The 71,459-nt window shown below is 38.6% G+C and overlaps 1 long non-coding RNA gene and 1 other non-coding gene across 2 annotated transcripts; both read left to right on the forward strand.

The window, feature by feature from the left end:
• The first annotated feature begins 16,180 nt into the window (after positions 1-16,180).
• Positions 16,181-16,287, forward strand: LOC120220570. Its single transcript, XR_005525624.1, has one exon. It is a non-coding gene; the product is annotated as a U6 spliceosomal RNA (small nuclear RNA).
• Positions 16,288-31,731: 15,444 nt separating this feature from the next.
• LOC120220567 lies at positions 31,732-54,484 on the forward strand. The gene is made up of 4 exons (XR_005525622.1): positions 31,732-31,907; positions 50,129-50,299; positions 52,791-52,907; positions 54,424-54,484. It is a non-coding gene; the product is annotated as an uncharacterized LOC120220567 (long non-coding RNA).
• Positions 54,485-71,459: the final 16,975 nt, after the last annotated feature.

Here is a 71,459-nt window from a genome sequence, read left to right on the forward strand (position 1 = left end):
TATGAAAAGTTCGTTAATGCAGACTTTATTACGTTGGAATTCATCATCACTCAGAAGAGGACTGAGCCAAAATAGATCTAAGAAAATCATTAGAAAGTTGTATCTCTACAGGCGCCTGGGTGGCTCAGTTGGTTAAGTGTCCAACTTCGGTCAAAGTCGTGATCTCCGGGTTTGTGAGTTGAAGCCTCCCGCTTTGGGCTTTGTGCTGACACCTTAGAACCTGGAGGTGCTGCTTTGGAATTTTGTCTCCCTCTCTCTCTACCACTCCCCCACTTATGTTCTGTGTGTGTCTCTCTCTCCAAAAAAAAAAAAATAAATAAACATTAAAAATAAAAAGTTGTATCTCTAAACATATAAGTTGTTTCTGGACATTTTCATTTATGGGCATGCATAAAATTATAAGCAGCTTTTTGGATGTATTGCCCCAACCAATACTTCCCCTCTCTCACCCAGCTCCCTCCCTACTCCCCGCTTCAGCCTCCTCAGGCAAGAGTTTCCGCAGCACCCTAGATGAAGCACCAGAGGCTGCCACTCTTAAAGACTTTGCAAAAGCCATCTCCTCTGTGAAACGCCCCCTGAGAGAACCCCCCACTCCCTGCCCTTCTCATCTGTCCAAAACTGTTTATACTGTCTTATCTCTTCCCACTGGCATCATGTGTCATTACTCTCATGCTCCCTGGACTTCTGGAATATATAGGGTTCTTCTGTACCTAGGACCTTTGATTCCTTCCCCCTGGAATGCTCTTCCTCCAGATCATCCCATGACCCGATCTTTCAAGTCTCCTTCCTATTATCACACGGTAAGAAATGCCTTCTCTGACCACCCATTACCTTGCTTTAATGTTTTTCTGTGTGTTTACTTGTTTTGTTTTCACTTTTTTTTTCTTTACCGATGTGATTTCTTTGGTCTACTTCTCTGTCTTCTTCCTCTCCCTCCCCACCCAGCCACTATCATTAAAATGTAAACTCCTCAGTGCTTAGAACAGTGGTTGGAGCATGACAGGAATTCAATAAAACTCTTGGAATGAATGAATGAAAAAATGAATGCTTATGTCCCCCGCAGACAATGAGTTCCCTCAGGAAAGAGGCCACGCCTCATTGGTTTTTGTGTCCCTTTGCATCTAACATTGTGGGTACAGAATAACATAAGTGTTCACTGAATAAATGATCCATTAATGAATTATTAAACAATGAATCATTATGCTTTTATTTTATATACATTGGAAAATAGTAAGCTTGAACATATTAAGACCTGCTTAGAGTTGAGTTACACAGTTGGTTACACAGCTTGATTATACAGTTTTAGAAAAGATAACAAAGACAGGGGACCTGCAGAAACCAAGATTTGGGAAATGGCTGTGAATTTTTAAGTTTTAATGGCCTGTTTTACATCATAAGAGCTTAACTGATTTACTGATGATGCTTAACAGTAATAAATTTTTAAAAAAAGTCTGTATTTCATTCCTTGCAACTTATAGGCTAACCTTTATGAACCCACAAAACCCGTGGCTCACATATGCTCAGAAAACTTCCCAAATGTTTGATTCTGAGGCTTGAGGGCCTCAAGGAGAGTGGGGCTGTCAGCACAGAGCCAGGAGCCAGGAGAACAGGGCAGACAGAATCCATCAGGGCCTTCTGCCCTCTCCAGGAGACAGAGAGAGACTGTATGGGGCCAGAGATGCCAGCCCTGGGAAGAACTCTCCAGTCATGTACTATATTTTCCAAACCAAACTTTGTGACATGGAGTCTGAGAAGGAGACATGGCTGTAATACATAGAATGCTTGAATCTAAGGTGAGCTCAGAGAATCCAGAGCTGACAGTTGCAATATTAACAGTGGAACAAGTTCGTTCTCAGATTCTTCCATATTTGGGTGAAATGCCTCACAAAACTTCTCATCTCCCTCAGCTCTAATTGACTCTGGGCTCCTCAAACTTCACCTTCAGTTTCTGAGGTGTCTTAATACTAGTCAGAGTATCCTCAAATTTTGGATGTAAGTGTTCTGATATCTAGCAAATGTTATTCTAGAGATAGATGGATCATAAGGTTACTGCTTACTAGTTTCATTAGTGATGAATCAGTTCCAGAGAAGGAAAAGCCTCAGATAACTCTTAAAGTTCTTCTCAACTCTAAGATTCTGTGGTTCTGTGATTCAATTCTCCAGAGAGTAATGTCCCCAGTATGAATGGATACAAACTAGTATGTGAAGTAAAGGTCAGAGGACAGATCCTGGAACCTAGTGACTAAAGTCCTTCCTGAAGACTCTGCCTTGAGACTTGGAAACTGAGAGATTTCTACTTTCTTTAAAATTTGTTCAATGTTTTTTGGGGGGAGAGAGAGAGTCTGTGTGCAAGTGGGAGAGAAGGGCAAAGGCAGGGGAACAGAGAGAGAGAGAGAGAGGATCTTAAGCAGGCTCCATACCCAGCACAGAGCCCACTGCAGGCCTCCAGCCTACGACTGTGAAATCAAGACCTGAGCCAAAATCAAGAGTGAGGTGTTTAACCGACTAAGACACCCAGACACCCTGAGACCTGTACTTTCTTAATTCAAAGTCCTGAGCAGGAGACATTAGGTTTATGGTTAATTGCCCTGCTCTGGACCACTAGCTTCCAGCAAGGCTGTGCCCTATTTCTAGAACACACTCACCATCACCAGATCATCAAGGTACATCCTTCCCTCTCTTTCACAGCCTTTAAATCCATCTTCACCATACTGCCTCTCCTAAGCAATGAGAGAGGAAGTAGCACACTTGTCCTGGGCTCTGTCTTAAGAAAATTACTTTCCTACTGTAAACCTCAGTTTCTGACCACACTCTATGTGGTGTCAAGGACCAAAACTGTTCTGTGCCCAATTTCTATTTGTTGATATGTGGTTGAAAACTCTTATCAAAGTAGGGCCTTGGTAAAACTGACAAGTGGCAAGAATGGGTCAAATTGAGTACATTTCATGGGTGAGAGAACCACGGACCAAGTTACAGGAAAAGACTTGGCAGTCAGTTTCAAGACATTCTCTAATATCTGATAGAGAAACTGGAAAGGAGTGGATGGAGTCCAAACATTTCTCTAATTACCTTTATCTTTTAACCAGGAACCTTTCAAACTGTCAAACAATGAATACGTGCTATGCATTGTATAGAAACTTGATGCTCAAAGTATGGTCCATAAACCAGCAGCATCAGCATTACCTGGGAGCTTGTCAAAAGGCAGAATTTTGAGCCCCTGCTGGATCTGAATCTGCATTTTAAAAAGATCCCTAGGTGATATGTACATGACTTAAATTTTGTAAAAGACTCATCAAGAATAGCAAACCTGTGACCAGACGCATCAGCATCATCTGAAAACCTGTTAGAAAGACAGAACCGTGTAAAATTTGGGGGTGTGGCCCAGTAATCTGTGTTTTAACACAACCCCCAGGTGATTCTGCTGTATACGCAAGTTTGAGAATTTCTGCCTCTGTCTTTTCTCCATTTAGCTTCAAGAACAGCTAGTTTTTGACAAAAAGCTATTTTAATTCTAAAATTCTTTAAGTGACTAAAAGAACCATATATCTGTCTGGACAGTTTTTAAAATATGTTGAAAGCCCACTAGTACTTCCCAAAGCCATATCCTTATGATTTTAAGTGCTAGTCAGAATTGATGAATGTGTGTATCGAATACCATTTGCTAATTCATCTGGCATCTGGCAAAACCATATCACATTGATATGATGGATGATCCTGCTTCTCTGGAATGAGGAAACTTCCACATGGAGGCACAGTAATTATTCCTGAAGGAATGAACATAATGTAAACTGTCATCGTGTATAAGTTTTTTAGGCAAAGGATCCCCAAGGGAAAAGGCATCATGTTAAGCCTCTGTTCTCAGCAGTGGTACTCTGTGGCCTTGATCACACCCAAAGCCATTGTCAGAGCAGCTCAGACATTTCCTCCCTTTGTGGCTTTGGGTTTCATTTATCAGGTGGTGGAATATATTAAAACCTCTTCTCCCTAATGCATTTGAAATACTTCCTACTTTGAAAAAATTTTTTATTCAAAGGCAAGGTAGCTGTTTATGTCAAGAATTCAGAATGCGCTCAACCAACATATTAGAGTCTTGCACAATGCAGCTTTGCCCCGAGTAATTTCTTAAAATATTTTATGAGGAATATTAAGATACATGTAGTTATGTTTGAAATGAACAAACCCAGCAATTTCTAGAAATGCGTACTAAAATATATCCCCAAATGAACATATAAACATACGTATAAGATAAGTTATTGCAGTATTGTTTGTTGAAACCAAGCAAAATGTCCATTGCTAGGGAGAGCACTGCTACGGGGACTCACCAACCAGAGCTAGTTCCCTCAGGGAGGCCCTCTGCTGTTGGCCAGGCGTTGACCCCTTAGTTTCCAGATTATGAGGAGGACCAGTATATTAGTCTGCTCAAGCTGCCACTGACAAAATACCACAGACTTATTTTCCAATAAATAAGCTTATTTTCCAAGAAAAATGTACACACACACACGCACACACCCCTCTTTAAAACCACAGTATTAAATCATCCCTAGAATAACTCTCAGTTCTGAAACTCTGATTCTAAGCAATACTTGGCTACAGTGATTAACAATGAAAGGAATGGAATTTTTAAGAATTTTTCTTTCAATAAAAAAATAAACTGTACTTTCCTACTTTATGAAAGTTCTATTTTTACAGTCATACTGTTTGATTTAACCTATGTTCTTTAAAAGAACACTTCATATTGTGCTCATCAGGTAAATAGTGTAACTTCTGATGTTAGCTTACCCTTTTCGTGTAGTTATCATATTATTCAACCTACCATTTATATGTTACAAATAAAATGAAATTATATGTAATCATGAAAATAATGAAAATATAATTTTTTATTAAAATGTTTTTTTAATTTATTTTTTTTAAAGAGCGCTAGCAGGGGAGGGGCAGAGAGAGAGGGAGACAGTGGATCTGAAGCAGGCTCTGCACTGACAGCACAGAGCCCAATGTGGGGCTTGAACTCACAAACTGTGAGATCATGACCCAAACTGAAGTCAGACACTTAACTGACTGAGCCACGCAGGCACCCTATGAAGTATGTATTTTTATGTGCCAACATGGAGTAATCTTGAAGATATATTATGCACTGACAAAAGCAAAGTACACAGAGATAAGCAAAGTATGCTACCATGTGTTAAAAAGAAGAAATACCTTTTTGCGTTGTTTACATTTTTACTATACACATGCATTACCTTTTGAAAAAAATTTAAAAAATAGATTTTTCCATGGTAAAATAGACAGGAAAGAACAGATGCTCAAGATTTCATTTTCAAGTAGAAACCCCAATCAACAGCACCAGTAGCAGCTGCTGTTTTTCTTTATTTGATAAGAGCAAAGCGGCAGATAGAAATGAAAAATAAACTCTATGAGCAGACGCCCACAGGATCAAATTCCAGGTGGCTCTCATCCCAGTTGCCATTGCTGTAAGTTCCAAAAGGGTTCTCAGTGCTAAGAAATGCTGTGATTAATGGACAGCACAAAGCATTTGGCATCAAACTGAGCTGAGTTCCAATTCGAGGCCTCCTACTTTCTAGCCATGCAAACACAAATGACTACTCTCTGAACCTCAATGTCATCAGCAGACAGGAGTCAAAATACCTGTAAACACTTATCACGTAACACAATCATGAGGCTTAACATGAAACCGTAAGTGTCTCAATGTAGAGCAACCAATACGGACAAAGTGTGCTCCTTTCTGGTCTCCTTTGCAAACTCCTCCTCAGCAGGCCCGTAAGGATATATTCATTCATTCATTCATTCATTCATTCATTCAACAATAATAAATGGGCTATGTTAAACATTGGAGCTATGCCATAAAGCAGAGCAGATACATGACCTGTCTTCTTAAATCTTAGACTCTTACAGAGAAAGAGATGACAGATTAAACATCTATTATGATAAATCATGGTAAGGACCATAGTAGAGGTAGTGCAGGGCACCACAGAAAAGCATGTTGGGGGTATATCGTCATGGGAGATGTCAAGGATGGCTTTAGAGGAAGTCCTGTAAAGCTCAGACCTGACGTATGAGTAGGAATTCCTGACGTGACTCCTGAGGGGAATATTCGTGGCTGCCTACTGGTTTGGTGGGCCCTGGAAGGTAGTACCTGGCAGGTGAACAGTGAGAGACCAGACCTCACAAAGCCGCTCCCCCTCTACTTAGCTGGTCACATCCATTCTTTTCCAATCCACTGGTGAATGTAGATGTTGTTGGGCACAGTTGAGGAATGTGACAACTGAAGTTCAGAGAGGTCTGTCAAAGGCCACAAAGCTACTGAGTGGCAAAGCCAGGATTATTATTGTCTATGCCATGGGTGAAAGATAAATAAAATTTGTGTCATGATACTGAGATTCTGACTCAGTATATCCAGACTTTCAGCCACACTATAGAATGCCTGAAACAGTGCTTGGTGCATAATAAATGTTCAGTAAATACGTCTTGAATGATGAATAAATCCCAAGTTTGAAGGACCACTTGAAGCATCTGCTGTCTTATAAATAATTTCAATTAATCCATGCCTCAGTCCTTGAATTGAAATTTAAGCATCTTAAAGGTCTTACAGAACTTCAAACTTCTCCCAAACCAGGTATGTTTAGAAACTGAGTTGGATACTTCTACAAAATGCTAAGGGAGCATCATGGCATTCAGAACCAGCTCCACCAAGATGTCCATCTGGACTCTGAGATAGATGAGAAATGACACTGCATGGTGGTCCAAATAAAAAAGTTAATAAAATAGGCCAATCAGGAAGGATCATATGAGGGTTAGGAATTGAGCTTAGAACGTGGCTCCATAACATAGAATCAATATGACTCATTCGTTTGGAGCTGGCAAAAGAAATTCAAGACATAGTTCAGAAAGATCACGATTTTCCTCTTACAGCATGAATTTGATCCTTGCACATAGCCAAAACAAACAATCTAATACAGTGAAGACTGTGTCCGACAATGAAAAACAGAATGAGCATGACTTGCTTCATTTTCTTTTCAGCTGAGACCAAGGTATGAGGTGCTTGAGAAATTAAAGCTTCGGTGCATTGAACAAACCGTAGTGTTTTCTGAAGGACTTTGGTCTTTCAGAATTGCACTGACTATACTTTCTAGCTTTTAAACATGGCTTCTGCATCTTAATTGCCCTATTTTAACTCTGAGTAATCTAATCCTGGGCGGTAAATCAGGCCCTTTTAGTGGTCTATTAACTTTCTCCTCCCCCTAAGGGGAAATTTATTAAGTTCTCTTTATGTGTTCCAGGAAAGCAAACCTTGGAACTAGCCAGTGAGCTTGCAAGAAACTAGTGATAATCATGGAGTATGTTTCCGCCAGCTTTTGTTGTTATTTTAATCTAGTCCAAATGTAGACTTAAGCAATTAGCTAGCTAATACTCCCTGTCTCCCTCTTCTCTTCCCTTCCTTCACATACAAACACACGCCCACTCTGTCACTTTCCCTTTCTCAACCCTGCAAAGACCTGGATAACACCTACTTGTTTTTTATATCTCCCTTCCTCTCAAAATCCCCCTCCTGACTCCCAAATCTAGGTTCAGGGGTTCCTCCAACGTGCTCTTATGGCAATTGCTCATGTGTCCATCTCCACACTAGCCGGCGGATGATGTGACAGCAGGAACCATTTTTCTGATTGTCACTGTATCCCTGATATCAGGCAAAGTACTAGCATGTGGTAAGCACTCAATACTTTTTTGTTAAATAAGTGAAGGATTAAGTGCATTAATCTAGGTCTTAGATGTTTAGAGATATAAGGAAATATACTAATTCAACCAATTCCTTGACCATTTTCTATCAAGAAGGAAGTTATTAATTACCCCACGTTAAAAAAAAATTAACTGTGGGAACATGATAGCTTTGTCTCTGAGAACCTCTGAAATGTGTAATTTTAGACATTTACATATCTGTAAATATTGAAAAACAATTTAAGATCAATATGATTAGCAATTGTACATTATCCTGGTTTTCAGCAATTACATTTTTAGAATATGTATAATCATTTCACACACGAGAGAAAAAAAATGCAGATTTTTGATTCCTGGTTTAATGGCTCTTCAGCACACCAAGCAGCTAACAGAAAGGCATTATGAGCCAAAGAAAAATTCAGAATTTAAAATTGGCACAAAGAGATGATGTTTGGTATAAATAAGCAAATAAGAGAAGTTGGCATCTATAAGTGCACAATGAAAAATAAAGGAAAAAATATAGGGGAAATACCATGCATCATGATTTCGCCCCTAGTACCAATTTTGAAAATCAAAACTTCATTTTATACCTCTGCCTTTCACAAAATCACCCACCAAGGAACACATGAAGTCATCAATTCTTGGAAACTAAGTAAATCTGTGGTTTACCTCCCAAGGTCTCTCCCTGGTTTCTGTTATCACTGGCAACAGAACGAGTGTTGGAAGGCCACTGTGAAATCAAGAATTCACACAATCTGAAACTGCTTATGTCAGGCCTTTCTTCAGGGTGAAAATAATATTCAACAACTTTTAGCATGCGCTTACCACATCTGCACCCATTTTGGGTCAATCAGAAAAAAAAACCCAGAACTGCTGGAAAGAAATAATCTACCCATTCAAAAGTAAAAACAGGGAAAGCCAGCTGCATATAAATCCTACAGATTGTGCTGATGAGACCCACGGGTGGGCAGAAAGAGCTGCTTCAGGAAAAGAAAATCTAACTTCCGAACATAAAAGACTCAGAACATAGATGGACAAAATACTTGCTCTTGATTAAAAGCAATTCCTAGGAGTTAAGTGAAGGTATTTTTATTCTATCCACCCCCCTACCTGCCCTGCCTACATTCTCAAAACAGTATTTCTTTCCCATGGGTATTGATTGACTGATCGATTGACTGATTGATTGCTCCCATCTCATTGTACTCTTTTCAAGAAAACAGAGAAGCACAAAGAAGAAAAGATGAAAAATCATTCATAATCCAATCACTCGGTAATACCACTCTTATATTGCCACTGATGGTTGAGACTTTACCAGTAATTGCTCATAGCCATCAATAAAATATGGGAGAGGATTTCCTATTAAACTTTATGTCAATTCTAGGGTACCTAGGTGGCTCAGTCGGTTAGGTGCCTGACTTCGGCTCATGTCATGATCTCAGGGTCCATGAGTTCGAGCCCCACTTCCGGCTCTGTGCTTACAGCTCAGAGCCTGGTGCCTACTTCGGATTCTGCGTCTCCCTCTCTCTCTCTGGGCCCCTCCCCCCTAACACTCTGTCTTTCTCTCTCAAAAATAAACAAACATAAATTTTTTTTAATTTAAAACTTTATGTCAATTCTTTCTACAGTCTTATCTCTCCCTCAGTGTAAATGGTTTTAATCAGCAAGACAATACTCAAGGTAGAATCTAACGTGTTCCATAATTACTTAACTTGTTTAATGGCTTGAATTTGTGCCATTTACAGCACGTGAGTGAACTGTAGCACAATTATGCCAGAATAGAGCTAGATCTGAGTGCTGAGAGGGGTCTCCAGGCATGAAGCCCAAGACTCCCTTCAGTAGTCCAAAAGGTGAGCTGTTCCAAGTTTGCAACTGATTAGCTTTTTTTACTGTTTCCTCAGGAGGTCAGCATTCCTGGTTTGATTTTGGCAGGGACCAAATCATGGATAGTTACTTTTCTATCTGTCAAAGGCCATAGATGGAATTTTTAGCGAATTCTCTCTCAAAGAGTGTCATTCATTAATACCAATATTGGGAAAGATAGTCTAGATACATTGGTACAGAGTAATTCTGATAGGAAATTGACTCAACTCATGCTTATTGCAACCCAGGGTCCTTTACATTGTTTCATGTAATCCCAACAGTAACTATATATAATAATTGCTATGATGATTAAATGAGAAAATAAGACTCGGTGAGATTAATAAGTAACCTGAGATCAGGCTGTTAACGTGCTATGAGACCAGGATTCAAGATTGCAAATTCATATCTCTCCCCCATAACACCCTGCCTGGTTGGAGAGAACAAGCCTTTTTATGTTAGATGAATAAGAATGTCTTTGACTATAAAAGATAATACATACATGTGCACAGTGACCCCCAAATTCTTAAGATTTTGTGATACCAAGTAGTCAAAATTCCTAGAAGGCTTTTACTAAAACACCTAAAGCTCCTGGCTGTATGTTCTTCACGTGAAAATAGCCCCTTTCCTCATATGGTCTTTGTGAAAGTTAAAGAAGAAAATAAATGGAGATTTGATATATAAAGTATAAATCACCGTAAACATACAAAGTAGTATTGTCTGAAGAGTACTCAAGGCCATAGTTAATAAAAAGAAAAATAATTGCAAACAATAGACATTAAGAGTAATCTAAAACACTTATATTTAGAAGGAATATCTAGTGAACATGCCTTTTAAATCCCTGGTCAATCACTCAACCCATAGTTATTGGCTGAATTTTTTTGTATCTTGACCATGAGTTTGTACAGATACAAATCCCTGCTTCACCCTGAAAGTTCCACAAGTCATCTGTCTCTAAACCTATCTAGGAATACAAGTACATCATATCTAGTCCCTCTGGTTGTCATCAGTCAGTGCTATGTGATCGGAACTAATGCCTGCACCAACCTGTCCACTAGCTAAGTAGAAAATAGTTTTCCATACTCTCCTGACTGCACCTCTGGTATGTAGAGGGAGAACAGAGGTAACTGGCTTGGTCAATGGAATTGTTTATTTAGTTGACAGCATGAAGTAGCCAAATGAGCTGAAAATTGGCCATGATAGCTGTTCTGTCAATAACACTAATAAACTTCCGGAATCAAAATCTTAACTCTAAGGATTTATATAAATGTGGTCTATAGCTCTAAAATTTATATCATGACTTACATAAATATTTATATAGTTTCTATAAAGATTAGCATAAAGTTGACCTTTACTACGGCTAACTGACATTTTCTTAAAAATTGCTCAGCATGACATATACTGAGAGACTGCTGAGAAGACCATGAGAAACTAAATTTTAGGGTAATTAGCAGTATGGCTTTGGAAAAATAGTGTATTATTTTTTAAAAAAAGAGAGACAGAAGTGAGGAGATGAAAAAAGAGATGTGGGAAGTCTGGGAGGGGGGATGGGAAAGGGAAAGGAAGGGAGCAGGCATGAGCCCTACACCAATTTCATTTAAGCTCTCCTATATACCCATATGGTGTACAAGGACCCGCATGAGGTGCTTGGGAGGCTACAGAGGTAAATGAAACACATCTGTTCAACAAATCAACAAATATTCATTAAGCTAGGAGAAAATCAGTTCTTTTAATATGTCATATCAACTGGAAATCACAGATTATCTAAAGGAGAAGTAAATCAGAAGTATGCTTAAAAAGTATCCTGCCTATTTAAACAACTTTCAGAAGATTCTATTTTCTGAAAGAAAGGATCATGGTCTTTTCCTGGCACAGAATTGGATGATGGCTCTTACTTGTGACCAATAGGATTGGGCCCAGAACCACCATAGGCAGAGAGCCATTTCATTACCTGGCAACAGGGCCAAAGTTTGTTGTTTGTTTATCTTAACAAATTTTGACAGAGTATAAACGCCTCAGGTAAGTACAAATATCATTTCAAAAAAAGTTTCCCAAATGATTATATTTGAAAACAATATAAGCACCTAACTCCTGGATCTTTCTACTTTGCACAAATATGAATGTATTTCAGTGGAAAGGCTTCACCCTTGAGTGAGTCAATAACTGACATCAGGAGGGGCGCATGGGTGGCTCAGTCGGTTAAGCTCCAACTTCGGCTGAGGTCATGATCTCATGGTTTTGGGGTCGAGCCCTGCGTCCGGCTCTGTGCTGACAGCCAGCTCAGAGCCTGGAGCCTATTTCAGATTCTGTGTCTCCCTCTCTCTCTCTGCCCCTCCCCCACTCATGTTCTGTCTCTCTCTGCCCCAAAAATAAATAAACTATAAAAAATTAAAAAAAAAAAAAAGAACCGACATCATGAATGTGGAAGGGTAACTGTCTGACTAACCTTCATCGCCTTGCTCCTCCATCTTCATGAACATATCCAGCTAACTCTTCAAGCATAAGGAGATCCATTATTTTTAAGAAGTCCTACTATAAAACCAATAGAGTAGTACGAAAAACAACAAAGCCGCTCTAGTGCGCTAGTTTCTAAATGAAGCACGCAGCTATGTTTTGACTGAACAAAGTTCAAGTATTTATGCCTTTATTCTTGCCAAGATTTATTCAAAACATGTTTTCGGTGCCATTGAGAATGAAATTGAATCTGGAAAAGACAATAATGGGTACTATAAATAATGAACAAATTAACACAAATTGCCAGGAAACACCTCAAATAATTCTCTCTGAATCACAAAAACGTGCACTTGGCATGTATATTTCAGCTTGCTTCATTAAAAAACATCTTTTTCTCAGATACGTCAGGCCAGCTTTAATCAAATGCTACTCATGTCTAACTTGTTATGTGATCCTGCTTTATGTACTTCTAAATATAGAGGAGACACAATTTTTCAAGGGTTAAATCAAAACATACATTACAACTACATAAATCCTCCTTATGCACAAAGACAGAAGGGGGGTGAGCTGCTGTGGGAAACATTTCTGTCCATTGTTTAATGAACACAATGAAAAGTATTAAATAAGCAGAAAAAGGCAACACTTGGAGTAAACACCATAACAGCAGGAGACACGACAGTTTGCAATTATTCTGGAGCAATAACCTTAGAGGAGGAAGGACTGGAGGCAGTATTTGTCTCTTTGCTCAGGCTTTCACACACAGTTGACTTCGGTCCCGTGGAACACCCAGTTCCTCATCTACTGGAGAAAGTCTCTGCCCAACAATGCCATGATCTTGAGGCAGCCCAAGAAACTTTTGCTGCTGCTGCTTATCTAGAAATTTGAACATCCCATTTGCGTCCCAGCAAATTTGCTCCAGAGGAAAAAGAGAAAACATTAAACATCAAGCTTGCCGTCCACACCTGCAAGGCCTATTTTTGATCAGTTATTATCACAAGTAATACAGATAGATGACTTCGTTTGGTTGTTGTTGATGATGATGATGATGATCGCAGAATTCTTGGTATGTATTTTACTATTTTCTTCTTGAATGGATTTCTTACTATTTTGTTTTAGAACAATTTAGTCTAAATGTATTTATGAAGCATCTCTTTGCTCCAGGCACCATAAAAAGACTTGGCCACTGATACATATTCTACTAACTACAGCGCAATGAGCTCAAAGCCCTCTCTGTTAATATGCAAATCATGCTTCAGGAGGAGCACAGGGAGGAACCAATAGTGTTAGGGTGGAGAGGGAAAACAAAAGGGGAGCCATCAAATACAGGATTTCAGGGCAAGAAGGAAAGGGCCATGAAAATGGTAGTACAGGGTGTGTTGATACACTAGCAAATGGAAAGAACCTTCATTAAAAAATAAGTTTTTGTCAGATTATGAAATGAAAATACTTGAATCTCAAGTTCAGAGATTTTAGACTTTTTTTTTTTTACCCATAGTCAAAGGTGGGGGAACTGGGAAGAGAGTGGGAGGAATGCACGAAACTAATATTCACCATTTTTAAAGTTAAGCTTTAATTTAAAAAAAAGTTTTTATTCAATTTTGAGAGAAAGAGAGCGAGCAAGTGTGAGTGAGGGAGAGGCAGAGAGAGGGAAGAGAGAATTCCAAGCAGACTGCACACTGTCAGCACAGAGCCTGATGTGAGACTCGGTCTCATAAATCACGTGATTACAACCTGAGCTGAAATCAAGAGTCGGGATGCTTAACTGACTGAGCCACCCAGGACCTCTAAACTTGAATTCTTTACAGAGCAGTTTAAGGTTCACAGCAAAATTGGTAGGAAGGTACAGAGATTTCCCATTTACCCTTTCCCCACCACATGCATAGCTTCATCCATTGTCAACATTCCACACGGAATGGTACAATGGTGACAACTGATGAACCCACATTAACATATTATCCCCCAAGGTCCATAGTTTGCACTACAGTTCACTTTGGTGATGTATATTCAATGGGTTTGGACAAATGTATTCATCATTTTATAAGAGAAGTCATGTTGGTTCATCCACATAGTCTTCATGACCTTGAGGATGACTGATTGCTAATGCTGAGAATCTGATACATTAAGCCACTCATCTGGAAAACCAGCTGAGCTGAAAGCTCAAATTTCCCAGGTGATAACCCCTGCACCCAAAATACTAGGAGAAGTTCTGGAACGTTTGTGTCATCTCCAGGACTGTTCTGTATTTATTTGAAGAATTAAAGCCATAGTGAAAGAAAGAAAGAAAGAAAGAAAGAAAGAAAGAAAGAAAGAAAGAAAGAAAGAAAGAAAGAAAGAAAGAAAGAAAGAAAAGAAAGAATCAAAGCCATGGTCTTCATCATTCAAGATTTCTGATATTAAATAAGTCTCTTGATTGGACCACACATGGACTGAAAAAGATTTACAACATGTTCATAGTAAACCTTCCACAAATTTAATTTTCGAAAGCTTCTCTAGCCCTAGACATTTTTATGATCCTCTTTGATTATGGCACAATAAAGGAAAGTCACCAAAGTATGAGAGTTTCTCTAATATCTATTTACTTTTTGATGTAGTTTTAATTAAACCAAAAAGCAGGTCTGAGGTCTTTTAGAAGAGTTTGATTTTTGAAAATGCTGAGTAGAGATGAAATGACCCTCTAAAAGGCTCAAGGTACATAATCACATGCGTGATCACTTTTGGCAAAGAAATTATTCATGACTTTGCTTTGGTAACCAGGACACTGGAATCCAGAACTCCCAAGAACAAAGTCTGTCACATGCTTGGATCAAGCCAATCTCCAACCTGCCTGAATAAATGCTGAGTATTAGGAATCAAAAGGGGAAAATTAAATCATTTACTTTTTATAAAAGGTAATAAATACAAATGAGAGTTCGTTTGTTCAAAATTTTGTGTAAGATGGACATGTTTTGAAGTATATTGAGAAACACAGAGTCTTGGCTTCAAATCCTCCCCCTTCCCCATTTGTTAGTTTTTTTTTTTAATGTTTTATTTATTTCTGAGAGAGAGAGAGAGAGACAGCACGAGCAGGGGAGGGTCAGAGAGAGAGGGAGACACTGAATCCGAAACAGGCTCCAGGCTCTGAGCTAGCGGTCAGCACAGAGCCCGACGCAGGGCTCAAACCCACGAAACGTGAGATCATGACCTGAGCTGAAGTTGGGTGCTTAACCGACTGAGCCACCTAAGCACCCCACCCCATTTGTTAGTTCTTTAACTACAGACTTCTCAATTTGGGGATCCTGGGTGGCTCAGTCGCATAAGCATCCTAACTCTTGATTTTGGCTCGGGTCATGATCTCCAGTTCATGAGATGGAGTCACTTGTGGGGCTTTGTGCTGAGAGCATGGAGCTTGTTTGGGATTCTCCCTCTCTCTCTCTCTCTCTCTGTCCCCTCCCCACCCCTCAAAATAAATAAATAAAAGTTAAAAATGTTTAAATGTTTAATTTAACTAGATTTCCACTTCACTCTCTTAATTATCACTTGGCTACAGTGATAGTTTTGACAGTGGACCTAATCTAACTAACATGTCAGTAATTTTCCCCCAAAGTTTCATTTGAGGCCTCAACGTTTTAGGTTACTCTTACCCTGGCCTCACTGTACCTCCCCAGAGACAGATCATCAGAATCCTGTGCATATGACGGACTCACCAAATTTTTTAGAGTGGCATGCAGGTAGGGCGGTCATATACTTTATTGTCTGTACCAAGACACTTTTGTGAGTGGAAGGGAACATTACTAATAATTACACAGGAACAATGGGTATAATCCTGCTCCAGATGAATGGTCATATTATTTATAAGGCTCTGAGCGATCTGGGCTCTGACTAGGTGCTCAGCTTCCTCTTTATGTTATATTTTTAAAATATTGTTTGTATGGACACATTTCTTTCCTGATTTCATAATTTTGGAATTGAACAAAGTTCTTCTTTGGAAAGTCAAATTCTGACAGCTACTTCCAGGGGGTCACTTTTTCACTTTTTTTTCTTTTAACTAAAAGCCACCCACCCAGGTTCACAAGGAGAATATGTGGTTAAATTAATTCAGTATTTTGATCCAATATTTCTTAAAGAGTCAGAAAGATGCTGTTAAAGTAGCATTCCCTTAGTGCTCTCTATGACAGCACATATACTAAAATTGGAACGATACAGAGAAGATTAGCAAGGCTGCTGGGCAAGGATGACATGCAAGTTCGTGAAGCGTTCCATATTTTTGAAGAATTGGTGTGATCACCAACAGAGAGAGACACTCTTGTTCCTTTGATATAGTTCACATGAAAGATGCCAATGGCAACAACTTTGCCACTTGGTTCTCCAACATTTTTGGTATTGGCAAGGGTGACAAACCATGGATTTCTCTTCCGCCTGGAAAGGGCATCAGCCTCACCATTGCTGGAGAGAGATGAGAGACTGTGGCCAAACAGAGCAGTGGATATAATGGTCCCTAGATGAGATGATTGGAAGTCTCTATATTTAATTAAAGATCAATTTAACTGATGACACACAAATGTAGCATTCCCCTAGGCATGTTCTGGGGAATATTACTAGTAAGATTCTAAAAAATTCTTCACCAAAGAAGATTCGGTTTACATACCCTGAGGTAGTCTCCTCACTGCAGGCCTTCTCAGAACCACTAATTGTGAATCTCCAAGGGAAGGTTGAGGTCTGTTGTATTTCTCCAATTTAGAAGAGCCTGAAAAGGAGATTGTTGTTTCTTTTTTTTTTTTCTTTTCTTTTCTTTTCTTTTTTTTATTTTTTTACAAATAGTTTATTGTCAAATTAGTTTCTACATAACACTCAGTGCTCATCCCCAAAGAGCCCTCCTCCATGCCCATCCCCCCTCCCCCCCACATCCATCAGTCCTCAGTTTTTGTCAGCATTCAAGAGTCTCTCATGGTTTGCCTCTCTCCCTTTCCCCCACCATTTCCGCCCTTCTTCTCCCCCTTGTTCCTCCGTCAAGTTCCTCCTAATCCTCCTATACGTGCAAACATATGATATTTGTCCTTCTCTGCCTGACTTATTTCGCTCAGCAGAACACCCTCAAGGTCCATCCATGTTGCTACACATGGCCAGATTTCATTGTTTCTCATTGCCATGTAGTATTCCATGGTATAGATAAACCACATCTTCTTGATCCAATCATCTGTTGATGGACACTTAGGCTCTTTCCATGTTTTAGCTATTGTGGAGAGTGCTGCTATGAACATTGGGGTACATGTGCTCCTATGCCTCAGCATTTCTGTATCCCTTGGGTAAATTCCTAGCAGTGCTATTGCTGGGTCATAAGGGAGTTCTATTGTTAGTTTCCTGAGGAACCTCCACACTGTTTTCCAGAGGGGCTGTACCAGTTTACATTCCCACCAACAGTGTAGGAGGGTGCCCGTTTCTCCACATCCTCGCCAGCATCTAGAGTTCTCTGATTTGCTCATTTTAGCCACTCTGACTGGCGTGAGGTGGTATCTCAGTGTGGTTTTGATTTGTATTTCCCTGATGAGGAGGGATGCTGAGCATCGTTTCATGTGTCTGTTGGCCATCTGGATGTCCTCTTTGGAGAAGTGTTTGTTCATGTCTTCTGCCCATTTCTTCACTGGGTTGTTTGTTTTTCGGGCGTGAAGTTTGGTGAGTTCCTTATAGATTCTGGATATTAACCCTTCATCTGATATGTCATTTGCAACTATCTTTTCCCATTCCTTTGGTTGCCTATTAATTTTCTGGGTTGTTTCCTTGGCTGTGCAGAAGCTAGGAGATTGCTGTTTCTTCTGTTCCATGGAAGACTTTTTAGGAAATGCTGGTCAAGAAAAAAATTAGGGGCACCTGGGTGACTTAGTTGGGTAAGTGTCCAACTCTTGATTTCGCCTCAGGTCATGATCTCACAGTTCCTGAGATCCAGCCCCACGTTGGGCCCCACATCAGTCTCTGTGCTGACAGTGCAGAGCCTGCTTGGAATTTTCTCTCTCTGCCCCACCTCCTGCCTACACACATACTCTCTTTCTCTCTCAAAATAAATAAGCATTTTTTTAAGTTTATTTATTTATTTTGAGAGAGAGAGTAAGCAGGGGAGGGACAGAGAGAGAGAATGAGAGAGAGAGAGAGAGAGAGACAGAGAGAGATAAAGAAACTCTCAAGCAGGCTCTGCGCTCTCAGTGCAGAGCCTGATGCAGGGCTTGAACTCACAAACCATGAGATCATAACATGAGCTGAAGTCAGACACTTAACAGACCAAACCACCCAGGCATCCCAATAAACATTTAAAAAATAAAAAAGGAAAAAAAATTATACTTCATCTCCATTAAAGGGGCCAAGACTTTTATTTGTGAGTTACTTTGCTTGTTTCCTTAATTAGTGCTTCCATAATTTGCCACCCTGAAGTGGCGGTTTAGGCTGAGTTGAGGATAATTACTTCCTCTGTCAATTTACTTCTGTCCCTTGGTGTTGTAATGATTAGGTTTGAGCAGATATAGAAGTGTAAGACTTGGGGGGGTTATAAAAACCATTGATATAGTGTGTTTATGGGTAGAGGATTTCTCCAATTCCATAAGCTATCTCTGAAGGTCAAAAGAATTTATAGCACTCCACTCAAACGGTCTTTAATAACTCACTTCCTCTTTCCCTTTAACAACATATTATAAATGGACTGAAACCAACCTGAATATTTCCTTTCTTGGTAATCAGGAGACAGGCCATGCTCTCTCTTCATTTGATAAGACAGACAGGATATGAAAAATAAATCTTGGCAAAGTTATTGTGATAAATCCTCAAACAAAACTCAGATAAAGTACATGTAAACTTAGTAACTGCATATCCTTTTGAAAAAAAAAATGAATTTGAAAGGATCCAATAAAAATTTCAGGACCAGCCATTAGAGACAATTTTAAGAAATGGAAATTTAGAAGCATTGTCTCCCAGAGTATGATTTCTGAAAAAGACATAATTTAAACATGAAACTCTTTTGATAAGTGGGTAAGTTATTTCACTCTGCATTGGAGTTTTAAAATAATGTTCCACATGTTATCTGACGAAACAGCTAAATCTGAAGAAGATTCCAGGAGAAGATTTCTTATTGTCAGGTTTATATTTTTCCCCTTTGTTTCATGCCCCCCAAACTCACCAAATGTTTGCTATCACTAATCTTTGACTGTAATTTTTTTAGAATATACTTCTAAAAGAAAAAGTTAAACATCAACCACTAAATACTATGATCATCCAAATAATAAATCAAAAGTACTCAATTTTAGGCAAGTAAGATACCAAATGTTGCCACCTTATGTGGAGAAGCCTTATATTAAAAGTATATTCGGGGTGCCTGGGTGGCTCAGTCAGTTAAGCGTCTGACTTCAGCTCAGGTCATAATCTCATGGTCCGTGAGTTCGAGCCCCATGTCGGGCTCTGTGCTGACAGCTCACAGCCTGGAGCCTGTTTCAGATTCTGTGTCTCCCTCTCTCTCTCTGTATCTCCCCAACTCATTCTCTTGTCTCTCCTTCAAAAATAAATAAATATTAAATAAATAAATAAATAAAAGTATTTTCTTCATTTGGTTCTTAAAGAATGTATTTTGTAGCGGCTAAGACTTCAGATGTCAAGTCAGAAAGATCTAGATTCAAGTACTAGCTCTATCATAGGATACTGTGACACCGGGCGGATTTCTATGCATCTCTAACCCTCATCTGCAAAATAGAATGTTAATAGTGACTCACTTATAAGCATCTTGTAAGGACTTAATGAACAGAAATATGTAAAGTCTTTGGCCCAAGTGCTGGCTTATAGTAAATTCTCAATAAATGTCACTATTAAACAGAGATTTTCATACATACAAATGCTTTCCATTACACATAGTTTGAGTTTGCCCAGTATTTATTTACCCTGGGTTTCCAGTAATTCAGCATTTAGCAAGCCTACTATATATAGTAGACATATGTCTGTGCTATCCTACAGCTTTTGTATAAGTCACTATTTATCAAGAATCAAGCTTTTACTAGCTTTCCGTTTGTTTCTTGCTTTCTTTGCTTTCCTTTTTATCTTCTCCTTCCTGGGAGAGAGCCATTCTGAAAAGTCTACACATGCTGCTGTTGAAAGAAAATCGATAGAGAAAAGAAGTCTAAATGAAGTGAGTGTCAGACTATGCCCATCAGTGTTTCCAGGAATCAAAGGTCATTGCTTGCCCTTACCATCACCATACCCTACTGTCACTCCAGGAAAGGAAAACCATGTAAATTGTCACTACGACTCAACATTAACACCTACTTCCACAGGTCCTTGTATTAATTTGCTAGGGCTGCCATAGTGAAATACCACAGACCGGTAGCTGAAACAACAGAGATCTATCTTCTCACAGTTCTAGAGGCTGGAAGTCCATGATCAAGATGCCATCACGGTTGGTTTCTGGTGAGGGGTCTCTTCCCACCTTGTACATAGCTGCTTCCCCACTGTGTCTTCACATGACCTTTCTTCTGTGTGCACATGGAGAAAGAGCCCTCTTTGGTAGCTTTTCTTCTTCTTAAAAGGACACCAGCCCTTTGGGATTAGGATCCCAAGCTTATAATCTCATTTAACTATAATTACCTCTTTTAAAGACCCTATTTCCAAATGCATTCACATTGGGGGTTAGGGCTTCAACATTTGAATTGAGGGTGGGGAGAGAATTCAGTCCATAACAGTCCTCTTTCACTCATCACTGTGAAGGCACATAACTTGCTTTTATCCCCCTTTATTTAGACATTGTATTTGAAGATGAAGCAGAGGAGGAAAAATCTCTTAGGGGAGAAGACTGGGGTGGTAGATATCTGAAGTGGTTCAAACAAGATATTTACTTTTTGCACCTTTTCAAATGAAAGATCAAGACTGCTTTTGGAAATTCAAAACATAACACTTATTTCTCATCTGCTTTCTTTCTCACCAATGAACATGTATAGCACCTTCCTGTCTCTCTCATAACACTGATGACCTCCTACGTGGTAATACTTAGTTATCTATGTGTTTCATTTTTCTTATTAAAAATTTAAGTATTGGAGTGCCTGGGTGGCACAATTGGTTGAACATCCAACTTTGGCTCAGGTTATGATCTTGCATTTGTGAGTTGAGGCCCACATTGGGCTCTGTGCTGACAGCTCAGAGCCTGGAGCCTGCTTTGGCTACTGTCTCCCTCTGTCTGCCCCTGCTGTTTCTGTCTCTCAAAAAATAATAATAATAAAATAAAAACATTAAATTTTTTAAATTATCATCATTCTTGCCATACACATGAGCAAAGATATGGTTCAGAAATGTTTCTTTTGGTTCTACATTATAGAGAATTTATGTAAGTAAATATCCTCAAAAATGATGTTTTTCACAATGAAGGAGGAATTAAATTCCAATTGCCCAGCACTATTACTGACAGACTCATCACATAACAGATGTTAGTACAGTTTATCGTAATTCTGCATACTACTGGTTAACAGGTTCCTTAAGGGCAGGAATTAGCTAGCTTATTTTCCTTAATAAATTTAGACCCTGTTGCCCCATAATCTTGTCTTGAATTTAGCAGTTGTTCAAGAAATATTTATAGAGTGGAATAAAACAGAAATGAATGTATTAGAAATGCTGTCTAATATAGGATGAGCTCTGAATAACTTCTCACTTCATTGTAACAGATTACCTTTCTCTCAGCATAACCCTGGTGCCTAATACAGTAGCCATGAGCAATATATAGGTCTTCAGTCCTTGAAATATGGCACTCTAAACTGAGAGGGAGGTGCTGTAAGCACAAAACATTCACTGAATTTCAAAAATTTAGTGCAAATAAAGTAAAATATTTTATTAACACTTTAAAATATTGGTCATATGTTGAAAAGATAATATCTTTGACATACCGGATTAAGTGAAACACTACTAAGATTAATTTCTTGTGTTTCATTTGCCTTTTTTAATAGTACTAGTAGGAAAATCTTAAATCTTATAAGTGGCTGGCATTATTTTTTCAGTGTACAGTGGTGGTGTGACCTCTTCACTGATGTAGGTTAGGTTACTTTGCCTAGCATTATACTCTACAAAGCACAGTTATGTTGACTATGATCTCCTGAAAGTTTTACAACTTTATTTCTGTAGGAATCCTTGGCCTTTTAAAAGCTTATTTAGAGAAGAAGAAAAAAAAAAAAAAAGAGGTGGAAATGCCTGATGTGGCCCAAACAATGTATTTATTTTTGTAACACTTATTTAAAACAAGCTGTTGAATACTTTGGAAATTCACAGTGTGACATGGAATAGTCCAATTATTGTCATGTGGCTTCTTGACAATTTGTTCCTTAAACTGTACTCAGTTGTGGGCCAGATAAATGATAAATTGTTGTGGTTTAATGGCCTTTATACAGCATGAGTAAATTAAAAATGAGATACTTCATAGTAACCAGCTTTAAGAAAAAAGAACTTTGGGCTCCCGTGGCAGCAGTAGTTTTGAGGAATTAAAAAAAATAATGCCACAAATAAATCATTTGTATTTAGTCAGCTTTTAAACATTATTTTAGTAAACTGACGTCCACATCAATGGCATTTCAAGGTTTGTGCAAGCACTGGGTGAGAATAAAATTAGGACCTTGTATATTTGTTCATTGAGTTGGCAACCTTCAAAACTCTCTTTTATCTATTTATTAATTGTATTTCCATATATTAGTTATCTCTCTTTGAGATTCCTGATATTAAGAATCTGAAAACCACTGGCCTCAGTTAACCTCTCAGGCATTGGATAAGTCATCCACGTTAAAGAGTTCACAACACATTTTCACATTGTATGCAGAAGTCATTTACTTCCTCCATCGGTGCTGGCAGTCCACCCATCGTAATTAAACGCAATAATCCAGAAGCATTTTCAAGTGGTAGCGTATCTTGCTTCAACAGAGATATCATGAAATCTCTTTTTTTGTCATCTGAAACAGGTTGGGTGGGGTGGGAAGATGTTCTGTCATAATTAAAAACGTAAGTGAAGTCTGAGAAAAAAGCAAGGGTAGAGACTTAGCGAGACAAAACAGTGACCACAGGGGCCATTTCAAAGTAGAGCAATCATGAGTTTGTGAAGAGGAAAAGGAGGTGCACTTGTCTCTTTAAAAAAAAGAATGAGAAAGTGTCAGTTCTCAGAGATGAGTTCTTTAACCTCGGACAGCTGTGAGCAATTTGTCAACTGCCCTGAAGTGTGGCGGAGTCAACCTTGGGTCTCAGCCACGTGGCTGGGGCACTGGTTTCCGTGAGGCTGAGCACACAAGAGGACACTTCTGTTCAAGGACATCCTAGTTGTCATTGCCATCCACAGAATATCAAAACAGTAGAGCGGACACTCTTACACATCAGATGAACTAGATTAATAGGCATCTCAGGGCATGAAAAAATTAAACCAGCAAACACTACCAAATAAAAGTGTCCCCATGGCTGGGTGGAAAGCTCATAGCCATTTGCCAAGATGCTGAGTCCTGGCTCCACAATTTAACTTGCCACCTTAGGCAGCTCATTTAACGTCTATGAACTTCAGTTTCTTCTTCTGTAAAACTGAAGTAACACACTTAGGATGTAGAGAAATCATGCTACTTAAAGTTTCAGGACTGTATTGGGTCCTTAACATGTGTTAGTATCTCTCTATAAAATTAAACCATCGCAATAAATACAATGATGAAACAGAAAGAGGATTGTTTTGCATTTACCCCTATAATTGTGATTTGATATAAGAGTAACTTAATAACCTAGAAACTTTCCTGGCTCCTACCTTCCTCCTTGTGTTTCCTTTTATGCCCCTCAGACAAGAAACTAGGGCTGACAGAGCTAAACTTTGGTGTCTGTGTGGCCCCTGAGTTACAGTCTTCCTCACCACCCACTGACCTGGAGTGCTGGTGTCTTCCCCACTCTTACCCTCAGTGACAGGGGAGCCACTATCCCACTTTTCCTTCTCCTCTGAGGGCCCGATCATTCCAGTTACCCACAGAAGGATCATCCAAATGACCTGACAACCAAGTGCTGACAGCAGCCTGAGATCTCCTCTGTACCCCAACCTCCTGGTAGAAACCCCTGAGTAGAGTGTGGCCTCAGTCACGGACAAGCTCACCACACCCTTAGAATGCCAGGCTCCCCCTTAACTCTACATCTGATACCAGTTCTGTCCTGGGTCCATGCTACCTCCTGCTTCCTTCCTATCTCTCCACTGAATAAGCAATCTTAAAAACAAAGCTCCAGGGGCACCTGGGTGGCTCAGTGGGTTAAGTGTCCGACTATGGCTCAGGTCATGATCTCTCGGTCAGTGAATCGGAGCCCTGCATCGGGTTCTGTGCTGACAGCTCAGAGCCTGGAGCCTGCTTCAGATTCTGTGTTTCCCTCTCTCTCTCTGCTCCTTCCCTACTCACATACTATCTCTCAAAAATGAATAAATGTTAAAAAAAATAAAAAAAAAACAAAGCTCCAGAATAAATAATTAGAATACATATTTTACTTCAATTTTTTCTTATAATTCTAAGCTTAAAGTTGGCTGAATCTTGCAGAGGTGAGGTGAGAATTCAGACACTTTGACATAGAGCAAATGAGAGTGAAGCCAAGAGTGGGTTGTGTTTAGGATTTATAGGGGAGAAAACCAAAAAGACTTATTTTGAATCAATACGTGAAATGCAAACCTACTTCTCATCTTTATTCTTGCTCCTCAGTTCTGAACTGTGCTTAAACCTCCCTTTGGATCAACTTATGTTATTTACCTGGATTTGCTCCATGTGGTGAAGAAAGGGAATTTTCACCCTTTAAACATAATGAAAAAAGTCCCATTCTTTATAACTCTGAGTGATATGTCTAATAAATTTGCCAGCAGGGAGGAATGAGTCTGTGAGGGACTAACAAAGACACACATCTAATGGAATCTAGTGACATAGTACAAAGGCATAATTGTTGCTAATTTATGGGTTCAATGTCCTTTCTCTTTGCAGCCAGGAGAAACAGTCTCACCACATTCTGAGCTTGCCCATTCAAAGTGATTCTCCTGTATCTGCTTTGAAACTGACGAGAAAATGCTGTCAACTTTTGCTGTGTGGCGGATTGTGGAAACTAAATGTGCTGGTTAATCAAGCATCAGTAAGGATTTCCTATATGTAGATGGGACACAGTGAAGACAAATCCAGCCTGACATACCTTGTACTTCCTATTATCCCCACAGCCCTGGAAAGTTCCCCAAAGCTCTAGAACAGCTGTTCAATGTCTGCATCACTGTGCTATTGACAGGTGCCTGCATGTATCAGTTGACCAAGAAGACTCCTTGCTGGATGCCAAAAAAACAACAGCTATATTGTAGTTTTGTTCGTGCTTTTTTTGAAAAGGAGAATGTCATTATCTTCACAAGGCATAAGGTAACACTCCTCAAGCTACCCGAAGAGAACAAAGCCTGCTGCTGATTAAATACCAAAGTTTCTTTTAATTAATACTGACGGGAAGTATGGATAAGCTAATATGCATATATGCATATATGTTTTCTATGAAAACCAATTTAAAAGAGTTTTTGCTTTTTTTTTCCTATGAGCTAAATTCTTACCCCCTACTCCTATGCCGCCACACCCCCCACCCCCAGCCACTTTATGATTTCTTTCAGAAAAGATACATGAATAACTGTGGATAGAAGCTGGGGTCGTGCTGGTGGCAGTGGTCAAAGAAGATTAAAGCAAACTGTATTGACTTATTTCATTTTATTTATTTATTTTTTAGTTTTTTAAATGTTTTTATTTATTTTTGAGAGAGAGACAGGGCATGAGCGTGGGAGGGGGAGAGAGAGAGGGAGACACAGAATCTGAAGCAGGCTCTGAGCTGTCAGCACAGACCCCGATGTGGGACTTGAACTCATGAGCTGTAGAATCGTGACCTGAGCTGAAGTCAGACGCTTAATCAACTGAGCCACTGAAGTGTCCCTTGACTGGTTTCATTTTAAACTCTTGATCTGAAAACTCAAAAGGGTATTCAATAGGACTCTGCAATTTCTTCAGACCCCAATTCTAACATGTTCAATGCAATCATATCATGCTTCTTATTCTGTCTCACCTCAATATATGGCTTCCCCACCCACCTGGGTCCTCACGCTGGATCCCCAGGGGTAATCTTGATGTCTGTCTGCCTCTCATCCCCTTGCCACCATAGTCAATCACCTTTCTATCTCTAGGTTCCAAGTCACCTTAGTCTTGTGCCCAAATTACTACACAACCTTCCAACTATGTCCTGCTCCCATTCCTGTGCCTCTAAATCATTCTCACTACTCTGGGGACCCAGCGAGAGGGTTTCTTTAGATGCAAATTGTATCCTGTTACTCTTTAGCATAAAAGCCTTTCATAGAACTTAAAATCCAAAGCCTACCTGCTTTCTCTTTGCTTCAGAGAGCTCATTAAAAATTGAAATTATTTTATTTATTTTGATTTCCTTCTTATTTGTTTGCTTAGTCCCCCAACTAAAATATAAATCCAGGAGAGAAAGAAACATGCTTTAGTTGCCATTGAACACCCAGAACTTCTCCTGTTCACAGTAGGGAGGCTCAATAAACATTTCCTGATTGTGGAAATATTTTAGAATGCTATGTTTAGGCAGAAAGCACCTACTACGTTTGAGTTCAAGGGGCACCTGGGTGGCTCAATTGGTTTAACGTCCAACTTCAGCTCTGGTCATGATCTCACGGTTCGTGGGTTCGAGCCCCTAGTCGGGTTCTGTGCTGACCGCTCAGAGCTCGGAGCGTGCTCCGGATTCTGTGTCTCCCTCTCTCTGCCCCTCCTTTGCTCATGCTCTGTCTTTCTCTATCTCTCGAAAATGAATAGACATTAATTCTTTTTATTTTTACTGTATTTATTGGTCTGCTGTAATTATTGGTGACATGGCTAATGCTGTTAATGAGAAGATATACGAGTGTGTCTGGTCTCACCCAATCTGTAGCCTGTATGAGTGGGCACCTGGACACCCTGTACTGCACAAACTGAGCACTTTTATTTTCAAACAGGAATATATTATTAGAATTTTGATTATGTATTTATCTGCCATTATTTTGTATATGTGATAATAAAAAGTTGAAAAAAATCAATAGGGGCCAAATTAAACACAAATGTCCACATGGAGAGATGGCAAAATGTTAAGAAGCACTAATGTCCCCATGGACAAATGCATGCAGACATGCACGTAAAACTGAGGAAATATTATATATGAATTAAATTCATAATGGTGAGCAACAGATTCAACTTCAGACAAGATACTGGGATTTGGAAGAAAAAAGTGTGGTAGCAAAGAGTAACATGATTTACAAAACGGGATTCACCGCTGCCCAGAAATGCTAGAAGTTAAAAAGGAAATGGGCTGCATATTGGAGATTTCATGTGCAGTCATATACACAGAGAGCAATATAACAAATGATGTTATCTGTGACCAGAAAGGTGATGTCAGTCACTTCTTTGTAGGTAATGTGGATGAGTCCCTCACAAAACACTAAACTCTCTTGTGTCTGGGTTATACCCTCCTCCCCCAAATCATTCCAGCTCAGTTAGATTGCACTCACATTTGTAAGAGCCACATTGTAAAGTAGGATGACACCTCCACATCAGACGTAGTGGTGACGTCTTTGGAGAGTGGTGCACTGCTGGGTCAGCCTGGATTCATGGACAACGGTCACAGTTTCAAAATTCTCTGAGAACAATAGGCATTATTTCCATGTTATAGTCCACAGTGGATTCTGGTTCTTAATTTTTATTTGTTCACAAATTACTGCTCCTGACAAAGGCTATATTTAGCTGAACTATGTGATTTGATTTGCAAATCCTCCACCCCCACACACATATATTTAAGTAATTGTTTCGAAGTTCACAATCATTACTTTGTAAGGGAGGAAGGCAGAAGGTACAAGTAAAGTAGGTTTAGCTGTGTTTGTTTCTGCCACAAGTTAAAAAGCCCCATCATATGAATAGTTAAGCAGATTTCTGTAGGTGAAAATTATTCCTATCATCTGGCCTTTATGTCATACTTCCTTACAGTATAAATAGACAAAGGCCTCCAGAAAGCCACCCACACTGAGTAAAACTGCTTTGATAGGGTTCACTGCTTCCTTTGCGGTTGTTTCTGGGAAAATGATTCCAAATGATGGGCATAAACTAAGTACAACCCCACAGTAATTAGGAATGTGCCCTCTGTCGCGTTAATTGGAAGTTTAGGCTAGCAGAGAAGCAGGATTGACCGTGGAGTGAGGAGGTGAGGCCGTCTGGCTCTTGCCGTTTTCTTGCTACTTGACACTGCGCAATTTACTTTACTTGCCTGAGAAAAACTGTTTGTGAAATTGTAGGATCACACTTAATAATCTTTACTGTCCCATGTAGCTATTTTTAAAATGCAGTAATCAAAACACTGTTTTAATTTCATTTCTCTCTCTCTCTTTCTATATATATATATATGTATATATGTCTATATAATCTATTTGTTGCCTTCAATATTCCTAAAGTCCTCTTCATTTTCTATTATCTCAGTAACTGCTTTTCCTTACTATATTGTGTTAGTTTGCTAGGGCTGCCATACCAAATACCACATTCGGCGTGGCTTAAAACGGACCTTTATTTTCTCGTGGCTCTGGTGGATGGAAGTCCAAGATCAAAGTGTCTGCGGGGCTGTTTTCTTTTGAGGTGTCTCTCACGGGCTTACAGAGAGCTGCTGTCTCGCTCTCCTTCCGTGGTCAGCCCTCTGCGCACACGTGCTCCTGGTGTCTCTGTGTGTGCTCAAATTTCCTCTTTTTATAAGGATACCAGTCAGATTGGATTAGAACCCACTCAGCAGATTTATCTCTTACATATCTGCCCTGGTAGTGGAAACACAGAATTAAAGAATTATAGAGTTTCTGGGGTGCCTGCATGGCTCAGTCAGTTAAGCATCCAATTTCGGCTCAGGTTATGATCTGTAGGTGCTTGGGTTCGAGCCCCATGTCCAGCTCTGTGCTGACAGCCAGCTCAGAGCCTGGAGCCTGTTTCAGATTCTGTGTCTTCTCTCTCTGACCCTCCCCTGCTCATGTGTCTCAGAAATTACTAAAACTAAAAATTAAAAAATTTTTTTTTTAAAAAATTTACACTCAGGTCATGATCTCGCAGTTTGGTTTCGTGAGTTCGGGCTCTGCACTAGCAGCATGGAGCCTGCTTGGGATTCTCTCTCTCTCTCTCTCTCTCTCTTTCTCTCTTTTTCTTTGCCCCTCCCTCACTTGCACTGTCTTAGTCTCTCTCAAAACAAATAAATAAACTTAAAAAAAAAAAAAACCAGGCCTAAAATACGAAGAATTACAGAGCTGCTGAATGTATAGAGTCAGTGGAGAGTCTGGGTATGGAAGGCGGCCAATAAAAAAATTAGGAAGCTTTGTTAACCACCATCCTCTCTTCCCCCCTCACCCACCGACCCGCACTTAACTCTGTGCCTGGAATACAGTACGAGGCCAACAAAGTAGTAGTTGAGAGAAAGCAAAGAGTTAAGGACTTTCTAAAGTAATAGCCTCTTAACTGTCCTCCCTGCTTCCACCTTTGCCCTGCTGCAGTCTCTTCCTCTTCGGCACCCGAGTGATCCTTGGAAAGTATAACCCAGAGCACACGGTCATCAGAACTCTCCAGGGACTCCCGTCCTCACTATGAGCAAAAGCCAAGGTCTTTGTAATGGCTTATAAGGCCCTCTGAGATTGGCCTCTATCTCTTCAAACTCATCTCCTGCTTTCAGCTTTATTCACACCCCTCCATCCACACCCCCTTCTCTGCTATTTGTCCAACAGTCAAATGTGTTGCCATCCAAAGGCCTTTGCCTCTAAGCACCTTCCTGCCTGGAATGCTGTTACCTTAGCTTCTGCCACTGCTCACATCCTTCAAGGTGCAAGATTTAAAATGGAAACAATTCTCCCCACGACTCCCTATTCATCTCCTGAACAGACTTTTCTTTATCCTATGTATGAATTTCTAAGAGATAATGTACTTATGTATTGTGCTTACCACCTATTTTCTACCACCCGAATGGGAAATCGATGAGGCCAAGGATGTTTGCTTTTCCAGGACTGAGAATGTAAAAACTGTTCAGTAGACACTTACTGAAAAGTAAAATTAGTACAAGGAAATGTTCTGAAATCAGTAAAATTGGTGTTTTTGTAGACCAAGGAAATGTTAAAGGGTCCATTAATAAAGAAAAGATAAGAAAAAGAGTTTTCAGAATAAACCAGGGAGGAAGTTTTAAGACTGTAAACTATAAGTAGAGTCTTATGGACAAGAGAGATGAAAGGAAAGAGAAAAGGGACAGAAGAAAGGAGGAAAGAAGAAAGAAAGGAGATTTATGTTGATTTAAATTTTTTAGTGTTTATCTATTTTTGAGAGACAGAGAGACGCAGAGAGAGACAGAGCGCAATCAGTGTAGGGGCAAAGAGAGACAGGGAGACAGAATCTGAAGCAGGCACCAGGCTCTGAGCTTTCAGTACAGAGCCCAACTCGGGGCTCGAACTCACAAACCACAAGACATGACCAGATGTTTAACCGACAAAGCTACCCAGTCGCCCTGAGATTTATGTTGAGTTAATGAGGTGTTTGCAGGGTGCCTGGGTGGCTCGGTTGGGTAAGCATCCAACTATTGGTTGCAGCTTAAGTCATAATCTCTCAGTTTGGGAGTTCCAGCCCCACACTGGGCTCTGCACTGACACACAGAGCATGCTTGGGATTCTCTGTCTCTCTCTGCCCCTCCTTTGCTCACGCGGTCTCTGTGTCTCTCAAAATAAATAAATAAGCCTTTAAAAAATAAATAAGGTGTTTGTTAAGCTATCCTTCTTTAAAGTGTTTCCAAAAATTTTTTTCTTAATTTTTTTTTTTTTTTTTTTTTTGAGAGAGGCTGAGTGTGAGCAGGGGAGAGACAGAGAGAAGGGGAGACACAGAATCCAAAGCAGGCTCCAGGCTGAGCTGTGAGCAGCACAGAGCCTGACAGTACAGAGCTCTAACGCACAAATTGCAAGATGATGACCTGAGCCAAAGTCCGATGCTGAGCTAACAGAGGCACCAGGTGTCCCTTCTTTGTGTTCTCAGGGTTCCTTCTGTAGAACGCTACTGGTCAGGGGAGAGGCAGAATAAGGACTTCAGTCTGCACTATCCAAATCTACCACTCAATATTATACTTTTAATTTTTTGGGTCTCTCAATAAGATTTTGTTTTGGGGGAAAAATGCTTTCGGTTAAAAACGACAATAAAGAATGAACGTGTTTCATAAAGTGCATGACACAGGGCAACTTCTGAGAGACTTTTCCTAACACCTCCTGGGGGAAAGGTCAGAATCATGGGAAGGGGACTGTGGAGAATCCTCTCTCAGCAGCCAGGTTTCGAGTTCCGAAGAAGCCCACTCGGGAGAGCAGGGCGACAGCAAAGAACAGGAACATGCTTGTTTTGGGGAATCGCACAACTCAAAGATGATGAGCTGGAGCAGAGAGCACCAAAGAGGTAAAACTCTGCTCCAAAGACAGTTTAGCTCCTTGTTTACATGGAGGGTAAGTGCGTAAGGCACTGAATTTACAACTCCAGAGGACACTGAGATAAGAACACAAAGGAATTCTTAGAAATTACTCAGCAAACAAGGGCTGGAGCTCTGTGGAATGTGGTGGGAATATAAAAGCTACGTGGTTTTCAGTGTTAAGAACAATGGTGTGGTCCCGGACACCCCCCCACACTGAGCATGAATTGGGGTTGTTGAGTGTCATGGATGGGATTCTTTGTTCAACAGGAATTTGTGCCTGCACTGGCCTGGCCAGAGACACACTGAGGATTTTGTGACCTGTTATAAACACAAGCATATACAGGGATATACTATATTTGAAGGAGTATATACTACTCAGGCTCTTGACTGTGAGTAGCTCAGTTTTGTTTTTCTTTAATTATTATTAACTGTTTAAATTTACTTGGAGCCTTGGAATCTTATCTACCTACATGAAATGCTCCTGTGCTGTGAGCATTTCAGTTTATGTTGTTTCTAATCTGCTCCCCTTACTTCTGCCATGCTTAATTCGGTATATGTAATGATTCACATTGTTTGCACAAGGATGGTAAATAAGGCTGGTAGTTTGAGAGAAGACAATCAAGTTGTAAAGAAAGGACAATATTAATATTATTCAGTTGCCAAAAAGAAAACCAGGGGACCAAAATGGACTCACTTAGGCCAAGTCACCAAACGGGGGCTTAATACCTAACCTAATTACAGTTTCAACTTCCTCTAGGAATGCAGTCTTAACAGGTCAGCCAGGAGCCAGGAATTTTCTGAACAGCACCAATGAGGTACTCTGTTCTGTGAGGTCTCTCTATCCCTTAAAGGAAGATGAGATAATCTATCTAATAAGACCCATTGCTCTACCACCTAAAGGAATATGACCTTGCCTGGAAGAATCCTTTCTTTTCTCTTGCTGATAACTTTCTTGCCTCACCCTCTTTCCTAGAAAAAGCTTCCATTTTGTACAACTCCTCAGGGCTCCCCTCTCCTTGCTACATGGTATTCCTGAATCGATTACTGAGGCCCATTAGAACTTCCAACTTCCTCAGTTGAATTTCATTTTTTAACACAGTCTTAATTTTACATGTTGATATTATTTTACTTTTTTCTGTTGTACCTGGTATTGTTTACATGTGGCTCTTTTATTGCTACTTTATGCACTGATATTGCCCTGATTTGGTGATTTGAGTTAAGGAATTTAGGAATTTCAGTGTGACATAGAAACAGGGATATTTGTCACAAGGCTATGTTTCCTACAAAGTTCCATATTGATATCATATAAACCATAAGTGCCGCAAATGTTATATAATAAATAAAAATGGTCCAACTTGGGGCACCTGGGTGGCTCAGTCTGTTGAGCATCCAGACTCTTGGTTCCTGCTCAGGTCATGATCCCAGGATAGTGGGATCAAAGCCCACATCTGGCCTTGTGCTAGGCGTGGAGACTCCTTAAGATTCTCTCTTTCTCCCTTTCTGCCTTTCCCTCACCCCCTTGCACACGCTCGCAGTCTCTCCCTTTCTAAAAAAATTTTTTTAAAAAAGGTCCAAATTATATGCTACAGGAAGTAGAGCAGAATTGCAGCAAGCACTTTGGAAGCCTCCAGGAAGGGCTGTCAAGCCACTCAAAACCAGGCCACAAAAAAATAGCTGAACAAGTCGGGTTCCTCAACTTGGAGAAACTAGACCCACTGAATATAATAGCTGTCTCTAAATATTTGAAGGCTGTCTGGCAGAAAGATGATGGGGCTGCTTAGATGTGGTCTGAGAGGCAGACGGTGATGCAGCTTCCTGAAAACATGGAGCAGAATATCTGTGACACTCTTGTCTCTGCTTCTGGTTCGGAGGAAATACAGCACCCAGATGTGCAACCCAGCCATGGCCGTCACGTGCCTCCCAATAGACAGGACAAATAAAACAGAGAAGTATTGACAGAAAGCCTCTGCTTAGCTAATAAACTGTGATGAGTTTGTAATTTGCTCTTCTGAAAGCCCAGCCCAGGGTGAACGGTAAATCAGGAATGGGGGAAGTTTGTGGGGTAAAAGAGAGGCAAAGTAGATACCGAGTGGCGTCAGATTTGTGTAGAGATTAACGGTCACCAGGTATCAGATTTTTGCAACCCAAAGAGCTAGTGGCAGTCCCAGAGAAAAACCTAGGGAAGAGAATGTGCAGATTTTGTCCCTCTGGCCGGTGCATTCCAGGACATTTATTTTTGCAGCACCTGCAGCGATTTGGTCTACTGTGTACGTGCCCCATGCTTTTCTCTGGGGAAATTGCTACTATAAGAATTGGCTAGGGTTTGGGGGTGTTTGTTTGGTTTTGTCCTTAAAAGGAGTAGTATCCCAGCCCAGTGTCTGGTTATGGAAGCTCCCGTTGCTCATCTATAAAAAGAATCAAGTGGTTAAAAGAATCGAAGAGCTTGGGCTGAGCGTGTGGGGGCCTTAGCAAGTTGAGTATCCAATTCTTTAGCTCAGGTCATGATTTCAAGGTTTGTGAGATAGCACTGATAGTGTGGAGCCTGCTTGAGATTCTCTCTCTCTCTCTCTCTCTCTTTCTCTCTCTCTCCCTCTCCCATTCACACACTCTCTCTTTCTCTCTCTCTCAAATAAATAAATAAACTTTACGAAGAAATAAAATAAAGGGAGATAAAACCAATGATAAATTCAACAAGACTGGCTTTTGCAATGTGAAGATAAAACTGATTTGTAGAGTTAGAAAACAACAAAGAATTGAAGACGTGAAGAACGTGTCACTCCAAAATATAGCATGTGCGGGAGCACAGGACCACGCTGCAGGGTCTGACTGGTGTGAGAGACGTGCTACAGGATGTGTCCCAGAGGTGAAAGGTTGTCATGAGCCAGGGTGCCAGGATTTAAATCCCACTTCTACCACTGCTGGGCTTTGCGACTTGGGAAAACTCTTTGTGCCTTTGTTTCCTCTTCTGTAAAAAGGAGAGATCTATAATAGTACCTACTTCATAAAATGAGGATTCAATGAATTAATTCATGGAAAGAGCTCATCCCAGTGCCTGACTATAGTAAATGATTATTACTCGAGTATCAGTCTGTTGTTATCATCACCATGCTCAAGGGCAAAGACAGAATCAGATTCTTGCTTCCCTGTTAGAAAAATAAGCCTCTTAAATAACAACCTAATTAATTACTCAGTATCCATGATTCTTGACAAATAAAGTTATAGAAGCACATATGTCCAGGAGCACATCGATGATGCTGCATTGATGATGTTTCCTACTCTTTCCTCCTTTATGTCTCCAAGTAAAACAAGTTTACAACAGACTCACTACTTTGACAATGATTTGAACTTTAACAAACATTTATTATAATACAAAGCTTCCCAGTAAATCTGTAAGCCTAGATACATTGTGGGCACCCCACTTTCCACACCCCCAAAATTGAAGTCTAGCTTTCCTCTTTGTATTTGTCAATACTCTTAGCCATTTCCAGAATCATCTTTGGTTTAGCAATGCTACCTTACTGAATTTCCCTTAAACCCGTCTTTTTCTTTGAAGCTTACTACCGAACTTCCCTGACTCAGGGCTTCCTGCCTGCGCTACTAGACCGTATTCTTACTCATGGTCATAGCGATGGCCGTTCTAAAATGCAGATCTGATCCAGCTTACACTTTCTATTGCCTACAGTTTAAAACGTAAGACCCGGGCAAGGTATTTATGGTTCTTCAAGGTTTCAATTTACCTTTCCAGAACTGCCACTCCCTCCTATGTTTGTTCAGCCTTTTAGGCTGTTGGCTGATTCTTCCCCACCACCTCCTTGTCCCCAACACGCAAGAGGACAAGGACCCTTCTGGGCTTTTTGCTCATGCTAGTTGTATTCTATAAATGCCCTTCCTTCTTCCTTTACCCTGAAAACCTCCACCCAGTCTTTAAGGTCCAGCTCAAATGTCACTGCTGCTAAGATTTCTTAGCCTTAAGCTATCTTCCACAAAATCCCTTGGCCTGGCCTTATCTAGCATTTTAACATTTTCATAGCATAAAGGCATAGCTAACTTAAATACAACAATTTAAGCAAATACATGGCTTACTGCACAAATTAGATTTAGGTGCTTTTCAAAATATGAACTCTCTCTCTCTTTTTTAAAGTTATTGTTTGTTTATTTCTGAGAGAGAGGCAGAGCATGAGCAGGGGTGGGGCAGAGAAAGAGGGAGACATAGAATCCGAAGCAGGTTCCAGGCTGTTATGAATTTTAACCTCAATGACTAGCCCATTCCTTAGCTCATAATACGTGCTCACATAATAGGTTTACTGAGTGAATGAATAAAACAAATCTTTTACCTACAGTATATTTTTATTTCTCATCAGCATAAACAAATAAAGGCAGAGGTATTCCCTTGCCTTGTTTTCAGTTATCTATTTACTAATTTCTAGCAATCTGTTTATGCATGGGTAAATCCACACTAAAAAGATGAGTCTTTTGGAATGCCAGTGAGCTCACTGGAAAAGAGTGACAACTGCCATTTATTCACTCGGTTGTCTGTTATGTGCCAGGCTCTGGGGATTCAGAGAAAAGAAACACAATATCCTTACTCTCTAAGAGCTTGCATTGTATAAAGAAGAGAAAGAAATAAACAAGTAAACAGAAAAGCAAAGTCATGACCTGAGCCAAAGTCTATTGATAAGGTCAATGAGGACCATACAATGGAGTGATGTGTAACATTGTAACTAATTAGAGATGAGATTAAAACTGCGGTTACTTCCCTGATGAGGTAAGACTGTTGAAAAGGACCTAGCCATGTGCAGATATGGAGGTAGAGGGCATAAGAGGGCAAAGTCTAAAGTCAGGAAGCAGGAGAAGAAAGGAAACACACATGGCTGGCACATTATTAGCAAGGGGACTGTACAGCGGACCAAATACTATTCTATCTGGTTTCCATATTTCTAACTAATACCTGATTACATACTTGAAAAAAAGGCCTTTTTTTTTTTTTTTTTTTTTTTTGGAAGGTGGGGCGAAGCAAAGAGAGAAGGGGAGAGAGAATCTTAGGCAGGCTCCATACTCAGCACAAAGCCCGATACGGGGCTCGATCTCATGACCCTGAGATCATGACCTGAGCCAAAATTAAGAGTTGGACACCTAACTGACTGTGCCACCCAGGTGCTCCTGTTACCCACATTTTAATAGCAGGGGAAATAAGTGTCAGGGCAGTGAAATAACTTTCTCAAAGTCTCATATGTTAGACGTGGAAGATACAATTATTTTTTTTAATGTTTATTTTTTAGAAAAAGATAGAGTGTCAACAGGGAAGGGGCAGAGAGAGAGGGAGACAGAACCTGAAGCAGGCTCCAGGCTCTGAGCTGTCAGCACAGAGCCCAACACGGGGCTCAAACTCACAAAGCACGATGTCATGACCTCAGCTGAAGTTGGAGCCTGGAGCCTGTTTCAGTCTGTGACTCCCTCTCTCTCTGACCCTCCCCTGCTCATGCTGTCTCTCTCTCTCTCTCCTAGAAATAAATAATAAAACATTTTAAAAAAAAGTCAACCTTAAGTAAAACCTCTTTAGATTTCACTACCTTTTTACTGTCTTGTTACTAAACCACTGTGAACACGATAAGAAGCAACTATGTTAAAAATGATTAACATATTGTTGATGTCAGAATAAACAATGCCGCCTACCATCAAGGCTAAGTCTATTATATTAAGCTTTCCCTTATTTGCAAGTTAATATATTTTAAAAAAATGTTTATTCATTCAAACTGTGGTAGAAACCAGCGTTGTTACAAAGAAATTCTAATAGATAATACTAAAATACTTATTGATATAAATACCAATAAAATTAAAACTCATAGTTAGATGAGGATATAGACTATTTCAACTTTTCTAAAGTTTATTTTAATTTATTTAAGAAAAAAATTTTGAATGTTTATTTATTTTTGAGAGAGAGAGAGAGAGAGAGACTGAGTGTGAGCAGGGAAGGAGCAGAGAGAGAGACACAGAATCCGAAGCAGGATCCAGGCTCTGAGCTGTCAGCACACAGCCTTATGCAGGGCATTGAACCTACCAACCATGAGGCCATGACCTGAGCCAAAGCAGGCTGATTAACTGCTTAACTGACTGGACTCCCAGACGCCCCATTTTCTAAAGTTTAACGATAAAATAACAGACAATTTCAATGTTAAAAGGCAACATTTATCTGCTAAGTGTTGTTTCCTATTGATGTTAAAACATTCTTCCCATAGTTGAAGACTGAAATAGCAGATAAACAAATAAGAAAATGTTGCCATGAAGTAACTAGAGGCACTTCAAAAATAAGATTTAGTGTGTAGTGAATATAATGAACAGATATACCTGTGTTCTATTAAAAAATAAAATAATGTAGCAGAGGTAACCACCCAAAGGCTAATTAAAAAGTTAATGAAATAGCAGCACTCTCCACAATAGCTAAAACATGGAAAGAGCCTAAGTGTCCATCAACAGATGAATGGATCAAGAAGATGTGGTTTATCTATACCATGGAATACTACATGGCAATGAGAAACAATGAAATCTGGCCATGTGTAGCAACATGGATGGACCTTGAGGGTGTTATGCTGAGCGAAATAAGTCAGGCAGAGAAGGACAAATATCATATGTTTGCACGTATAGGAGGATTAGGAGGAACTTGACGGAGGAACAAGGGGGAGAAGAAGGGCGGAAATGGTGGGGGAAAGGGAGAGAGGCAAACCATGAGAGACTCTTGAATGCTGACAAAAACTGAGGACTGATGGATGTGGGGGGGAGGGGGGGATGGGCATGAAGGAGGGCACTTTGGGGATGAGCACTGAGTGTTATGTAGAAACTAATTTGACAATAAACTATTTGTAAAAAAAAAAAAAAAAAAAAAAAAAAAAGTTAATGAAAATCCCAGGCAACTTTCTTCCCTTGGGCCAGAATAAATTTGAGGTGATATGCAATTTAATTACAACCACATTGGAAGAAATTCCTTAAACCAAAGATATCAGCCTATTCAAAATTAGAGAAGTATCTCAATTAATGTATATAGAAAACTTGGCCAGTGCTTTAAAGAATCAGGCTGCAGAGTTTTAGAATGTATGCCAGGAAACACATCTTCCTCTCCACTTAACAAGTAAGATTCAAGTTTTGAGGAACTGGTCTTTGGAGAGGAGTTAACAGAGGAACACTTTACCTGTCTAGCAAGTACCAGAGGGTCAGGACAGAGATCATAAAGAGGCAGATAAGGATTTGGGACAGTATGTTCCCCAACCATCAGAGAAAGTTATCACCTGGAAATTCCTGAGTCCCAAACACACGGCAGAGATTTATTTTTTCTTTTCTATCCGTTTTTCCTGTCCCAGTGGGAATCCCCTGGTAATAATAAATATCTTAGTTTACATTCAAAAACATCATTAGAAAGAAGGACCAGACTTATCAGTTTGATTTTGGGAGCAAGGGGGTGGAAGTGATGTTTCCCTGACCTTGTGGGCTCCATCTCACTTAGAAGACATCCAGAGTGCGTTCCTAAAGGGCTCTCGTTATTAACAAGGAAGCAAACAATTTGAAGGGTTTTCAGTACTTGCCTTTGAAACCTGTGATTGATTAGACTTTAGGAGGCTACAAAAGAATATGACTCAATTAATTTGAGATCTTATTAAGGCACAGATGAAGGAGAACTGGGAGTTTTATTTTGAAACTAAACCCCGGGAGTCTTAATAAAATATGCAGTAATCATTATTTAATGTACTCTATGCCTCTTTGGTCCATCCCAGAAAAGCTGGAAGAGCTTTAAAGAGCATGTAATTTCCATTTTAACCCATGGGTCCTTGTCTCTTGGTCAGTTTGGAAATCGAACCTAAAACAACTACCAAAGAAAGTTTGAATTTACATCTAGGATAAAAACAGGTGTCATAGCTCCTGCTAAATCCAATCAAAGGTGGCTGCCTGGAGTTCTGCAGTTGAGCAGAATGGCAAAGTACTCTGGCTCAGTGCTGAAGAAGCTGGAATGGGTTATTTATGTTTGCAGTAGACTCCGAGAGGACATGTGACAGCGCTTCTGAGCATTTGCAGACTCTGATGAAGACATTCAAGCAACAATGGAGACAGATGATTATTTTAGGGAATTACGATGGAGGAAAAATAAAACTTCCATAGCAAGGGACGCCTAGGTGGCTCAACGGTTAAGCTTCTGACTTCAGCTCAGATCATGATCCTACGGTTCATGGATTCAAGTCCCCCACCAATCCGATCCACAACTGGATTCTGTGTCCCCCCCTCTCTCTCTGCCCCTCCCCTGCTCATGCTCTCTCTCTTTCAAAAATAAATACAAACATTAAAAAAACACAAAACATCCGTAGCAAGAAAGGAGAAAATATAAAATGTATATGTGTGTATAATGCTTCAAAAGTCAATCAATTCATTTGTTTATTCGATAAATATTTGCATATTTATTATTAATAAATTATAATATATATTACATATAATATAAATATATTTGTATTTAAAATATTTATGTATCAAACATATATAGGTATAAAAGCAATGTTAATTATACATTACATATGACTAGTAAAATAATAAACATTTATTGAACAGACTATTCCAGGTGCTAGAGATAGAGGAAACAAAACAAATTTCCCACTCTCTCATATTCCATGTGAGGCAAAGACCTAACAAAAGCAATTGAATAAATAAATCTATGTCTGAGAATTATAAGGAGTGAGAGTAAAAATGCAGCAAGGAAAGTGAACAGAGATTACTGGGGTGCTATGTCATATGGAACGGTTGAGGGTGGCCTGTGACAGGATCCAGAAAGAAGTGAGGGCAGAGCTGTGCAGATGCGCTGGCTAGCTGGTCCTCCTTCAGGGAGGAGCAAGCACACAAGTACCTTGACTGGTACTGTCCTTGACATGTTTGAAGAACAACAAGGATTTCCGTGGAATTTAGGGAGAGGGGAGGGGATGAGGTGAGAGAGGTCCATGTTGTCAGCTTAAAGCCTGACATGGGGCCCAATCATGAGACTGGGGACCCTGAGATCATGATGTGAGCTGAAATCAAGAGTTGGATGCTCCACTGACTGAGCCACCCAGGTGCCCTCACACCACATCTCCTTTATCCATTCATCCATCATTGGACACTTAGGTTGTTTCTATATCTTGCCTATTGTAAATAATGCTGCAATGACCACGGGAACAACAGATAGCCTTCAAATTAATTTTCATTTTCTTTGGATAAATACCCAGAACTGGAATTGCTAGATCATATGATAGTTTTCTTTTTAATTTTTTGAGGAACCTCAATACTAGTTTTCCATTGTGGCTGTGCCAATTTACATTCCCACCAATAAAATGTATTTTGAAGGTAAAGTGATGGAATTTGCTGGTGGGTTAGAGGTGAGACATGAGAGAAAGAGAAGAGTGAAGACAGCCTCTGGTATTAATGGCCTGAGCCATTGGAGAAATAAATTTGTCATGTACTGAAATGGGCAGCATTGGGAGACCAGCAAGTTTTCAGGAAAAAAATCAATAATTCATGTTTGGGCATATTACATTCTTTTTAACTTTTTAAAAAAATTAACTTCACTGAAGTAAAATTCATAAATAAAATGCACCAAGTTAGAGGGTTCTTTTCAATGAGTTTTGACAAATGTATACATTTGTATAGCTACCAATGCAATCAGTAAATAGAATGATTTCCATCACCCCCCAGATTTCCCTTGTACCCTGTCCTAATCCATTCCTTGGCACCACAGGCCCTGAAGAATAGCTGCTCTGTTTTCTGTCCCTGTGGCTTAGATTTGCCTCCTTCAATTTTATTTACACCTGGGCATATAGTATGTAATCTTTCAGTTAACTTCTTTTACTCAAAGTAGTGTTTTCTTGGCTTCATACATGTTGTATGTATCAGTGGTTCATTTCTTTTTATAGCTGAGTGTTATTTGCCTTTTTATTATTGAGCTGTAAGAATTCTTACTACATTCTGGTTGTCAATCTTTCATCAAATATATGCATAGCAAGTAATTTCTCCTGATCTGTGGCTTGCCTGTTCTTTTGAAGAGCAGTGTATATTGAAGAGCAGAACTTTTAATTTTGTTAAAGTCTAATTCATCAAAATTCCTGTATGGTTCGTGTTTTGTATTTCCAAAAAGTTTTTGCTTACCTTGTTTGAAAAACTTTCTCCTGGGGCGCCTGGGTGGCTTAGTCGGCTAAGCGTCCGACTTTCGCTTAGGTCATGATCTTGCGGTTCATGGGTTCGAGCCCCGCGTCGGGCTCTGTGCTGACTGCCAGCTCAGAGCCTGGAGCCTGTTTCGGTCTGTGACTCTCTCTCTGACCCTCCCCTGCTCATGCTGTCTCTCTCTCTCTCTCCTAGAAATAAAAAAAAAAAAAAAAAACATTAAAAAAAAAAAAGAAAAGAAAAACTTTCTCCTGTGTTTTTTTGTAGAAGTTTTATAGTTTTAATTTTCAGGGTTAGCTCAGTGGTTTATCTCATTAATTCTTATATACAGTGTGTAGTTGATTTTTTTCCCAAATGGATATACTGTTTTCCTAGTACTAGTTGTTGAAAATAATTTACTTTCCCATTGAATTATGTTGGCGCCTTTTTGAAAATTCAATTGATTGTACTATTTTTGGACTCTCTGTTCTGTTGAATTGATTTATATGTGTATTCTTATGACAGCCCCATACTCTCTTGAGTATTATAGCCTTAGAGTAAGTCTTGCTTTGTCCCTCCAGGTAGTGATAGATAGTGGCTTATTGTTGTTACTAATAATGTCTGGATTTCCTCAGCATACCTTGGTTGGCTTTTCAACTCTTTTCATCACTTATACTACTATTAGAATGCATTAAATTCCCTTTGTTGTAAATACTTAAAGTGGCTTATGTGTTCCAACTTAAATTTGACTAGTATCAATTCTCCCAAAACTGGTAAGTAAGTACTATAATTATCTACACTTCACAGCTAAGGAAACTGAGGCACAGAGAAATAATTTCCTATGTTTAAAGGACTAGTAGTTGGTGGGGGCAAGTTTCAAAACCAGATAGTTCGGCTCCAGAGCTTGTGACCTTGACAGTCTGCTCAGCTGCTGGTGGACATCGTTCTATACGTGGTATTAAAACATTGAGACTGAGCGAAATCATGCAAAATGGGAATAGCAAGAGAATTGCTCAGAAAAGTGAGCCCAGAAGAACTCCAATGTTTACAGCTCAGAAAGATGAAGAAGAACTAAGAAAGGAAACAGAAAAGAAACAATGAGTGAAAGAGGAAAACCATGGAGTAAACTACAAACCAAGTGAAGAAAGTATCTCAAAAAGGAGGGAGTGACCAATTGTGTCAAATGCTGCTGGTAAGTCAAATGAGGTGAGCACTGAGAAATGATCATTGGATCTGGAAACATAGATCACTGATGGTCTTGGTGAGAACAATTGTGGTGGAATTGTAGGGGAGAATTGGCTCTACTGGAAGGGAAGTGGAGACAGTGAGTATACGCAACTCTGTTTACTGTAGGGGAAAAGGGTGGTAGCTGGGAGTGATGGTGGTAGGGAGAGATGAAGTCAGCCTTGGATGGTCAAGTGGATGATCTAATGAAGAAAATATTGATGACTCAAAAGTGGGGAGAGAATACCACAGAACACAAATGCTGGATGAGGCCCTTGAGGATGGGGACCAGACCCAGTGCCAAGAGGAAGGGTGGGCTGTAGGTAGGAGGAAAAATAACCCCTTCATATTAGCAGGTAAAACAGACAGAGGATGTGGGTACAAGATGGTTTGACAGGCTTTGTGGTGAGAATGCACAGAAGTCCTCTTTTGGTGGCTACTCTTTTCTCAGTGAAGTAAGGCAAGAGAGTTGTAGGAACCTGACAAAAATGGAAGAGGTATGTCAGCTTAGAAAGTGAGAATTAAATAGATCAGCAAGAGAGAGTAGAATTGCCAGGCAGTAGCACCAAGGACCCGTTTGAGGGTAATGATCATAAATTTAAAAAGAGATTCAATCAGTTGGTATTGAATAAAGACCTCTTATTTTTAAAATGCCCACATTCAGGGCACCTAGGTGACTCAGTTGGTTAAGCATACAACTCCTGATTTTGGCTCAGGTCATGATCTCAAGGTTGGTGAGATGGAACCCCACGTCGGGCCCCGTACTGACTATGCAGAACCTGCTTGGGATTCTCTCTCTCCCTCTCTCTCTGCCCCACCCCCCACTGTCTCTTGTGTCTTCTCTCTCAAATAAATAAACTAAAAAAAAATTAAAATGCCCACTTTCATTCCAGTAACATTGTCGGGAAAAGATAGTAAGCTAGATCTTTGCATTTAAAAATAATTGTCAAAAGAATCTCCATAAAATTGGCTGATTATAGTATTGTATTAAGGATAATTCCCTGATTCTGATCTTATTAGAGTGATTGTGAAAGAGAATTGCTTGTTTTTAGAAAATCCAGAGTGAGGCATTTGGGGAGAAAGGGACATCATGTCTGCATCTTACTCTCAAGTGGTTCAGAAAAAGAATAATGTGTAAGTATAAAATTAAGTATACACATATATGCACACATATGTGTGTATATACGTGATATATGTTATGTATCTGTGTGTATATACATAGAGAGAGACAGAAAGATAGTGAGAGCAAGAGTAAGGCAGAGAGAGACAGAATACAGCAAATAGAGCAAATATTAATATTTGGAGGAATCTGGGTAAAAACATCTAATATTTCTTTATAATGTTCTCTTTTTTAAATGTTTACTTTTGAGAGAGAGAGAGTGCATGAACAGAGGAAAGGCAGAGAGAGAAGGAGGCAGAGAATCTCAAGCAGGCTCTGTGCTGTCAGCACAGAGCCCAATGCGGGGCTTGATCTCATGGCTGTGCAATAATGACCTGAGCTGAAATGAAGAGTTGGACACTCACTGGCTGACTCACTCAGATGCCCTCTCTTTATATTATTCTTGCAACTTCCCTATAAGTTCAAAAATATCTCAGAAAAAAAAAGGAGACTGGTCAACAATATTTCACACCTATATTTGAAATTGCTAAAATTTTTAAATTTCATCTTGATTCCTCCATATAGTGCTATAATGTTATGATTTAGAAATTTTAAGTAACTATTTAAAATTTATACTTGAGAGAAAAGTCAAGGTGAGGCTGATGCTAGTTTATTCTGAATCTGTCTCAAAGCAATAAGGAAACCTGTCATTGAGATGTAAATTTCTGTTATGAAGAAAGAACATGGCCCTACTAGGTGTGATGTAGACCCTCTCTATTTGCATTTTCTCTAGGACTGTGCAACATAACAAAGTGCATCAGACCACAAAATTCCATGAACCATTGCTGAAGCCTCTAACTCCCTTTCCACATTGAGAAAAGGCTGTGGATTTGATCTTCATCTCCATCCTGAATGCCTTACTTCACTCTCTCTCTCTCTGATTGTCATTGGCCCCTGTCCACACCATCACTCCCCTGCAGACCTGCTCTTACTATTGTTTCTCCCTCCAATCTTCTTTCTACAGAGCAACCAAGGTTATCTATTTAAAGTCAGCCATGTCTAAATACAGCACTGTATGTTAACCACACTGGAACTGAAAAGAAAAAAAAATGTTCATGTCATAAAAAAAAAGTAAAATAAAGTCAGTCACATCTCAGGGTCTAAAATATTCCAAATCACCTAGAATTTTCTGGGCCTTGCATAGGCCCATATCTCTCCTCTCCATCATTCTGCATGTTCCAACCACACTCAACTTTCTACAGCTCCTGAAATAAGCCATATCTGTTCCAGATCAGTAGTCTTGGAATGTCCTTCTCCTTGATCTCCCTCATCTCAATTTTTTTTTTCTAGCAAAGATCTGTGAAGTATCTCTTATGTGCTGTAGGCTTTAAGGTTACAATAAGAAAGCAGCGGATATGGCCCTTTCACAGGGCTCACATTCTAATCAGTGACGTAGTAAGGATTTGCAGAGCCTTAAATGAACATAATTTGGCAGGCCCTCTCTGAGACAAAACAAACTACAAATTATGGATATCAAATTAGATATAGTAGTGACTATTAGGAATAAGGGAAAAAATTTCAACCAGTTTCTGGGGATTAGAGGTTCAGGCTCCTTTCTTCTGAGATCTATAAGCAAATTACTAGACATGCCAATATGCTAAGGCATCCCAATGGCAGACTGCCTTCCCCTCTTTACCCTGAATACTCCACAGCTTCCAGAAGTTCCCAGCACTCACAAGGGCCCCAGGCAAGACAAGGGCTCTGAAGTTTAACTTCATTGGCTTCATGAGAAATTGGCCTCCAATCTGTGAACCAGAGAGATAACATACAGTTATACCAAAAAATATTTTCAGAGAGTGACAAAACTATAAAAATGTAAAAGTAGGCAATGTGATACAAAATGCATGGGCAGCTGGTATTAAATATGGTGGCAGCAAAGACCTTAAACTTGACTCCAGAATATAGATACGAAAGCCACACACCTAGAAAGGTCACAACTTCTTTGTTTTTTTGATGATTTCTATTGCAGCAAATTTTCAGAAGGGATTTCATGGAAGGGTAGCAGAAGGCTATGTTGCACTTACTATTATACAAAACCATTTTATATGTTTAAAAAGATCCATAAATTTAGTTTTAACAGAAAAGAAGGATTTTGCCATGAGATAAATAAAACTAATAAGAAAAAGTAAGACAAGCAACCATTACTTTCATCTTTGAAATGATGGTTCAGATCATCCTGCAGGGTATTTAAGGCCTATCAACTACACAAAGCCCTTTTGGAAATTGTCTTCAAACTCCAGAGTCTCTATTTAAATAGAAGTGCACAGTGTGGTATCTTAGAGAAATGGAGGAAAAGAAGGAAGAGGGAGTTCAATTTTAATAGAAGACAAAGAGCTAGAGATGAAGAGATAGGAAAAGAAAATGGAAAAGCTTAAATCCTCACGTACACGTCTTAAACGCCCAAGACTGAAAGGCTGTGTATCAAGTTACTAAAAGTTGTGGTCATGTAGAGTCAGAGAGGAAAGAAGATTGTCAGTAGCTTCATGCTGTCTCAATCATAGATAAACACTCTAAATGTTTCTAAATTTTTATTGAACCACTTCTTTTCATCTTTTTGAAATTGAATTTTGTCATTTTACAAGAACTCTACTTAGCTCTCAAAAATGATTCCAACAAAAGAGTATTTCAATTCAGGAGTTTAGAGAAATTAGTCAAATGGAATTGGCTGTCTTAATGACCATGCTGGCTTTCATCTTCGCTGAGATAATGTGCACAGACACTCAGGTAACTGAGAGCTTTTCCCAGAGGCTCTTTCAAATCCTCCTGTCAGGTAAGTTCAGAAGAAAGGATACAGACTAGCTACTGAGAACCTCTGTAATGGAATTCCTTCCAACAGCCTGGTCATCTTTTGTGAGAATATGAGAGGTAGGGGTCTGCCTTGTTCCTTTTATTTTGAGATACTGACCTATGGTTAGAAAAAAATAAAAAGGAAAAACCTGTAAACAAAGATATACATGATAAAAAAAAAATGTCTTCCTTCCCATTTCATGAACAGTCCTTCTTTCCAAAGTTAATTAATGGGAATAGTTTCTTTTTTTTTTTTTTAATTTTTTTAAACATTTTTTTATTTATTTCTAGGAGAGAGAGAGAGAGAAAGAGAGAGAGAGATAGAGAACGTGAGTAGGGGAGGGTCGGAGAGAGAGGGAGATACAGACTCTGAAATAGGCTCCAGGCTCTGAGCTGGCAGTCAGCACAGAGCCCGACGCGGGGCTCGAACCCACGAACCGCGAGATCATGACCTAAGCAAAAGTCGGACGCTTAACCGACTAAGCCACCCAGGCGCCCCTAATGGGAGTAGTTTCTTATGGATCCTTCAGGGAGAAGGGGAAAGACACACACACACACACACACACACACACACACACACACACACACACACATTTATACACACATGATTAACGTTTTACACAAATTGCATTATATACCAAAGAAAGTTAGACTCTTCTCATTTTTCAAGTTGAATAACTGTCACTGAATTGTCTTTCAAAGAAATTGTATATTTTGTTTTCCTACCAGTGGTATATGAATGTATATTTTTCTTCATACCTTCCCCAACATTGAATATCAAGCCTCCTTAACCTTATTAATCTAAGAGGTGAAAAAGATCACCATTTTTTGCTTTTGTTGACTTGAATTATGAGTGAAAGTGATCATCTTTCCAAGGTTTTAGCCATTTATATTTCTTTTTCCATTAGGCATTTATCACCTTTGCCTGTTTTTCTACGTTCATTGTCTTTTATGTGGCCATTCATATAAACCATCTGTAAATTTAGAAAAATCACCATTTGTAAGCTTTGTCTGCTACAAATACTTTTCCAAGATAGCCTTTCTTTTCATTTCCTTCTTGCAAGTATACTTTTTTTAACCTTTACTTTCATGGCTTTGGTGTTTGGTGTCCTGCTTAGAAAGCTTCCCCATAACAAGATTACATATAAGTTTACCCAACTTTTCTTTTAGTAATTTTATTATTTTATTTTTAAATTTTTCTTGTACCTAGAAACTACTTTGAGATTCATTTTAAGTAAAAGATAAACTTTATTTTTTTCCAAACTGTTAGCAAATTTTTCCAATGCTATCTATGAATCTTTATTTCACCACTAATTTGCCTTCATAATGCTAATTTCCCATAAGTAGGTATACCAATCACCAGATCCTTTATTATGTTTCCTAGGTGTATTTCTTTGGTATACTAAACTCTCTTAGGTATTTTAACTTGGTGACACATTTTATTATCTAGTAGAATAGTTTTCTTTTATTACTTTTCTTTTCCAGAATTGTCCTTCCAATCCTCATATGTTTACTTCCACAAATTTACTATGGTAACATTTTGTCTAATCTCCCTCCAAGTTTTTGATGTTTTAATGAGACCGAATGACTTAAATTAGTAAATTAAGTTAGCATTGGAGTGCCTTGGTGGCTCAGTTGGTTAAGCATCCAACTTCTGCTCAGGTCATGATCTCAAGGCTTGTGGGTTCCAGCCGCACATCGGGCTCTGTGCTGACAGTCAGCTCAGAGCCTGGAGCCTGCTTCAGATTCTATGTCTCCCTCTCTCTCTGCCCCTGCCCTACTTGCAATGTCCCTCTCTTTCTCTCTCTCAAAAATAAATAAATGTTGAAAAAATAAAAAAAATAAAGTTAGCATTAATTGATCATTTTTCTTACCTACCCATAAATGAAGCATCATTTCCTTTAGCAATTTCAACAGTTTCAATAATGTAGTTATAAAAGTCTTATAAATTAAGTATGTAACTTTTTAGAACAGTTATGAATGGGATCTTTTCTACTTTTTCATCAATATGCTATTGTTTATTGGTAGGAAGGTTCTAACTTTTGTATATTAATTTTGAAACCAGCCATCTTGCTAAAATTAATTTTAATTTTAATTAATTTAATTTAAATTTATTTTAAAATTTATTGTAATTGTAAAAGGGTTGTTTTGTGTGTGGATTTTTTAAATTTCCCAGGTAAACAATCATCTTTCTTTGTTTTCCCTTTCCTTATTTCTTTCCAGCATTTATCCTTCTAATTTCTTTCTTTTCTTAAAATTTGTATTCACTATAACTTCTTGAACAATATTAATAAAATTAATAATACTAGGAATCCTTGCCTTTATCCTGGTTTTAATTTGAATGTTTATAGTGTTTCTCTGTTAAATATTTTGATTATGTTGGGTGTTTGTCAATATCTTCATTTAAATATAATAATAACAGTTTTCCTCTTTTAGACCAATATTTTGAATAATTAAATTACTTCATTTTCTAATGTGTAAACATCTTTGCATTCTTGGGATGAACCTCACCAACCCAAGAAATAGTGTTCCTTAACTAAATACTTGAGGCTATTTAAAATTTTAAAAGATATTTGTACCAATATTATGAGTGAGACAAGTTCATAATTTTAGAGTGGGGTAAGAGGAGCATTTTAATATCATTTTTCTCCTAAACTATTCATGGAAGTTTTCCTTCTTTCACTATTCACTGAAATATTTTTATTTTTATTTTTAAATTTTTATTTAAGTAAGCTCTATGCCCAATGTGGGGCTTGAACTCACAACCCTGAGATCAAGAGTCTCATGCTGTACCACTTTCACGCGCCTGGCCCTGAAATACTTTTAAATCAGGTTGTAATTATGTATGAGACTATTTGAACTGATTTTTCAGACTGCACCACTGCTATATTTTGCATATGTTTAGTATGATATTTTGCTTACCGAAAGGTCTCTTTAGGAAAAGTGTAAATTTTCAGGAAGTGTGGTTTGAGGTTTTTAAAATTTAATCAACATTTTAATATGTCTAGGCTCTATGCTAATCTCTTTTTCATTCCTGATCATGACAATTTATCTTCTTTTTCTTTTTTCTTGATCACTTTACCTAAGAGTGTGTTGATTTTGTTGGTCTTTTCAATGAACCAACTTTTAATTTTGTTAATTTTATTTACTGTTTGTTTTCTATTTTGTTGATTTCCAATCTTTATTATTTATTATTTCCTTTATTCTACTGACTTTGGATCCATTTTGCTCTTTTCTTTAGCTTCTTAATGAGGAATGCTAGGCACTGATTTCAGATTTTTTTTTTTTTAATTTTAGGGAGAGAGAGCATGCTAGGGAAGGAGAGGAGCAGAGGAAGAGGGAGAGAAAGAATATTAAGCAGGCTCCATGTTCAGCATGAAGCTTGATGCACGGCTCATTCCCACAACCCTGAGATCATGATGTGAGTCAAAGTCAAAAGTCAGACACTCAACTGATTGAGCCACTCAGGTATTCCAAGATTTCTTCTTTTCTAATACCAGCGTTTAGTGTTTTCAGTTTCCCTCTTAGCACAGCTTTATCTCATAAATTTGGATATGTTGTCTTATAAGTATAATTCAGTCCAAAGTATTTTCTTATTTTCCTTATTTTCCAGGGTATTCTTTGAGTTTATACCATTTGGGGTTTGCTGATCTTGAATCTATAAATTTATGACTTTCAAAAAATTTGAGAAGTTTCAGCCATTTTTTCCTCAGTCATTTTTTGTGCTGCTATATCTCTTATAGTGACTCTCTGGGATACTCATGTGCTAGACTTTTTGGTATTGTCACATTAGTCCCTGAGACCTTTTTTTTTTTTTTTCTTCTTCCCCAAACTTTTTCTCCTCTATTCTTCAGGTTAGATAATTTCTATTGACTTATCTTCACACTGACTGACTTGTTCCTCTGTCAACTCAATTCAATTTGTGGGTCTATCTACCAGTAAGTTTTCTTTTTAATTTATTTATCACATTTCTCATTTTAAAATTTCCTTTTGTAGACTCTAGTTATCCGATGAGGCTTTCTCTCATTCCATTCATTTTAGGAGGGTTTCCTCTACACTCTGTTGCATAGTTTTAATATATAATAGCCACATTAAGGTCTCTGAGAGTTCCACTATCCAGATGCATTTCTGAGATGACAGCTGTTTATTCTTTTTTTCTTGAGAGATAGAATAGTTTTCTATTGTATCCTGGAAAGTTATGTTGTGTAGATGATAGGCCCTGTTGTAATCCTCTGAAGAAACTAATATGAGTTACACAGTAAGATTGATGGGACATCTGGGAGGCTCAGTTGGTTAAGCATCCGACTTCAGCTCAGATCATGATCTCAAGGTCAGTCGGAGCTCTGTGTCAGGCTCTGTGCTGACAGTGCAGAGCCTGGAGCCTGCTTTGGATTCTGTGTATCCTTCTCTCTCTGTCCCTCCCCTGCTCATGCTCTGTCTCTTTGTCTCTCTCTCTCTCTCAAAAATAAATATTTAAAAAAAATTAAAAAGAAACTGTAAAATTGGTCTTATTTCTATGAGTGGGAATTCAAATCTCAGTTCAGTTTTCTGAGATTTTGTAAATTTTTAGCCCATACATTCATTGACTAGTAGGAAAATTTTTGGAGTAGTCCAGTTTTCAGGTCAGATCTTTTTAAGCCTCTGTTTGTTTGGGTCTTTCCTGTATAGATATTATTTCTGGGGGGGGTGGGGCATTATTCCAGGATGAAGCTGAGACTTGTGCATATGGCTTGAAGCTCCGCTCCATGTTTGAAGATGTTGCCATGTGCTGGTTGACCTGTGCACTGAGATCGGGAGCTGGGCCTGATCCAGGATCTAAGTTTAGGAGACCTATGTAGGATCATGCACGGAATCAGAAATCCCCTTCTCTCCCTCTCTCCTTTTCAGGACTTCCTTTAAAGCATACTCTTCAGCTTGTGACAACCCCTTCCCCTGATTTCTGTGGGGCTTACCCTTAGAGCAAGGCCACAGAGGAAACATAAATTCATAAACAAGTGAGAAACTCATGCCATGTGGAACATTCCCCTCAGTGTTTTCTCCTCTACCACCTGGCTGGTTTTGTTTCTTTCAGGGTCCTTGAGCAATTCAGGACATTTCTGTTTATTTGTTGTTAAAAATTTTTTTTCACTGTGATCAGTGGGAGAAATGGTCTATAGTAAGATCATTTCTTGAGATTTTTGCATTTGTTTAAAGATACCTTTGCCTTAGGGGAGGCCAGTAGAACAGATGACTCTTGATCTCAGGGTCCTGGTTCAAATCCCATGTTGGGTGTAAAAGCTTACTTAACAACAACCACAAAAAGATAGCTTTGCCTTTGTGCTTACATAACAAGGCTTGCATAAAATTTTTTATTAACTCTTTTATCACAGCTTAGCAGAGATCACCTCACTGTAAAATCTGAGGAAGTCTGGAACTTCCTGAATAGAGCCTTTCTATCACTATATTTTTGCAGATTTCTTTGTCCTTGGAGTTCAGTAAATTCTTCAGAACATCTCTTGCTAATGAACACCCTGTATCAGTTTCTGCTTGAACATATGGGCCTTTTAATCCATAGTTTCAGTTTTTCCTTTTCCTTATAAAAATACTCATTTTCCTATATGAGAATACTTTTTTCTACTCTAGTGTTTAGTATGTCTTATTTGAAGATATTAAAGATCTTTATGTGAGATTGACTTTTGTTCTGCACATTTATTACCTGCCCTCTAGCTGCTTTCATCTTTGTTGCTTTTATATCAAATCACTGTGATTATCCTAAACCTTTCCTCCACTTCTGAAACTCTGTCTTTGACATGTCTATTCTAATCCTTACTAATTCTAATTTATTCTTTACTTCTGTATTAAGCACCCTCTTTGTTTCCTTAGCCCTGAAATCTCCCATTTCATCTTTCTGCTACTTCACTATTTTACTTTGTAACTCCTTTTTTTAACCCAAATAATGTTCTTCCTAATTCTTTTGCAGTCAGATCTCTCATGGTGTGCAGAGTGGGTTGCATTGTGTACTCCCAAAATTCATGTCCATCCGGAACCTCAGAATATGACCATATTTGGAAATAGGGTGTTTGAAGATATAATTAAGGTGAGAATTGAGATGAGGTAATGCTGGATTAGAGGGTGCCCTGAATCCCATGAGACTGCCTTTATTCAAGATAGAAAAAAAACAAAGAGACACAGGGGAAGAGACCATGTAAAGACGGATGCAGAAGTTGGAGTAGTAGTTCTATGAGCTAAGGAATGCCCAGGGTTGCTGGCAACCAACCACCAGCAGCCAGGTGAGAAATATGGGAAGGCTTCTCCCTCAAACCAACCCTTCTGACATTCGATTTTGAACTCCTGGCCTCATGAACTGTGAAAGAATAAATGTTTTTTAAAGATACCTGTTTATAGTCATTTGTTATGGCAGTGCTAGTCAGCTACTAAAAATACCAGTTTTGGTACTGGAAAGTAATAGGCTGCAGTACCAAATATCTAAAAATGTGGAAGTGGCTTTGGAATTGGGAAATGAGTAGATGCTGGAAGAATTTTCATAGAAAAATTCTAGATGCCTTGAAGAGTGGGTTGGGAGAAATATGAATGGTAAAGGCAAATCAGCTGAGGGCTCAGATGGAAGTGAGGAGCGTGGTAGACAGGACGCCCAGCATTTTAGGAAACACGTCTATCATTATGAGCGGAATATTGGTAGAAATATGAACTTCCAAGGTGCTTCTGGTGAGGTCTCAGGAGGAAACGAGGGATACCTCATTGTCAAATGGAACAAAGATGATTCTTGTCATAAAGTGCCAGAAGCTTTGGCTGAGTTGTGTTCTATACCTTGGTGAAAGGCAGAAATTATAAATGATGAACTTGGATATTTAGCTAAGGATATTTCCAAGCAAAGTGGGATAGGTTCAACCTGGTTTCTCCTTGCTGAAGCTGATAGTAAAATGTGAAAAGAAAGAGATGAATTTAGAAAGCAGCTATTCTGCAAAAAGGCACCAAAATTTGATGATTTGGAAAAAATTATCAGCCTAATGTAGATAGCATGCTCTAGAGGTAGGATCAAGGATTCTGACAACCTTTTGCTTAATAGATTAAGTACGTAACTCATCAACCAGCCAACCATCCCAACCAAAGCTGGGAAAGATCTGCAGAGGACTTTCTTATAAGATGGCCTAGACTGCTGTGAATTACTTGGGAGACTAAAAAGCCTTCTGAGAATGTTATACGAGCAGAAACACTACCAGCCTGGACTAAAAAGAGAGAGAGATGGGACAAAATGAAGACTGTCACACTTCTGAGATTCTACAAGGGAAAAAAAACCTGATAAACTTCTTGGCTGCAAATAAGGGCTAACCTTATTACAGAGCTACAGATGCAAAGGCAGAGGCCAGAGAGGGTAAGGCCACTGCTTCAGGCCCAGAGGACAGAGTATCAAACCTTAGATGATAAGATAATTCCAAGTCTTGCATCTAATGGAATTTTTGCTGCTGGGTTTTAGACTTGCTTGAGACTTGCTTTATACCTCCCAATTTCTCCCTTGGGAATGCTAATGTTTATCTTATGCCTGACCTACCATTATATTTTGAGAGCAGATAGCTTGTTTTCTTGTTTCACAGATCCACAGATAGAAAAGATGGCCAAGGATTGCCAGCAATCACCAGAAGCTCTCCTCCAGGACTGTGAGAGAATAAATTTCTGTTGTTTCAAGTTTCCTAGTTTGTGGTAATTTGTTATGGTGGCCATAGGACATGAATGCAGTGTGAAATTTACTTTTATTTCTTTGGCATATTTTTCCCATATGATATATTTCATCTATTGGAAATTTTTTATACTAATTCCTTTTTTCAATAATTTTTTATTATAGTGATTTTATGTAGCTTTCATGTGATTTCTTTTTGCTTTCATTGTTATTCATTTGAAAAAATTATTTTTGCCAAAACCTTCTTTCGGTCCTAAATAATTTGGGTATATTCCTCTTGTCTTCCATAGAGCTTTGGTGTGAATACTGTCATCTCCTTAATTATGCATGGATAGGAAGAATTAAGTCCAGCTATGACAAATCACAGACAGATGATCTTGCCTATGTGCTCTCTCATATTATTGTTCCAAATTCACTATACATGAGAATGATCAAAAGACTTCATTGAATATCTTTTGGCCAATAAACATGGCTAAAATGAATGAGTTGGCAAGGATCTAAAATAAACAGAAATCTCCTAAATTGTTAATATAAACCAGTTCAACCATGTTGCAAAATTGTTTGGCAATATCCATCTATTAAACCTGAATCATATGTATACTCCATGACCCAGCAATTCAACTTTTAGATATATAACCAACATGAGTATCATATTCATGCCTTCACCAAATATATTCATATAGTCCCTAAAAGACATATAAAATACGCTCATAGCACTTCCAAACTGGAAACTGTTCAACTATCTCAACTATAAAATGGGGAAAAATGTGATATCCTCACACAATGAAATTCCATAGAGTAATAAGAATGAATAAACAGAAACTACACACAACATTGAGCAAAAAAGAGAGACTCTGTTATGGACTAAATGTGTCCACTCAAAATTCATAAATTGAAGCCTTAACCCTCATTGTGACTGCATTTGGGTCTTAGGAGACAATGAAGATTGAAGAGGTTATTAAGTGTGGGGCCACAATCTGATAGCATTAGTGCCCTTCTACGAAAACACACCAGAGAACTTGCTTTCCCTCTGCCATGTGAAGGCACAGCAAGAAGACAACCGTCTGCAAACCAGGAGGGAGTTCTCCTCTCAGGAAACTGAATTGGCTGGAAACTTGATCTAGGACTCCCAGCCTCCAGAAATGAGAAAGTACATTTCTATTGTTTAGCCATTAAGTCTTGGTATTTTTTTCCCCCTGACAGCCCAAACAGACTAATACAAAATCTACTGCATGAATTCTCCATTTCTATAAAGTTAAAAAACTAATCTACCGGATTAGAAGTTTGAATAATGGATACTTCTGGGACAAATAGGGAATGACTAGTAATGGGTCCAGGGGGACCTAAGAGGCACTAGCAAAGTTCCACTTTTTGGCACAACTGCATGGGTTTCTTAACTTTGTGACAATTCACTGAGATGTATTCTGGTGATTTTTGCATCTTTCTACATGTATGATATACAAAAAGTATAATAAAAAATGGTTTGTTTTGTTTAATAAAAAGAGAGTTCAGGGCTGTAGTTCACTCCTTGTAATCAGGCCATAGATTTGAGGGTTTTGTTTTTTGTTGCTTTATTTATTTATTAAGAATTTTTTAAATGTAGCTACTCTTAGGATGTAGCTCATTCTTCTCCATTCAACAATGTCAAAGAATCCCAGATCTTCAATTCCCTTACCATATTTTGTCAGCGGTAATTCAGTCTCCTCCCACTCAGTTATTTTTTGTTTTTAACTATAAGACATTGGTTTGTAGAAAATAAAATTGATAGGCTTTCACCTGCAGTTCTCCAAGTGTCTGTTCCTTAAGATTGATTTTATTTTCTCATTCAGCATTCTTTACACTAGATCCCTAAACTGTTGTAAAAGACCAATTAGGGGGGCCTGGGTGGCTCAGTTAAGCATCAGACTCTCAATTTTGGCTCAGATCATGATCTCATGGTTTGTGAGTTCGAGTCCTCCATTAGGCTTCACACTGACAGCATGGAGCCCTCTTGAGATTCTTTCTCTCTCTCTGCCCTTCCTATGTCTCTCCCGAATAAATAAACTTAAAAAATAAAATAAAAGACCAATTAATTTGGCTGATTATTATAATTTTTCAGACTTCTCTACTCAGCTCACCTCTCAGTAGGTGAGCCCTAGTGGACTTGCCTGCCTGTGGTGCATTGATACATAGCTGTTTATATTTCATACTCTCAAAGGATTTGACAGTTCTCTCCAAGTTGACATCTTTATTCACTCTTTTTTCTTCAAACTGTAATGATTGTGTGAGAGGGGAAGGAAAGAATGAAGAGGTTAAAATCAATGATTTGTTTTAGAATATAATTCATCTTTCCCCCAGAGGCTTACAGTATGGATGAGAGAAGAAATCTTCACAATACTTCTACATTCTACCTTTCTTTCCCTGGCTTGGTTATATATCTATAACTTTTTTTGACTCCTGCTGCCACACTAAAATTTTCTTTCATGCATGTTTGCAATTGCTGTTTTAAACTTATTTTTAATTTTTTAATTTTTAGAGGAGGGGTCTATCATATAACTTTTTTTTTTTTACCGTCTTGCTCTGGAAAGCCCATGGCAAACTTCCTTAACAACAGAGGACACCAGCTTACTTAGCTATCATATATTCTAAGATGTATTAATAGAAAGGTGACTTTAAAAAACTGTATAAATCCCTATTAATAATAATAATAATAATAATACATGTGTACAGTTAAGCTAAAATTGTCAAAATTTTAAAGACTCCTGATCATAATTGACCCCAAGCGTTAGGCAGCAGAATTCTATCATTTCGGACCCAAGAAAGAGGAAGAGCATTCCCTCTCCTCGGAGCATGTTTAACCACTGCATTTATTCTTCTTGAAGACAATGCCTGTTTTTTTTACTGTTCACTGTCCTACGCCCACTGCCAACACCCTACACAATGTCCAGTCCTAAATAAATATTTGTGAATAAATAAATTAACTAACTAATGAAAATGTAGTAATAACAATACAGTATGTTCATGTTAGAAAAAGAGAAAGAGAGACACCTGGGTGGCTCAGCCGGTTAAGTGTCCAACTTCAGGCTCAGGTCATGATCTTACGGTTCATGCATTTGAGCCTTATGTCAGGCTCTGTGCTGAAAGCTTGCTCAGAGCCTGTACTCTTTGGATTCTGTGTTTTCCTTGCTCTCTGTCCCTCCCCAACTCACTCTCTGTCTCTCTCTCAAAAATAAATAAACATTAATGGCCAACTAATCTTTGACAAAGCAAGAAAGAGTATCCAATGGAAAAATACAGTCTCTTTACAAATGGTCTTGGGAAAACTGGATAGCAGTATGTAAAAGAATAAAACTAGACCACTTTCTTACACCATACACAAAAATAAACTCAAAATGGATAAAAGACCTACATGTAAGACAGGAAACCATCAAAACCCTAGAGGAGAAAACAGGCAACAACCTCTTTGACCTCAGCCGCAGCAATTTCTTGCTCAACACATCTCCAAAGGCAAGGGAATTAAAAGCAAAAGTAAACTATTGGGATCTCATTAAGATAAAAAGCCTCTGCACTGCAAAGGAAACAATCAACAAAACTAAAAGGCAACCAACTGAATTGGAAAAGATATTTGCAAATGAAATATCGGATAAGAGGTTAGTATCCAAAATCTATAAAGAACTTACCAAACTCAATACCCAAAAAACAAATAATCCAGTGAAGAAATGGTCAGAAGACATGAAGAGACCCTTCTCCAAAGAAGACATCCAGATGGCTAACAGACACACGAAAAGATGCTTAACATCACTCATCATCAGGGAAATACAAATCAAAACCACACTGAGATACCACCTCACACTGGTAAGAGTAGTTAAAATTAACAACTCAGGAACTAAAGATGCTGGCAAGGATGTGGAGAAAGAGAAACCCTCTTGCACTATTGGTGGGCATGCAAACTGGTACAGCCACTCTGGAAAAGGGTGTGGAGGTTCCTCAAAAAATTAAAAATAGAACTACCCTACATCCAGCAATAGCACTACTTGGAGTTTATTCAAAGGATACAGGAGCACTGATCCATAGAGGAACATGTATCCCAATGTTTATAGCAGCACTTTCAACAATAGCCAAATTATGGAAAGAGTCTAAATGCCAATCAACTGGTGAATGGATAAAGATGTCATTTATCTATACAATGGAATACTTCTTGGCAATGAGAAAGAATGAAATTATGCCATTTGCAGCAATGTGGAGGGAATTGGAAGGTATTATGCTGAGTGAAATAAGTCAGTTAGAGAAAGATAGATATCATATGTTTTCACTCATATGTGGATCTCGAGAAACTTAACAGAAGACCATGGGGGATGGGAAGAGAGAAAAAATAGTTACAAACAGAGCGGAAGGGAGGCAAACCATAAGAGACTCTTAAATACAGAGAACAAACTGAAAGTGGATGGGGAAGTGAGGGAGAAGGGAAAATGGGTGATGAGCATTGAGGAGGGCACTTGTTGGGATGAGCACTAGGTGCTGTATGTAAACGATGAATCACAGGAATCTACCCCAAAAACCAAGAGCACACTTTACACACTGTATATTGAACAATTTGACAATAAATTATTGTTTATTATATTTATTCATTTATTATATTTATTTATTACAATTATATTTGAATAATTATTATATCTTATTATAAATAATATTTTAATATAATTTATATTATATATTTATATATAAATTATATATTTATATTGAATAAAATTTATTTTAAATAAATAAACAAACAAACAAACAAACAAATAAGTAAATAAAACAGATCAGAAATGCCTGGGTGGCTCAGTCAATTGAGCATCCAACTTCGGCTCAGGTCATGCTCTCGTGGTTCATGAGTTCAAGCCCCTCATCTCGAACTCATCTGTGTCTCCCTCTCTCTCTCTGTGTCTCTCTACCCCCTCCTCCACTCATGCTCTGTCTCTCTCTCTCTCTTAAAAATAAACATTAAAAATAAATAAGTAAATAATTTAAAAAACATTAAAAGAAAATTAAAGAAAAAGAAAAAGAGAAAAGCATCTCTTAACTATTTCTTCACACTTTTAAACCAGTTTGTCAGCATTGTACCAAAGAGCAAACTAAAGCATTTAATTTAAGTTAGAAAAACCCAAGAAGAGAAAATACTATTAAAAGATGACACCAGAATTAAATGGATAAAAGGAACAAAAAAGAGTAAGTTGATAAACAAAACCATAACCTGAGTCTGAAAATGCCACAAATGAACAAATATATTTTAAGTTTCATTAAGAAAAGATTAAAAACAAAACCCCTATATTGATACATTTGAAAAATCTTAATATTTTTCAAATAGCAAGTGTAATTTTCCAGGAAACCATCCGTATCCAAAACTATGCCAAGAAGATAAAGAAAATGTGCATTTGTTAAAGTGCTATCCCTGCTCCCTGCCAAAGGATACAGGTTTTGGGTGATTCCATAACTGAGTTATTTCAAATCCCCTAGGAATAAATAATTATGCTGCCTTTTAAGTGTTTCTAGATCAGAGAAAAAGAAAGATCACTTCCAAGTGTATTTTATGAGATTAGCATATTGATACCAAAACCTGGCCAAAATGACATTAAAATAGCTAATGTTTATAAAGAGTTTTTGTATAAAAAGCACTACTGTGAGTGTTCCAAGAACATAAATTCATTTAACTCTCACAAAATGCTTATGAAATGGATACTATTATCACCTTTTACAGATAAGAAAACTTATACACAGAAAGGTTAAGATCCCACAATTAGTAAATGGTGGACCTGAGATAGAACCCAAGTAACTTGGTTCTAGAAGACAAACTATTAACCATTACCTTGCCTGCCTCCCATAGAGAACAGAGCTAAAGGCATACGTCTTTTATGAATGAAGATGCCACCATCTGTGATAAATTACTAGCAAGTTTAATTCAAAAGTATATTAAATGATTAAAAAAGAAAAATATAGAGGTGCCTGGGTGGCTCAGTCAGTTAGGGGTCTGACTCATAATCCCCGTATCTTTGGATTTATATCTATATGTCTGTATGTGTGTGTGTATGTATGTATGTATGACCAGTGACCAATGTAGGCTTTATCCAAGAAAAGCAAAAATATATCAATAGTAAATGCTATTTCTATAATTCTGATATTCTAGGTAAATTAAAATTTATATGTAGTAAATTCATTAAAAAAGAACAAAATAAATCATACATATATATGAAAGAAGCAAAAATTATCATATTCACACTTTATATAGTAAACACAAGAAAATAAAATGAAGAAAAAAAAAAAGAATTCAGTAAAAATGTTGTTGAATAGATTTGGGCCTGGGAGACTAGACCCAGAGTGTCAAAGTAGGAGTTGTTAATCTGTTTATCACTTTCCTGAATTATAATCATAATGGTAGAATGTGGCCACAAATACTTTATGTGCCACCTGAAATTACATTGGGCCATTAGATCATAGGTTACTGACTCCAAGAATAGACCTTTATACCTGCCCTTTGAAGGCAGCTTTGCTCACCACTATGCCACCAATGCTATACCTGCCCTTTGGGAGGCTGGGGACAAATATGATGTTCTGAGAAGTTGCAGCAAAGTTATATAATTTCATATATGTGAGACGGCCTCTTTGATCTGCAGATGTCCCTCTGGGCTGGCTGCAAGCTAAAACCCCATTATTAAAGTCCTTTTCTTTTGCTAGCAGCTTTCTTAATGTGTTAAGTGAAATACGGTTATGATGGTTTACAAAGTTTTACAACAGGTGTTTCTACCTTAGTGCAGGTAATTTAGGGCAAGTATGTTGGCATCTCTAGTCCTTAGTTTACTCATTTGTAAAATGAGAGGGTTTGAACAAAATAATCTAAGATTTTTTTCCAGCTCTAACATTCCATGATTCTAGAGCCCTCAGTTCTTTCCCAGACAACCAGCACCAATGGTTGTACTGGAAGGGAAGTCCGAAGGTCCTGGCGACAATAAGTGGGTTGAGGTGGGAGTCTGACGCACGGAGAGGTAAAGACAAACGCAAAGTCTTTTACAACTTTGTCTGAGATATGCCTTATAAAAGGATAGCTTTGCATATAGCATATGTGAAAAAAAAAAAGATGTCCCAAGGTGAAAACAATATATAAGTAAAAAGTATCTTAGAAGGGACAGATTGTTTTCAGTACATCCTATTCCTCAAGGTTTATCCTTTGGGCCTCAATCCAAAGCACTGAGGGATTCACTAGTTTTCTTCTTTTGGCAGGCTCTGGCCTCCACTGTTTCGTCCTTGCGGTACAAAATTGTCGAAGCACTGCTGTCTCGGGCTCTCTGACCTCATCAAGAATTGATTCATGACCCTAAAGGAAAAGTGTCCCAAATTGAGGACTCACTTTTTAGGTTACCTCTTTCTCCCAGATTTTGACCCCCTACTTGTTCACTATTTTATATTCTCTTCCTTTGTTTTTCTGCTGTTCACAGTGGGAATTTTTTCCTGAATTATGCAGCCTGCTATTATTGATGGCCATTTTTTAATTCAAACTCCTAAGGTCTCTTGGTCATTAAAAAAAAAATTCTCAACAATGGTATAGCTGGATAAACGTTGCTAAGTGACCACAGAAGTACCATATAAATTTTATCTTAAAGGAGGTAAAAGGATTTTAAAATTACATTTCTAGCTCTCCCAGGTATAAATCAGGCAGAAACACTTATTTTTCAGACAGGATAACATGATCTTATGTTCATTATATGACTGATTCTGTTCTGCCAACTAAAATTGATCTCAGCACATTTTACACCACGTCATTGTCTTATAAAGGATACAGGAGTTATCAGGGAAAGGCAACCAAAGCATAAGATAATCCTTAACAGAAAGTTATTTGGAATCACATTTTATCACATGATGACCTTCCTGTCAGTGAGATAGTTAGAATGCAGTGTTAAAAGTAAAGCAACAAAAATACCTGTGTTTGAGGTCTAGCCCCATCACCTGCTGAGGTAAATTACTATCTCCATTTTAGTTTCCTCATTTGTAAAATGAGAATACTGTGTACTTAATCAGGGATATTTCAAGGGTAAAGAAAAATTGCTTAGGAATAATTTATTTCCTAGCATATGGTAGTAATATTCATTATTAGCCATTATGCTTGAACTCAATTTTCTAATCCTCATTCTACTGACATTTTGGACTAGGTTATGACTCTTTTTCTGAGGGGATTGGCTATTGTAAGATGTTCAGATCTTGGCCTCAGTCCACCAGATGCCACCAGCATCCTCAGTGGGACAGAAAATGTGTTCAGACATTGTCAAATATTGCCCCAAAAGCAAAAATTTCTCCATTGAGAACCTTTGTGCTGGAAAATCACATATATAAACAGTCATCATACTCAAGTTGGAAAAATATTAAATTTGAAGTTAGAATGTATAAATCAATATTCTGCATTTTCCCTTTACCAGTTCTATAACTTCAGAGAATTCCTTGATTTCTCTTCATCTCAGTTTCTCCACTGTATGCATGCACGCGCACACACATACACACACACACAACACATACATGCACAAATTATATAATGTGGATGAATATATGTAGCTATTCAATATATGTGGCAATTCTTTTCATGCTCAAAAGTATAATGCATGAATAGACCGGAAAGAAAAAAAAAGATTTGTTAAATTGTCTCAGAATTTCACTGGCTTGATAAAGAAAATAAAAATTGCCCATCTGTTGATGAATTACATCCTACCCTCCAACTTGACGTCCTTTTTTTTTTTCTAATTCCATACATCACCTGGTGCTCATCATGACAAGTGTACTCTTTAATCCCCACGGCCTATTTTACCCATCCTCCCACAGTCTCCCCTCTGATAAGTATCAATTTGTTCTCTATACTTAAAAGTCTATTTCTTGGTTTGCCTCTCCCTCTCTTTTCTTCCCCTTTGCTCATTTGATTTGTTCCTTAAATTCCACATATGAGTGAGGTCATTAGGTTGTCTTTCTCTGACTGCCTTATTTCACTTAGCATTATACTCTCTACCTCCATCCATGTTATTGCAAATGGCAAGATTTCATTCTTTTTTATAGATGAATAATATTCCTTTATTTATATATACCACATCTTCTTTATCCATCAGTCAATGGGCAGCTGGGCTGCTTCTATAACTTGGCTATTGTAAATAATGCTGCTATACACATCAGGGTGCATGTATCCCTTTGAATTAGTGTTTGTATTTTGGGGGTAAATATCCAATAATGTGATTATTGGATTGTAGGGTAGTTTTATTTTTTAATTTTTTAAGGAACCTCCATACTGTTTTTAACTGTGGCTGCACCAGTTTGCATTCCTACCAATAGTGCAAGAGAGTGCCTTTTTCTCCACTTCCTAACCAACACTTGTTGTTTCTTATACTTTTTATTATAGCCATTTTTACAGGTGTGAGGTGATATCTCAATGTAGTTTTGACCTGCATTTTCCTGATCATGAGTGACCAACTTTGAGGTCTTTCAGAAACAAAAAACTGGTCATCATATAACCTTTTACTGTAAAGTTGAATCTTTCCAGGGAGTTAGATCCTCAAATCAGCAAGTAGACAAAAGTTATGTAGAACCAAAATTAACCCTGAAAACACATCAAGAAGGTGCCAAATTAGTAACTTGTAAAAGACCTCTCAGAATTAAAGTGTATTCAGTATTTTGTCCATATTGAAATAGATACCTGTTTCTTTAGTTGAGAACCTAATAAATGTTTGGCTCATGTTTAGGGGTCATGTTCTTTACTTTTTTAAGTATATCGCACAACTGTATTAATCCTCCAAATGGCAAAATACGCAATTTTAAGAGGCATAAGAGACAGGCTAAGGAAAAAGAAAAAAGAGGCTAAGGTTTGCATCTCATTTCTTTTGTTCATTCTGAGGCATATACTCATTGTGTAGAATAATAAGAAACACCACATACTGTTTGTGTATTTATTATTTGTTGAACTACACAGATCCCATTGACTTTAAACAACTCACTTGCTTTGATGGGATTCCTCTGGGTACTCTTCCATTTTTCTATACCTTTGAACACAGTGTTACCTATACCTGGAAGATTTTCCCCCTCAATCTTTGTAATGAGCTCCTAGATGTCAGTGTTAGTTTCCTTGGGCTCTTTTGACAAAGTACCACCACTAGTTCTTAAAACAACAGAAATGTGTTATCTCCCAGCTCAAGGCTAGAAATCCAAAAGCAAGGTATCAACAAGGCTATGCTTCTTCTTAACCTTAGAGAGGACAATTCTTCCTTGCCTCATCTACCAATCAACAAGGGACTAAAGTGAACAGTGAAATAGGACCGAAGGAAGATGAAATATATTTTTTGTAAGGTTAACAGTTAAAATATTAATGTAATAATGCAGGAGAATTCATACTGGCTAATGTTGGCTTTAGGGATGGAATGTAGGGAAAGGATTCAAGAGATCCTGCAGAGATAAAAATTGTTAGGACCTGAGAACTTAACTCTATGGACAGTATTAAAGAAGTCATTAAAGACCACTTGGATGTATCAAGCCTGGGTAGATGAATGCTGATTCTGTAAGATTTGCTGGATCGCAGAAGCATGTGTATGTGAAGTGTCCTGCAATTGGAAGGAAAAGAGAGCCTGCCACTCAGGAAACACACTGGACTAATATTGATGAAGGTTTGTGCAAGGAGACCATAGGCCTCATGGAACTGTAAAGAAGGATGGATGAAAACAATCAGGGAAGAAATGGTAAGGAGATGAAAAGAGAAGAAAAGATGCTTTGTTCAGGAGACAGCGAGGAAAAAGGACAGGAGAGGCCAGTGTTAGCACAGTGTTGTGGAACTGAGAAGTTAAAATTCACGAAATACATGCAAGTCTTTAAAAGGTCACAGGGCGAGAAATAACGGAGAGAACTAAAGAAGGTTTTCGATAACCAGGTGAGAGCATTAGTGAGGGGGCAACAGCTCAGCATTAGGAAAGGTTTGTCCAGGCCCAAGAGAAGGCCAGACTCGCAAATGGCTGATTTGGAGGGAAGATGAGCATCCTTGTAATTGAAGAGTACTAACCTGACCCTTTTCCTTTGAGACTTTGAGAAATATTAATCATTCCCTGCGAGAATGTGAAATTGTGCCTTAGCAATTTATTGGAGATATTAGAGAAGGAGAAAAAATGTGCTTTATGGGGAAACCTTTCTTAAATTTTATTAGCACCTACTTCAAAGAGTTACTAGAGAAATTAATCTGACCCCAAATTCCTTAGCAGAAAGAAACTCATTGAGTTTCAAATGAGTAAAAAGCAATACTGTCAGTTTAACAGACTAGGGATAGGCTCCATTACCTTCAGCTATTTTAATACCCTGATACTGGCTCAATTTAGCAAGAATGTGACTAAACCCATCCCTTGTATTTGTGATGTCAGACGATCCCAGCAAAAATACCTATTGGGATCTGCCTCCCTACCCAGCTCCAGAAGCAGCAGGAAATGGGCATAATCAGAGGGAACAGGAAGAGATTAGTTTCCCTTGGGAGTGTAACTGTGGCCTCTACCAATAACCATTAGATATCACAGGTGGGCTAACAGACAATAACTCACCTATAATAATACAACTAGTTTGATAGGAACAAAAACAAGACAGTCCACATTGTTTAGTATTTTTGGAGCTTTCACTCACACAAATTTTGTCCTCATCAGATGGATCCTATTAGTACTTTCATTTCTTTAATTTTTCTGGCCTAACTTAGAAAGTTATAGCATGTTAATGCACATGGAGCAAACTATTGTGAAGTATTCCCAAGTGACTGTACTCGAAAGGATGTTTTCTAACATTGAAAAGGGTCATAACAAGTAGTTACAGCAGTGAGTTTTCCTTAGAATTGGCTTTCAGATATTTTAAACATTCTAATAAAAATATACACTAAAAGCCACTAGGTACATACATCTGCATGTACAGATCAGGGTGAATTTTAAGGACTTCATTTGAACTTAAAGACTGTATGGAAATGCAATAATCTGAACTGGTGAGAATGCCTATCTGATGGAAAAGATTAAGAATGATGGGGTTAAAGATGAACTTTATCTTTGCAAATGAATTGCTAAGGCATAAAGCAGAAAACATGAGTCTAAAATCAAGATTTTCTATTTCATTTGGCAATTTTTCCTGGAAACTATGGATCCAAGAGAGGCTGGGCATTGATTACATTTACAATGTGATTATATCAAGGTAAGGTGCAAACTTTCCCACTCAGAGGTTGCTTAGAAGCCACACTTCTTTTCTTTATCTCCCTTGTCCTAGTTTGACTATTTGAAACCAGCAACCACATTGAAGGTCAGAGTCAGAAAGAACCAAAGATTTAAAGGTAAACCGTGCCAAGGCTGAACAGCTGTCCCCAATCTGGGTTCTTCCTGTCGCTGCTGTGATGTAGTACTCAACTCCCTGCTCTTGCCACAGATGTCCACAGGAAATGCATCAGAGAGGTCTAATGGCAGTGAATCAGATGCACATGTTCCTTAGCATGTGGTGATGGGCATCCTTGAAGTGCCTGCCACACACAGCCCTCCCTCCAAGCTAGAATTAGTTCCGGGCTTGTGAATGCCCAGTGTCCACACAAGCTGTGGTATAGAACCCCCACTCTTCCCCTTTCTCTATACATTGTCAATACAGGAATTTCAGAGCTGCTCGGGAATGGTGGGGGGTGGGGGGGGAGCGGGGATAAGCATGGTTCCATAATTAGGCTTGGTCATGTTCTCATGTGAGGGAAAAGTGCAGCAGGTCCCCATAGGGACTTTCCTGCCCTGCAATATCAGAGCACATGGAACAGTTTAGCCAGAGAATAGGCTCAATTCCATGTTTTGAAATTTAATTTTCAGTCCATCAGTTATGGTCAATCAAAAAACTGCTTGGTGAGTGAAACCTGAAGTTCAATGTTTCTGAGTCTCATTTGTCCCATCATCACAGTTAATTATTGCATTTGGCGCATAACAGATATTTAGAAGTTTTGCTGGGCCCTTGGAAGCAAGAAACATCCCATTATTATATTTTATCACATGACAGAAATGCTGCAAGTTCAACGAGATATCCAACATCCTACCCACAGCTCACCACCAAATGTTCTCTCGCTCAGTGAAGTGACAGATCCATTCTGTTTCCCAAATGCAGGAGTCTCTCTATATTCCTGCTTCTTTGCTACCCTCAATATTTAAAAAATGACTAAATCCTATGGATTCCGCCTTGAGAAATCTTTAACCACCTGGGATCATTCAGTTATTTTAAAAACACCTCTTCTAAGAATCATTGTACTCGGTGGGGTGCCTGGGTAGCTCAGTCACTTAAGTGCCTTACTCCTGATTTCTGCTCAGATCATGATCTCATGGATTGTGAGATGGAGCCCTGTGTCAGGCTCAGCACTGACAGTGTGGAGCCTGCTTGGAATTCTCTCCCTCTTTCTCTGCCCCTCTCCTACTGCTCTCATTGTCTCTCAAAATAAATAAAAAATAAACTTAAAAAATATCATTGTACTAGCTTTTTAAAATATGTTTATTTATTTTTGAGAGACACAGAACATGAGCGAGGGAGGGGCAGAGAGAGAGAGACACAGGATCCAAAGCAGGCTCCAGGCTCTGAGCTGTCAGCAGAGAGCCTGATGCAGAGCTTGAACCCACAAACCATGGAATCATGACCTGAGCCAAAGTCAGATGCTTAACCAATTGAGGCACCCAGGCACCCCTTGTTATCCTAGCTTTCTAACAGATGTCTACCTACCTTTTTGCCTCCTCTGTCCAAGCTTTCCATGACCATCAAAGCAGGATAGACATTTTCGTGTACAACTATGACCTTATGGCTCCCTCGCACGAATTCCACCATGATTTCTGTTGCATGCAACAAAGTGTAAACAGTTTGCACCACGTACAAATTCCTTCATTATCTGGTCCCTACCTCTTCAGTCTTCTCTCAAGAAATTGCTCCCCATCTGTTCTTCCTCCCCATTCCTTTTAGACTTCAGGAATGCTAAACCACTAGAAGTCATCAAAATATCACAATGTATGTCATACAGTATTCAAGATACAGAGAATGTTCCCTGTGTTTTCTCTGCCTTGAATGCTTTTTTCCTCTCCTCTGTCTAGCAAATTTCTCAAATCAAATAAAAAATGTGTTACGTGATGAAGTATTCTGATATGCCTGGTGCTAAAAAGGTACGTATTACATATCAAATAAACTTTGTATATAACTCATTTATGAAAATTACCTTGTTGTATTAATGCTTGTTTGTGTTTCTCTTACCCACTAATCTATGGCTTTCTTGATTAAATAAGCATCATATCTTTTGCTTTCTTTGAATCTATACAATCCTGCACAAGATTTGCTTGCTTTTTCACTCAACATCATTTTTCTGAATCATCCATATTGATTTGTTTAGCTGCAGTTGCTTAGTTTGCATTCTGTGTAGTATTCTACTAGTATTCCATTTTATGGGTGTATTACAGTATTTTACCCATTCTGCCATCGATGGAATTTTGTGTTGTTTCTAGTTAGTTTTCAGGATTCTTATAGATAATGCTGTGGTGAAGTCTTGCTCATATCTCCAGGTGCACATGTGCAGGCTTTCTTCTAGAATATGTATCTGAAGGTAGAGTTACTGGATTGTAAATTGTGTGCCTTTTCAACTTTCTAGATAATGCAAATATTTTCCAAAATAGCTTGCTAAAGTGTAGTTTTTTCCAAAACTATATTGGCTTGTCAAACTTTTATGGCCTAGGCCAATGAAATGTAATGTTTGTGGTTATCTTTTCAATGGAAATCATCAGTGTCTTTGCCAGAAAATATTTATTTGCATTGTTTTAAACAAGAGTCATTTCCATTGCTATCATTTTCCTACAAATTCCCACACAAATACATTTGCATTACTCTCAGTTTCCAATAAAGGCTACCTTTTTATAGTTGTAAAATAGTATGGTCAATAGAAAGTCAACCCAAGTTATACACCCCAATAAAGTCAGATAATCATGAGAGATCTGCTAGCCAGGGATCTGCAAACTATAGCTGGCTGGACAAATCCAGTAGTGGTTAGTCGCCTGCTTTTATGGGGTCAACAAGCTAAGATACTTTTTAAGGGGTTGTAAAAAAAGAAAAAAAAAAAAGATATGCAACAGAAACGTATGTGGACAGCCTAAAACATTAACTATCTGGCCCTTTGTAGAGCAAGTTTTCCTACTCTTGTGCTAGCCAAAGCCCAAAACTCAATTGAAAAGACAGCCAATAATATCATTTGTCTTTTACAAGGACAACTTTTTTTTAACTCCTGGCAGATTGTACAAATTAATACTCTTCCCAGCGATGTGTAAGAAGTCACACTGAGTAAAACTTGGGTTAATATTGGAGTTTTAATTGGCATTTACCTATTAATGAGATTGTGTACCTTCTTATATGCTATGGTCATTTTTATTTAGCCTTTGTTTTAATGTCTGTCTTTTATCCGTCTGGGAGGATTGTCTGGCTTTTATTTGTAGTTTTTTTTATATATTCTAATAATTTTCCACTTTAATATGTTGTAGATCTTTCCCTAGTGCTTTGCTTTTTATTTTCTTTATAAAGGTTTTTAGCAAACAAATAGAATTTAATTTGTAAATTAAATTTAGCAATATCTTTATGTGTTGAATTTTTTCGGGCTTTGAAACAATTCCTTGTTGCAAGGTCATAAAGACATTCTCTAATGTATACTGATAAAAAAAGAAGAGCTAGGCCCCAAATCGAGTCACTTGTGCTAAGCCCCACTTTAGCAAACCAAGACTTAATACCTAATGTAATTGCAGTTTCAGCCTCTCCCAGGAATGTAATCTTAAACCAGTCAATCTGGTTTAAGCAGTAGTGAAGTAATCCACCTGATAGACCCCTTTCTGTCCCCAACAGAAGATGAGATACTCCACTCTTCCATTGTCCCTGCCCCCTTTGCCTATAAAAGTCTCACATTTTGTATAGCTCTTTGAAACTCCTTTCTATTTGCCAGATGGGATGCTGCCTGATTCATGAATCATTGAATAAAGCCAATTAGATCTTCATATTTATTCAGCTATATTTTTAAAAACAGATTTGGTGGCAGTAGTAGCAAACATGAGAAGCAGACTCCTGATAGCTTCAGAGAGGATAAGAAAAACAGAAGTGGTAACCTGAGAACCCTTTGAGTTCAGTCTTCCTCTCCATTTCCACCATTCCACCATTTCCAAAGCTGTGGGTAAGATTTTAGGCTTCACTCTCTGTGAAGCTCCTGATCTAATTGACTTTCTTGTCAGTTCCTTATTTGATTAGAAACCCTAGGCCTTAATTCTGTCCCCAGATTCTACTTTGGGAACTGCTGGTAGTTTAGTTTGAAGTTCCACATTTGTTTGGAATTCTTCCTGAGAATCCATGGCGGGAAGTGCTGGTGGCAGCTGTATATTCCCATTTGTTTGCAATCAGTCTGCAATCCCCATTCTTTGGGGTCTGCTGGTTCAGTCCTAGCCCCAGTTCCTAGGTTCCACGTTGGGAAATGCTGATAGTTGGACTGGATTCAATTTAAAAACTGGACTGGGTCCAAGATCAGACTAGGTCAGGCTTAAGAACTGGGCTGGATCTGGGATCAGACTGGGTCCAGGTTAATATGTACAGAGTCTACTAAGTAAAGGCCATATTGTTCATGGGAATCTTGGAAGGCAAAAAATTGATGGGCATGGGTTGAGCACTTAAAAGCCATTAGAGAATCTGCCACCTAACTCTAAAAAGACTCCCAGGTTAGGATAAGTTCATCACAGAACAGGTTAGATTGACACTAAGTCATCCGCCAACCTCAAGAAAATCTCTATGCAATGAGGTTCACTCTAAAATATCATTCAGGAGAGAGGGCAAGATGGCGGAGAAGTAAGGAGCTCCGTACTTGCACTCGCGCCCATACATCACACAGAAAAGATCTGAAGCCATTGGAAACCTTACAAAACCTGAGAGATTGGGAGAAAAAGG

This window comes from Hyaena hyaena, unplaced genomic scaffold (genome assembly GCF_003009895.1).
Source record: "Hyaena hyaena isolate Hyena2069 unplaced genomic scaffold, ASM300989v1 scaffold_712, whole genome shotgun sequence".
In the NCBI taxonomy this organism is placed as follows: Eukaryota; Metazoa; Chordata; class Mammalia; order Carnivora; family Hyaenidae; genus Hyaena; species Hyaena hyaena.